This window comes from Manihot esculenta, chromosome 5 (assembly GCF_001659605.2).
Source record: "Manihot esculenta cultivar AM560-2 chromosome 5, M.esculenta_v8, whole genome shotgun sequence".
Classification (NCBI taxonomy): Eukaryota; Viridiplantae; Streptophyta; class Magnoliopsida; order Malpighiales; family Euphorbiaceae; genus Manihot; species Manihot esculenta.
The window spans coordinates 31368327-31440415 of record NC_035165.2 but is presented as its reverse complement, the minus strand read 5'-3'; the positions used below and the strand labels follow the sequence as shown (position 1 = coordinate 31440415).

Sequence of the window (72089 nt, the reverse complement as noted above, 5' to 3'; positions counted from 1 at the left end):
TTAATAAATAATGATAATTTTTTTTTAAATTATTAACGTAAAATTTATTATGATTTTATTAATTTATTTCACGATTCACAATTTATTAATTTAATATAATTAAATTATAAATTTTAATATGAAAATAGTAAAGTTATTATGTATTTTTATATATATATTTTTAATTAATAATTATATTTTATTTATTACATCAATATTTTTTTAATAATATTATTATTTATTAATAACGCTATATTTTAAGATATTATTTTAATATAATTTGAATCATAGAAATTAGAGTAAAAATTAGTTAAATTATATAGTATTTTTTATTTTTTTAATAATTAATATTTTTTAAGATTATTTATATATAATGTTAAAAAATAAATAACAGTATATATTTTATAACATATAGTACAATAAATAATATGTCATATAGTATAATAAATAATATGTCATATATTTTATAACATATAGTATAATAATTAATTTGATATAAATTAAATTATGTGTCATGATTTTATTACATAAATATATACACTCCAGTGAATAGTAAAATTCCTAAAATTGAAAACAGATAATTATGTTGGCATATTATTGTACTTTTTTAGAAATCGTTCTTTTTTTCCTTAATTAAATAAATATATAATTTAAAAATTAACCGATTATCCAATAGAAAATAGAAGAGAACTTATTGAAACGCTGCGTTTAGACGGGCAGCGGCAGGTTTTGATGTCCCCTCTCTCTCTCTGCTATATCCGCGCGACATCCTATCCAGAAGCGTGAACTGGAAGAGACCAAAAGCCTCTCAAATTTTTGTTCTTTCTTGCACTGACTGAGCCACAGAATTCCCAACCGTCCATAGCTACTGCGGCTTGTCCATTACGGCCTCGGGAGATTTTCTATCACTTAAAACACGCCATGACTATCTCTACGCTACAGTTTGGTTTCTCTTCAATTTCATATCTACGCTGTTCTGCTCGCCAATCACATCATTTGCTTTCCCAGAAACCTCAGGTTCATTTGTGAACTTTTCCATTTTTGAATTTTTTTTTTTGGTTGCCAATTTTTGTTTTCCCTTTTTCCAGGTGGTTATGCAACTGCAAAGCAATGGCAGTGGTCGGAGAGTTTGGCGCCGGAGAAAATTGGTACAATACACAGAAAATTTTGATTGTTTTCTAGTTCTTGCGTATGAAAATTATTCCCAAAATGGGATTTCTAATATGTAATTCTTGAAATGTGAACGCAATTTCATTTATGGATTGAATAGAAGAGAAAATTGGTACAATACACTGAAACTTTTGATTATTTTGTAATTCTTGCATATGAAAATTATTGCCAAAATGGGATGTCTAATCTATAGTTTTTGAAATGTGAATGCACTTTCATTTATTGATTGAATAGAATTCTTTCAAGGAAGTACTTGCTCTTCGTTGTCCAAATTAGGTCTATAGAGGAAACTAAAAGTAAAAATTTATCTAAAATAGCGTTTTGTTCTTGTTTAGGATTTCCTCATACTTATAAATGAAAAATGAGGATTCCCAGTTGATCTAGAATCACTACATATCTTAATGCGCTTGATGAAGAGAATCAAACTTTAGATTTAATTTAGTGCTGGTAACATCATTTGCACATTCATTATAGACACTTTAATTAAGTTTGCACCATAATGATGCTAATATTTAATCAATTAAGCGCGTTCTCATATGAGTTCGAGCTTATATTGGATGCATCCGGTTAACTATAATTCATTCACATTTCAAGAATAACTGTTCATTGCTTGTTTACACGTTACAGCAGATTTAAGGCATTGTAAATATATCACACATGCAACTATTAGTTATACATTTTTTACTAGTGATTGGCTTTGGCATCATTTTTCATTTTCCAAGTTTGTATTGAACTACCAATTTAACAACTGGGTGGAGTTGCACGAACTCTGCATGTTAGTACTGGGTCTAAGGGTCTGTTTGGTTTAGTTGTTGTACGTAACTGATAACAGTTGCTGATAGCTGATAGATGATAGCTAGTAGCTGATAGCTTATCGTAATTAGAAGCTGATAGGGCTGATATATAATAGGCATTTGGTAAACTGTGTCTAACTTTCACTGTGGATATGTTAAATGACTAATAAGGGTATGTCTGGATTTATTTTTTCAATGAAATATACATAAAATTATTAATTTATTGTACAACATATATAATAATTAAAAAATATTTTTGAAAATATATTGTTTTGTATGAATATAAATATTGTTTATCCTATTGGATGAATATTATGATTAATTTAATTATTATTCATAATATTTTTATATTTATTTAGTCTGCTTTGAAATTTTAAATTACTTTTTGATATAAAAGTTTAATTTAAAAGAAAAAACTTTTATAATTAATAAAATTTTGAAGAAGGTAATATAGTCTAAATAAAAAATCAGTTATCAGCTAATGAGAAGCTGCTCCAATTCTGGAGCTAATGAGAAACTGCTACAATTCTGGAGCTTATAGAAAATGCAGCTGATAGACATCCTATCAGTTACATATCAGCTACCAGTTACCATTTCAAAAGTTCACCAAACGCATAAGTTCTTGGATGTGTATCAGCTATCAGTTGCATCCAACAACTGAACCAAACCCCCCTTAGCTTGTATTGTTGCTAAATATGCAATCCTTGTTGATGGGAAATATATAATGACTAAAAGAATATTACTGCAGAACAGATTGCAATTTTGGCTATTTAGGACTGGGATTAGTTTGATTTTGAAAGCCAAGAAAAGTAGAAACTCAAGTAGATGACTAGATTTATAAGCAAGTTTGCTATTGAAACAAAATAAAATGAGAAAAATACAATTTGGTGACAGTGTTAGTGCTTGTCTGGCACTTTGTAAATTGATAATGTTAGCCTTCATATGTAAACTGCTTATGGCATATCCTAGGATTAGAATTACATCATTCAATTCAATAAGCTGTAGTTGCTAGAATTTCATTAAACCTGTAGAGATCAAAATAAAAATGAAGACTAAAAAATAAATCCTAGATATAGCTAGCCAACCTATTCCAGCTCATGTCCTCCTTGTGGTAGTGTTTTAAGAACAAAATCATATTTTCATTGCAAAAAAAAGGGATAGCCTTTCCTTGAATAACTCTTGAACTTTGTGCTAAATATTGTTTACAGCAGTAGATAGAAGAACTACCTGGAAAATTTGTTCCGCTTTTCAGTTTACAAGAGACATATAATTGCTTCACTATAAAATGAAGTCAATGGATAGTTGTAAATCAATTTAAAGAAAAATGTTTTCATGTAAATTAAACAAAAATTTGTCAGAATATGATTGACATATTTTAGCAAATATGGAGAGATCGTGTGGGCTATTGAAAAACCACTTGCCATTAAAGTAAGAATGTGGGTCTAAGTCTTGCCATGACAATTTTTTATAAAACATGGAGGCATATATAAATTAAACAAACATTCAAATTTACTTGTTAGATATGTTTTATCAAACAAATGTGATATATTAACACATTGTAACAATACTATTTTGGATTGGCAAATAAATTGGGAAAATACTGGCACACCCTGTAGAGACTCTTACCATGAATTTGGAAATAATGAAAGCTGGATTTTGAAGGGGATCAGGTTGCTATTTTCATGTGGATAACTATATTGTTCTTGTTTGGCATATTCTTGCTGCTAGATCTCAACCTTTTCATGATGCAGCATATAGGTCCTTATTGCATCATGCTTGGGGGTGTTGATTGAAAGTGCTTATGCAGAATTTTATCGTTTCAGTCAAAGAAGGATGACATGTTGCGTTATAAATTGGGGCGTACTCCATTTCTCGAGGAGCGGATTAGGAAGGTGAGAGAGGAGGGAAAGCTGTTGACAATGGATATTGAGAGATTGCTGCTATCAGAGGATAACCGGTTTGATTTTGTGAATGAGGTAGCAGCCGAGGCCAATGAGTATGTTGAGAGCAACAGAGATGAGTATGGAGGTAAGAAAAAGGCAATCCTTCATGTGCTGAGTAACCGCATGAATGATGCTGGGTTTTATCGTACAGAGGCATACCAGGAATCTGATCCTTACAAGCCTGGGCCTGGTTATTTGAAGGAAGAGTTTACATAAACTGAATTTATTTTTTAAGTAACAATGCATCATCTTTCTTCTGATGTTATTCTTGTCTCTGTGTTTGCTGTTAAAAGTGTCAGGAAATACATTATAGCTTGTACAGATCATTGGTTGCTCTTTCCTGCAATTTTTCACTTAAATGGAAGATTGCAAACTTAGTTCATGGGTTGTGTCCAAAATAATTGCGTATGGATAAAGGGAGAGAAAGGGGAATTAGTAACATGGGTGATTTGATTTCTAACAAATAGGTATTGCAGAAAAGAGGAATGGATTTACCCTTTGTTTGGATTGAGGTAAGTGGAGAGAAGTGAAAAGAGAAGAAACTTCTCTAGTTTCGCATATTTGGATGTTGTACAGGAGAGTAGAAGAAAAAGGTTGAGAAATAATATTTCTCAACTCTTTATAATGGATCAAAGACTTCTCTCTGAATTGATGGGAAATGGATATTATTAGCATAATACCCTTGCTATACATGATAAATAATTTTATTTTTTAATATAATATTTTAATTATATTTAAGTTTTTTTTCTTAATTATTTAAATAATACTTATTTTTCATTTGAATTTTCTCAATTAATTTAACTTTAATGTTTTCACCTTATCTTTATAATAGTTTTTAATTAATTTATATTACATATAATAGTTTTTAATTAATTTATATTGTAATTTTTTTTAAAATATATTATTTTATTTATAAAAAAATTAAACACTTTCGGTTCAATCAGTCACCAATTTAATTATATTACATTAATTTCTATATAATAAAATTACAAATATTGATTGTTTTGAAATTCAGTATATTAGTGCAATCAGTTAATCTAAATTTAATAACAATAGTTTTTAGAATTACTTATTTTTGTATTTCCTTAAAAAAAAAATTCATCTTAAATTTTCTTCGCAAAAATTATAGAAAAAATGATTTTTAGTATATTTTTTTAAAATATTATTTTTTCACAAGACTTTAGAAATATTATTTCATTAAGATATGTATTACAATAGTTCTTTCAAATTAAATAATTATAGTATTAGATTAAATTATTTTTATTTTAAATAATAATATTATTTAATAATTATATTAATCATTGGTCTACAACATTGTAGTCATTATTCACCATTCATATGGTTAATGCAAATACTGTAATTAATATAATTAAAGAAAATTAACTAATAAGCTAAAGTTAGAAAATATAGGCACCGAGACTTAGGCTGGTGGAAAGTGCATTCTTGTAACCTTGAGAGGTCTAAGGTTCGACTCCCCCAACCCCTATTTCAAAAAAAACAAGTTCGAAAATATAGGTTCTAACCAGTAGCATATGTTTATTGTCCATTAATATAATTATGTTTTTTGATATTTTGACTTTTGGATGGATTCCATGGCTTTTATTAGTAATTAGGGAAACTTCATAAATTGAAAAAATATTAATTTTTTTATTTCACATAAAATATTTTTTTATATCTTCTAATATTTGACACACTAAAAAAATTAATTAATAAAAAATATTTTTTAATTAAATTAAATATTATATCATTTTATCACCCTTTGAAAATATTCGAGTTTTATATATAAATTTATTAATATATTTTATTTTTTAAACTAAAAATTAATAATAAAAAATAAATTATTTATTGGAGAATATTTTTTACGAAAGAGCATGAAAAGTATTTCTCAAACATAACTTATTTTATGGAAATAAATGGAATCTTAAATTCAATTTGACACATCTTGACATAAGGGTAAGTTAATAATTATTATATTTATATAATCATATTCATATGAAATTGACTTTAATGTATTTATTGAAATAATAATTATTATTTAATAAAATTTTAAAAAATTATAAGTATGTTTTATTTAAAATATATATTATTTTTATAATGCATACCGTTTTTATCACATGTTATATAAATGAAATAATACCATTTTAAAAAAATATAAATGAAATAATAAATAAAAGACAATTTATTTTTAATGTGACACGCTGAAAGAGTGTGTATGTATATTAAAAAAAAGGTTTAAAACTAAAGTTTATAGAAAATATTTTCTAATAAAATATTTTTTTAATATTAATTTAAAAAATAAAATATATTAATAAATTTATATATAGACATTTTATTAATAGACTTAAAATATAGAAAATCATTTTTAATATTAATTTAAAAAATAAAATATATTAATAAATTTATATATAGACATCTTATTAATAGACTTAAAATATAAAAAATAATTTTTGAAAAAAAATTATTTTTTTAAATGGCTTAATTTTTTCTTTTAATTAGAAAAACATTTTTTATTAATTAAATTTTTTGAATATTTTAAATGTTAAAAATTGTACAAAATATTTTCTGCAAAATAATTAAAGGTTTTATGTTCTGTTTTCTGCTATTTGAAACATTTAAAAAAATTAATTAATAAAAAATATTTTTTAATTAAAAAAATTAAGTTATTTTAAAAATAACTTCATTTAAAAAAAATTACTTTCTAAGAATTTTATTAATATTTTCATATATAAATTTATAAATATATTTTATTTTTAAGTTAAAATTAAATAATAAAAAATATTTTTAAAAAATATATTTTTTATAATATAATTATAACCATTAATTATAATATAATTATTTATCCATTTTCTGGAAACAAAATGAAGGAAAAACGTTTATCAATTTTTTTAGAAAATAATAAAATCACAATAGTTTCAACAATTTCTATATTGTAATTATAAAAATTAATTAGAATAACCCAATGAAAAAGTTTTCATTGCTAAGCATTAGCATTTGATTTTTTTTTTTTTTTTTTTTTTTAAAGAGAAACTGCAAACAAACTGAAAACATTTCGGTAGTCATTGATTGATCATGATGGATAGGTTGTTGCTGTCAGTTTGATCTGGATGTTCGTGATAAAAATCATAATGGGTTAATTAAATAATTTCTTTTGCCTTATTATATATTTTATTTTTTCAATTTTTAATTATAATTATAATTTTTCTTTAACTTACATGACTTCAAATAAATTTTTCTTCAAAATTTTATCTTAATTTACTTCACATAATTTTTCTTATTTTAGTAGTATAAATGTGTCTGAAAAAATCTAAAAAATTTCAAATTTTATTTCTCGATCACAATTTTCAATTTAACAAAAAAAAACCCAAAAAGTCAAATTCCAGGTCTTATATTCTATTAACACCGACCTGTATTCGGCGCGTTCTAATTCCAGCTGTAAATGGAAACGGTAGGAAAGAAAAGAAAAGGAAAAAAGCCTTATCGTAGACGGCAAAGAAATTTGTTTATTTAGTTTTAAAAGTAAAATTCCCACATGGGATATGACTGTTTCAGCTGTTTCTGGGGCCATAACATCTCTCTTTGAGTATTAACGAAGCAAATTAATTTAGAAAAAAAGGAAAAGAAGAACCAAACCCTTAACCTCCTCGAGAGGTAAGGAGGTTAACGTCTTAGCTAGGTTTCTTCAACCATCCTCAACCTCTAAAAACTGATTATTTTATCAAAAAAAAAAAAAAAAAGTGCTTATAAATATCTCGATATCCAGCGCCCTACAATCTCCACTCTTTATTCTTGTTTTCTTGTTCATATGTTGTTTGTGCTTGTTTCTCATCTAACATGACCAACACGCCCACCTCTCTCGCAGACTCTTCCCTCGCCCTCTTCTCCCTCGCCATTTCTTCCTCTGACCCCTGGCCTTTCTCTCTTCTCCTTCTTCTCTAACCTTCTCTCTTTCTCAATCCTTGATTTTCTTATTTCTTGAATTTCTGTTGTTTTCTTGATATGGGGATTACTGGAGATAGAAACCATCATCACTTGATCAATTTCCATGTCCACTTGCCACATCTTAACTTTCATCACCAGGGCAGCAGCAAGAAAGAGTTGAAAGATATCCCAAAAGGGTGTTTGGCGATCTTGGTTGGACAAGGTGAGGAGCAGCAGAGGTTTGTGATCCCTGTGATTTACATAAATCACCCACTTTTCATGGAGCTGCTTAAAGAAGCTGAGGAAGAGTATGGTTTTGATCAGAAAGGTCTCATCACTATTCCTTGCCATGTCGAGGAGTTTCGAAACGTTCAAGGCATGATTGACAAGGAAAAATACTATGACCCCCACCACCACCGCGACGTTTCGTGCTTTAGGGCTTGATTTTTATCATGTAATTGTGCAAAGTTTGCTGTTAGTCAATTCGTCCCTTCTCTCTGTTTTCTTTTTTTCAAAATTTTTTCTTTCAATATTATGTTGTAAATGATAATGATGAAATATTGAATGGGACCGAAAATGAAAACAAAAGAATAAGAAAAGGGTATTATTGGGCGTGCAAGTATCCAACTTTATTGTAATGCGCAATAAAGTAGCATGTGAACTTGTAGGACACTACGGGAAAAAAAAAAAAAAAAAAACTTTTAGGACACGGCTGGAACGTAGAAGGGGGAAGGATTTCATTTGAGCCATTTAATTATTATTATTATTATTATTATTATTATTATTATTATTATTATTATTTTCCACAATAATTTTGCTGTTATTTTGGTTTTCTAGTGAATGACGTTATCTGTATGTTTGGCCCGTTTTTCTTGTTGGCCTTTGCATGGTAGCGGCTCTTCCTGAAATCCAGGAAACTGCGTGAGTAAATGTTAAACATAGGCTTCCATGAACTTTCAGTGCGTGACGAGATCGTGTACGGCTATCACTATTTGGTTCAAATAAAAAAAATAGATTAAATTAAATTAATTTAAAATTTTAATTTAATTATTTATTTATTTTAATTTTATTCAATTTAATTTTTAATTTTAAAAATTTCAGTTATTTTTATTTGATTTTAATTAGAAAAAAATTAAAATCGAACTGATTTAGTGATTATAATATATTATTTTTAATAATATGAAGAGATTAAATCATTAAGGTTAAAATATTTTAATTAAATTTTAAAATATTAAAAATAAAAGGTAAAAAATAAAAAATTTATTAAAAATTTAAATCGATCAAATCGAACTGAATCAAATCGCATCAAATCAAATCGAATTACACTGATTTAATTCGATTCGATTTTTAATCAAAAGCGATTCGATTTGATTTTTATAAATACTAAAATTTTAATTTTTAATTTATTTAGTTCGATTTGATTTTAAATCGAACCGATCAAATGACTCGTAATTATTTCATTAGTTTTGGTATGATCTTACGGTGAATTTCATTCACCTATAAGACTAAAGAGATGTTTGTCTTACATTATAATTTGGTCAAATTAATTTATAAATTTTAAAAATAAAATGACTATTTTATTTATAATATTTTGTGAGATTATAAATTAAATGAAATATATTGAAAGCAATTAACCTTTCATTTTGATGCTTATAAACCAGTAAGTTTGTTTAGTCAAAGTAATTTACCATATTACTCATACTTAATTCTAAAATTACCTGAGAAAATATTTATTTAGACTCGATTTACAACGGACTCAATACACATAAATGGGGATCTTTTCATAAAAAAATCACATGAGATTTACAATGATGTATTTTAGATCTATGATAAACTAAGTCCATTTAGGAGATGGACTTTAATCCTTTTTTGATAGAAATGACAATTAAAGAAATAATAAAGACATAAGGAAATAATAGAAGAGAGTGAAGATGCTCACTTCTTATAAACTTATTTATAAATTACACATATATATTGTAATCTTAAAGAACTTTTCACCTCTCATCATTAATAATTACACATAACGAAACGCACACACTTATCACTTTTATATTAATTATATTTTTATCACACGTAATCTTAGTCACAGATGAAATTAGAAAACTATAAACTTAAAGAAAGTAGGAGTTTTGGAAATAATTTTTATATCGTAATTCTTCACATTACAAGCACTATATATATAGATGCGCCTTAATCTATTTACGAATAATAATTAAGGTCAAGATTACAATAAATATAATATAAAAAATTAAAAGACTCAATTAATACTAACAAAAAACTACAAAACTTCATTAATAAATACTTAATATTTAAGTAAATTTTTAGATTTTCAATGATAAATAAACTGACTCTTTGTTTTTATCAAACTTCTAGAATAAGTCTCATTCCTTGACACTTTTCTTACAAATTCCTATAAGCTTTCTCAACTTTGTAAATCTTTCTACTAATAATGCCTCTGTCAAAAAATCAACAAGTTGAATTTCTAATTTGTAATAAACTAATTTGATTTCTTTGTTCCTTTCAACTTCCTTCAAAAAATGAAACTTGACTTTAATATGCTTGGTTCTTCTATGTTGAACTAGATTTTCTATAATAGAAATTGTCAATTTGTTGTCACAAAAATATCATAGTAAGACCCTAGTACTCAAGCCCCACATTTGCTAACAATTTCCTGATTCAAATTGCTTAGTTTGCTACTGAAACTACTATAACATACTCAGCTTTTGCAACATGTTCAGTTTCTACAGTAGACTCAGCAACAACTTTTTGCTTTTTTGAATTTCAGGAAAATGGTTATGAACTAAGAGAGAATAAGTAACTACTAATGCTCTTTCCGTCATCAAAACTGCCTACCCAATCACTATCAACATAGGCTTCAAGTTTGAGTTCTTTTCCTCTTTCATAAAATACATCAAAGTCGATTATTCCTTTAATGTACCTCAAGACTCTCTTGGCAGCATTAAGATGCAACTTATTGGGAGAGTTCATATATTTGGAAAGTAGGCTTATAGAAAATATGAGATCTAGTCTTGATGCAGTTAAATATAGTATACTGTCAATAATGCTTCTACATTCAATTTCATCAACTTTTCTTGCCCATCTTGAGAATTTCTCATTTTATATTAGAGGAGTTGATACAGGTTTACTTTTCTCCAACTTGAATTTTTTCAAAACATCCCCAACATATTTCTTTTGGGTTAGAAAAATTCCATATGACTACTGATAAACTTCTAAGCCTGGAAAATAGTTCATCAATCCATACGATAAAAATTTGAAATATAAAATGGCTTCATTCTTACTCCTCTTGAAATCTTAGAGTAGTAAACGAACATCAATTCTGGCATACCAGACTCTTGGAACCTGTTTCAATCCATAGAGGGCTTTATTGAGCCTATACATCTTGCCTTCATTAGTATTGACCATAAAACCTTCATGTTGATGAATATAGATCTCCTCCTTAAACACATATTTTATGATTTTGCATAAAATTCAATGAATTTTGGTTGAAATGATTCATTCTCTTGTACTATATCCATGTTTCATCAAACGTATAATTTAGAGCATGCTACTACCATACTTTAAATTCAATGGAAAACTATTGTCAACCATCTTAGCTTTGGCTGTTTCACAGTCAAATGAATCAAACACAGTACACAAATCATGTTTAAACTCAAAAGAGTAATGACTTTTCATCATTTGTGCCACACTCAATAGGTTTTGGTCAAGACAAGGAACAAATAGAACATCTGAAATCGACATGTTATCTTGGTTTGAATTATGACAAAATCCTTTCCATCTTCCAACTTAATACTAGTTTTGAATGATTTATCCAATAAAGAGAAAGAAGATTCTTCTTTAGCCATATGACTTGTACAACCACTGTCAATGAGCCAAGTGAAGTTGTCATGTTCATGACGAAGATGAGAGGCCATAAACAATCTTGCTTTCCTATTTTGAGCATGTTCTTCCAACAAATTTACTTGCAGACGTGGATCAACTTGATGCTATCAATTACAGTTCTAACTTTTCTTATCCCTACAGTAGTTTTCTGTGTGGCTATTTTTATTGCAAAAATTACTATGGTAAAATGGTTTTCTCTTAAAGTAACAATCTTTCTCGAAGTGATTTATCCTCTTACAAATAGAACAATGAGCAAATTTGGTTTTATTTTGAAACTCACCAGAATTAGAGTTTTCTTCTTTGAATTTCCCAAACTTATTGTTTGCTTTCTTCTTTGAATCTCCAACATTAAACTTCCTCCTTTATGCTTTGCTTGAATAGCAGTTTCACTAACTTCTTCATTTCTCATGGAAGATCTCTATTCCTAAGCTTGAAACTTAATGATAAGTTCTATAATAGACAAGGTTTTGAGATCACTAGATTCCTCGAGGGATTTTGGCTTCAAACTTTTTTAGTAATGTAAACAAAAGTTTTTTAATCACCTTCGAATCTTTAAAAATCTCTCTAAATAATCTAATCTGATTTACTAGCTACATAATTATGAAAGAGTAGTCTTTCACTAGTTCACCTTCTTTCATTTTCAACATTTCAAACTCCCTTTTGGGAGTCAATAACTTACCTTAACTCTATCACTACCTTCAAATTCTTCTTTCAATTTATTCCATACCTCTTTAAGTATTTCACATGATCCTGCAAAAAATTGTCCCAAGCACTACTAAGTTAATACAGGTCAAAGACTTTGGTTTTCTTGTTAAATCATTCTCATGTTTCAACAATTTCCCACAAGGACATTGTTCGAAGGTAAATCTTCATTTTAATGGCCTAAACTTGATAATTTTTTCAGAAAATACTGGAGAAACTAAAACTTGACATGGTAAAAATAACACAAAAACACATAGAGAATTTTCTCTCGACAACTACAAAACACATAATATTTTAGAAAATTCACTTCCCTTAAAGATCAAGAGTTTTGATACCACTGTTGAAATTTGAAAACTATAAACTTAAACAAAATAAGAGTTCTGGAAATTCCTTTCACATTATAATTCTTCACATTACAAGCACTATTTATAAATGAATCTTAACTCATTTAGGATAAAATAATAAATTGGTCAATATTATAATAAATACAACAGAAAACTAAAAGTTTTACAAAAAATTAAAAGACTCAATTAATACTAAAGAAAAACTAAAAAACTTCATTAATATAATACTTAATATTTAAGTAAACTTTTAGACTTTCTAGAATAGGATAAACTTTGACTCTTCTTTTTTATCAAACTTCTAGAATAAGTCTCATCAATTTCAACAATCACCAAGTAGACAATTTATTTAGACTAATTTACAAATTATTCATTCTAACGTGTAATTGAAGGTCAGGTGTTTCAATTTCAGCATGTCTTGGGTTTGAATGAGAAATTAGTGACTGAATTCATCTCCTTCTCTACTGACGACACTATGTTGGACTAAAGAGTTATTCTTAATAGCCATTCTAGTGGATGGCCTCCACTTCCCATGGATTGGATAAAAATGAATGCTGATGCTACTATGCTCGATGGATGTTCGGTGGTGGATGTGAGATTCCGAGATGATATGTGTAGAATTACAGTGAGCTCTATGAAGCACATAGTGGGTTTGTATGTTTCTACTAGTGCCAAAACTGTCTTTCAATAAGTGTAAGTTATGATTCTCTTCTACTATGGTGGAGTCAAACTGTAAGGATATTATGGCCAAGTAGCTTGCGGTGCAAAGCTCAGAAAAGACTTTGGAGGTTTGCTAAAAGACTATCATTCTTTAGTTAGCAGACTCGTTGCTTGCACATGGTCATTTATCATTCTTTAGTTAGTAGACTTGTTGCTTGCACATGGTCATTTTCTCTTAGAGAATGTAACTCCTTGACTCATGCCTTTGATATAGATGAATATAGGTAGTGAGGACTCAATAGTATAGATTGAGAAATTCCTTTAACTATTTTTTAAGGGAAATTTTTAGATGGACCTAGTCCATCATGAAACCAAGAAATATTAAAGCGAGTCCCATTTGTTTTTTCATAGGGGACTCACTTCTCTTTGTCTTGGTTCATGGTCAACCGAATTTAGATAAATAAACTCTAACCTTATTTTATTTTTTAATGTTATTTATGCTTTATTTTTAAAAAATTAAAAAAAAAAACTACTCTAATATAAGTTTTTTACATTCCATTAGAGTTCATAAGTTTTTCTTTAATTTTAATATATGAATATTTTATTTCTCTTTTGTCATTTACTTATATATAAGATTAACAAATTTTGTTAACCCATACAAGTAATTTATTTTATTATGATATTTATTATCATTAAATTATCACAATTAGTATAGTCATTTATAATATCAAAATTAGTTTAATATTATAATTTAAATAATTTAATTTAAATAGTTTTCATAAGAATTGCAGTTAATTATAGGTAGTTAGTTAATTTATTATATCACAAAAATTATCAAGTTTATCACCCATATTATCGCTGGTACTCGATTTGTGTTTAAGTACAGTATAACGGTTTTCGTCGCAAAAATTGTCAAGTCTATCATCCATGCTATCACCGGTGCCCGATTTCGGCAGAACTGCTTCTATCGCAAAAATTGACAAGTTTATCACCCATGCAACTCTTAGTGCCCAATTTCGGCATAACTGCTCCAATGCAAGATCTGTCAAATCTATCACCCATTCTACCACCAATGTCTGATTTCAACAAAATTGCTTCCATTGCAAAAACTGTCAAGTCTATCACCCATACTACTACCGGTATCCGATTTCGGCAGAACTGCTTCCGTCGTAAAAATTTTAAGTCTATCACCCATGTACAACTAGTACCCGATTTCGGCTGAACCGCTTCTGTCGCAAAAATTGCCAAGTCTATCACCATGCTACTACCAATGCCCGATTTCGACAAAACCGCTTCCGTCACAAAAACTACCAAGTTTATCACCAATGCTACCACCAGTGCCCGATTTCAGCAAAATCGCTTCTATTGCAGAAACTGTCAAGTCTATCACCTATGCTATTATCGGTGTCCAATTTCGGCAAAACTGTTTCAGTCGCAGAAATTACCAAATCTATCACCCATGCCACCGTTGGCGCCTGATTTCAGCATAATGGCTTTCATCACAAAAATTGTCAAGTCTATCACCCATACTATTGCAGGAGCCCGATTTCGGCAGAACCGCTTCTGTAGCAAAAATTGCCAAGTCTATCACCCATGCTACCACCGGTGCTCGATTTCGGCAGAATCGCTTTCGTTCTAAAAATTGTCAAGTCTATCACCCATACTACCACCGGTGCCCAATTTTGGTAGAGTTGCTTCAATCGCAGAAATTACCAAATCTATCACCTATACTGCCGCTGGCACTCGATTTCAGCATAACGACTTCTGTCGCAAAAATTACCAAGTCTATCACCTATGCTACCTTCAGTGTCCGATTTTAGCATAACTGCTCCATCGCAAAAACTGTCAAGTCTATCACCTATGCTATCACTGGTGCCCGATTTCGGCATAACTGCTTCTATTGCAAAGACTGCCAAGTCTATCACCCATGCCACTATCGGTGCCCGATTTCGATAGAACCGCTTCTGTCGCAAAAACTGCCAAGTTTATCATGCATGCTACTGTCGGTGCCCAATTTCGGCAGAACCACTTTCGTTGCAAAAATTGTCAAGTCTATCACCATACTACCACCAGTGCCCAATTTCGGCAGAACTGCTTCAGTCGCAGAAATTACCAAGTCTATCACCCATACTACCGTCGACACCCATTTTCAGCATAACGGCTTCCGTCGCAAAAATTGTCAAATCTATCACCCATGCTACCCTCGGTACCCGAATTCGACATAACTGCTCCGTCGCAAAAACTGCCAAGTCCATCACTCATGCTACCACTCATGCTCATTTTTTACATAAGTACTTTCGTTGGAAAGACTACCAAGTCTATCACCCATGCTACTTCCGGTGCTCGATTTCGATAGATCCACTTTCGTCGCAAAATTGCCAAGTCTATCACTAATGCTACAGCCGGTGACCGATTTCAGCATAATAGCTTCCATTGCAAAAATTATCAAGTCTATCATCCATGCTACCGTCAGTGTCCGATTTTGACAGAACCGCTTTTATCGCAAAAATCGCCAAGTCCATCACCCATGCTACTACCGATACCCAATTTCAACATAATTGCTTACGTCGTTAAAACTACCAAGTCTATCACCCATGCTACTACCGGTGCCCAATTTTCGAAGAACTACTTCTATCGCAAAAACTGCCAAGTTTATTACCCATGCTACCACCGATGCCTGAATTCGACAGAACCGCTTCCGTCGCAAAAATTGCCGAGCTATCACCCTAGCTATCTTCGGTGCCCAATTTCGGTATAACTGCTCCGTCGCAAAAACTGACAAGTCTATCCCCCATGCTACTACCGGTGCCCAATTTCAGCAGAACCGCTTCTGTCGCAAAAACTGCCAAGTTTATCACCCATACTACCACCGGTGTTCGATTTCGGCAGAACAACTTTCGTCGCAAAAATGGCCAAGTATATCACCCAAGCCACCTTCGGTGCCCAATTTCGGCATAACTGCTTCGTCGTAAAAACTGCTAAGTCTATCACCCATGCTACTACCAATGCCCGATTTCGGCAAAATTGTTTCTGTCGCAGAAATTACCAAGTCTATCACTCATATTACCGCCGACACCCGATTTCAGCATAATGACTTCTTCGTTGCAAAAATTGCCAACTCTATCATCCATGCTATCTCCTGTACCCGATTTTGACAGAATGGCTTTCGTCACAAAAATTGCCAAGTTTATCACTCATGCTACCCTCAGTGCCTGATTTCAACATAACTGCTCTGTCATAAGAACTGCCAAGTCTATCACCCATGCTACTATCAGTGCCCAATTTTGGCAGAATCGCTTCCGTTGCAAAAACTGCTAAGTTTATCATCCATGCAACCACTAGTCTCCGATTTCGGCAGAACTGCTTCCGTCACAAAAAGTGCCAAGTCTATCACCCTTTATACCACCGGTGCCTGATATCGGCAAAACTGCTTCTATAAAAAAAACTGCTAAGTCTATTACCCATACTACCACAGGTGACCGATTTCGGCAGAACCGCTTTCATTGCAAAAATTGTCAAGTCTATCACCTATACTACAACTGGTGCCCAATTTTGGCATAACAATTTCCGTCACAAAAAGTGTCAAGTCTATTACCCATGCTACCACCGGTGTTCGATTTCGGCAAAACTACTTCCGTCGCAAAAACTGCCGAGTTTATCACCATGCTACCACCTGTGTCCGATTTCGGCAGAACCGCTTCCGTCGCAAAAATTGCCAAGTCTATCACCCATACTATCGCTGGTGCTCGATTTCGGCAGAACTGGTTCGGTCACAGAAATTACCAAGTCTATCACCCATACTGCTGCTAGCGCTCGATTTCAATTTTAGCATGTCTTGGGTTTGAATGAGAAATTAGTGACTGAATTCATCTCCTTCTCTACTGACGACACTATGATTTCAATTTTAGCATGTCTTGGGTTTGAATGAGAAATTAGTGACTGAATTCATCTCCTTCTCTACTGACGACACTATGTTGGACTAAAGAGTTGTTCTTAATAGCCATTCTAGTGGATGGCCTCCTCTTCCCATGGATTGGATAAAAATGAATGCTGATGCTACTATGCTCGATGGATGTTCGGTGGTGGATGTGAGATTCCGAGATGATATGTGTAGAATTATAGCGAGCTCTATGAAGCACATAGTGGGTTTGTATGTTTCTACTAGTGCCAAAACTGTCTTTCAATAAGTGTAAGTTATGATTCTCTTCTACTATGGTGGAGTCAAACTGTAAGAATATTGTGGCCAAGTCGCTTGTGGTGCAAAGCTCAGAAAAGACTTTGGAGGTTTGCTAAAAGACTATCATTCTTTACTCGTTGCTTGCACATGGTCATTTATCATTCTTTAGTTAGCAGACTTGTTGCTTGCACATGGTCATTTTCTCTTAGAGAGTGTAACTCCTTGACTCATGCCTCGATACAGATGAATATAGGTAGTGAGAACTCAATAGTATAGATTGAGAAAATCCTTCAACTATTTTTTAAGGGAAATTTTTAGATGCACCTAGTCCATCATGAAACCAAGAAATATTAAAGCGAATCCCATTTGTTTTTTCATAGGGGACTCACTTCTCTGTGTCTTGATCCATGGTGAACCGAATTCAGATAAGTAAACTCTCACCTTATTTTATTTCTTAATATTATTTATGCTTTATTTTTTAAAAATAAAAAAAACTACTCTAATATTAGTTTTTTACATTCCATTAGAGTTCATAAGTTTTTCTTTAATTTTAATATATGTGTAACGACCCGGAAACCGGACTGCTACCGGCGTTAGGATCCAGATCGGCTTAAGGCCGCCGGGACCCGTAGCAAGCCTAACATACATCCTGTCACCTGGTCAAATCCCATACATGATCAAAACATTAACACAAAAACTTAAACATCTGATGTAAATACCGAGCTTAACCTGTATGCGACATAACTGAAAATATAAAATAACCCCATACTAGAGCCCTCAATAAATGCCCTAGCTGTGTCAACATTACATACATCAAGCTGGAATCACATCCAATGAACCAAAACCTAACCTGCGCATGCATCAAACCATAAACATAAAACCTCCACTAGAGTCCTCATCAAATACTCTAGCGTGGTAAACATTCCATGCCACAAGTTTGGTTCAAACTCAACTCAACACTAAAACATAACATACATCATGTATTAAAAAGGGACTAACCAAGCCTTAGGGCCAAGCACAATACTAATCCATAAACATAACTCTACTTTACATTACATTACATTTCAATATCTTACAATACATTATCTCAGTTTACATTACATGTCCACACTAACACACTAAGCTATTACATAAACATAACCTTAACTCTTGAGACTTCCCGATCGACCTCATACCTGCAAACCTGGGGTTAGGGGAGAGGGGTGAGCTAAAAAGCCCAGTGAGTAGAAACAATTCAAACAATTCATTAATTACATGCTTTCATGAAATGCGCCACAGCACAAACATTTCACATCACGGATTGGACATGACCTCAAAACTCCCTCTGTCGTTGCCCGGCCCCAAAGGAGCTCACACAGGACTTTCAATCAAGACAGATCTATGGGCTATTGGGGTCGCCTTGGTCCATCCACATCAACAGTAAATAATGCAATGCATCATATTCGTGACACTAGTGCAATCAACCTATTACATATAATCATGATGCATGAACATGCTTTAGGCATTTGATTTCTTAAAATAAAAGATTAGGTTTAGTTCTACTCACCTCTGGCAGACGCTGGACTGACTCTGCAACAGCTAACTCTGCTGGCCTCCTCGGTCCCTCGGGTCTGATCCTACACAGGTGGACTCGAATGAGGTGCCAAACACACTCTAACAACTCATAAACAACTTCCCAAAAAACCCCCTAAACATCACTTAAACATGCATAGAAAACAACCATGAAAGGGCTGGACATGGCACTTTCGGCGGTCGAAGGTCCCTTCCAGAGCCGAAAGCCATGCAGGTTCGGCGGCAGGTTCGGCGGCCGAAACCCCTTTCCAGAGACGAAACTCATGCATGTTCGGTGGTACCTTCGGCGGCTGAAACTCCTTTTCAGAGTCGAAAGTCCAACTTTCGGGGCAAGGTTCGGCAGCCAGAACAAGCCACCATAGGCAGGTTCGGCGGCCGAAACTACCTTCGGCGGCCGAACCTGAGTTCGTCCAGAAGGACAGAACTCAGCCTCCTCATGCACGAACAGCCTCCAAACCTTCCAAAACAACCCAAAACTTCACATGTTCTCTCCCAAACATGCATACACACTCCCACAAGCATAAACTAGCCTAAACCTTCAACATATCATCACATAAACATGCATAAACATATAATGAGCATAAAACCCACAAAAACCTTAAAATGCATATCTACCCATACTCAACCATCAAAACATCATTAAACTTACTTAAAACTTCATTAAAACGAAAAGGAAGCAAAGATCTACACTTACCTCTTGAAGATCGAGGGTTGGTGCTGTAACGACCCCAAAATGGACCGTCACGGCGCTAGGATTCAGGTCGGCTTAAGGTCGCCAGAACCCGTAGCAATGCCTGCTATACTCTCTGTGTACCTGTAAATCTCATACATGATCAAACATAATCTGTGAAAATAAAATAAAAAAAAACTCTTTTCTCTGTACCAGGGCTTAACCTGTGCATGCACTATCTCTGTACCTTGTTCTCTGTACCCCTAACTAGAGCTCGCTCTAGACGGGTTTAAGCCTGGTTTTTCACATACTCTGTCAAATACATATATATACACAGATCATGTACATAACAAAATATTTACAATACAAACCACTAAGTCAAGCACATATCTAACTGAATATACAACAAGCACATCTCGTTAATATTACATGTCCACACTAATCTGTACAAGTCTCTTCTCTTTTCATGAACTCTTCTGAACTTCCCCTGTACACTGTACACTGAACCTGCAAAGAAGTCCAACACCCCGGATTCCACCAGACGACAGGAATTCCGGTGCCGGATTCTAGCCGGGTATTACAGGTGCGATCCCTAACTTGGAGATGTGGAGGAAACAACTCCTTGGATCTCCAAGCTCCAAAATTTTGATCTAAGCTTTAAAATTCTTCAAAAACAACCATAAAACTTATAAAAACCTTGGGAGATGAAGGAAAAGACAGGAAATCAACCAAAGAGGCATGAACACACCTGAGCTCGAGAATGGGGAGAAAACTCGCCCATTTTCGGTCTGAGGGCCTTTTATAGGTGGCCAGCTGAACCACCTTCAGCAGCCTAACGTGCCTCCTAAACTCATGCATGTTCGGCGGCCGAACCTGGTTTCTGCCCTCAAGACTTTCGGAGACCTAAAACACTCCCGAAACAGCCCTATGTTCGGCGGCCGAACTTGAGGTTCGGCGGCCGAACTTGAGGTTCGGCGGCCGAACCTGGGTCCTTCCTCCTTGGCCTTTTCTTTTCAAAACTCCATTCCTTTTTTCATTTAAAACCATAAAATCACATGAAAACATTTTAGAAACACATTTTACCCTTCTAAAAGACTCTGGCATCATCAAAATTCCAGATTCCAACGGTGATTCTTCCGGAAGGTAGGAATTTCGATGCCGGAATCTAGCCGGGTATTACAATATGAATATTTTATTTCTCTTTTGTCATTTACTTATATATAAGATTAACAAATTTGTTAACCCATACAAGTAATTTATTTTAGGGAAAATTATTTTTTAGTCCTTGAGGTTTAACGTAATTAACACTTCTGTCCCTCTATTTTGGCGACCCAACACTTAAGTCCTTCACTTTATTTTCTGTCCAAATTCGTAGTCCTTCCGTCCAAAATAGCCGTTTGGGACACGTGAATTGACAAAATTAACCCTCACTAAACCCAAACCCAAATGCCTCTTCTCCTCCTCCTCCTCCTTCTCCTCCTCCTCCTCCTCCTTCTCCTCCTCCTCCTCCTCCTCCTCCTCCTCCTCCTCCTTCTCCTTCTCCTTCTCCTTCTCCTTCTCCTCCTCCTCCTCCTCCTCCTCCTTCTACTTCTACTTCTACTTCTTCTCCTTCTCCTTCTTCTCCTTCTTCTTCTTCTTCTTCTTCTTCTTCTTCTTCTTCTTCTTCTTCTTCTTCTTCTTCTGCAACTGGAGAAAACATGAAAGAAAAAAAAAAGGAATTTCACATTAAGAGAAGGGTATTTCTGGAAAAAATTATCACATCTCACTTTTGACTCTTTGACCAAACGGTTTAAATGGACGGAAGGACTACAAATTTGGACGGAAGAGAAAGTGAGGGACTTAAGTGTTGGGTCGCCAAAATAGAGGGACAGAAGTGTTAATTACGTTAAATCTCAGGGACTAAGAAATAATTTTTCCTTTATTTATTATGATATTTATTATCATTAAATTATCACAATTAGTATAGTCATTTATAATATCAAAATTAGTTTAATATTATAATTTAAATAGTTTTCATAAGAATTGCAGTTAATTATAGGTAGTTAGTTAATTTATTATATCATAAAAATTATCACGTTTATCACCCATATTATCGTTGGTACTCGATTTGCTCTCAATTACAGTATAACGGTTTTCGTCGCAAAAATTGTCAAGTCTATCATCCATGTTATCACCGGTGCCCGATTTCGGCAGAACTGCTTCTATCGCAAAAATTGACAAGTTTATCACTCATGCTACACTTAGTACCCAATTTCGGATCACCCATGCTACTCTTAGTACCCAATTTCGGCATACTCTGCTCTAACACAAGATCTGTCAAGTCTATCACCCATTCTACCACCAGTGTCTGATTTCAACAAAATTGCTTTCATTGCAAAAACTATGAAGTCTATCACCCATACTACCACCGGTAGCCGATTTCGGCAGAACTACTTCCGTCGTAAAAATTTTAGGTCTATCACCCATGTACAACTGGTGCCCAATTTCGGCATAATAATTTCCATCGCAGAAACTGCCAAGTCTATCACCCATGCTATTATTGGTGTCCAATTTCGGCAAAACAGTTTCAGTCACAGAAATTACCAAATCTATCACCCATGGTACCGCCGGCACCCGATTTCAGCATAATGGCTTTCGTCGCAAAAATTGCCAAGTCTATCACCCATACTATTGCAGGAGCCCGATTTCGGCAGAACCGCTTCTGTCGCAAAAATTGCCAAGTCTATCACTCATGCTACCACCGGTACCCGATTTTGACAGAATCGCTTCCGTTCTAAAAATTGTCAAGTCTATCACCTATGCTACCACTGGTGCCCGATTTCGGCAGAGCTGCTTCAGTCGTAGAAATTATCAAATCTATCACTTATACTGCTGCTGGCACTCGATTTCAGCATAATGGCTTCTGTCGCAAAAATTACCAAGTCTATCACCTATGCTACTCTCAGTTTCCGATTTTAGCATAACTGCTCCATCGCAAAAACTGTCAAGTCTATCACCTATGCTACCACTGGTGCCCAATTTCGGTATAACTGCTTCTATCGCAAAGACTGCCAAGTCTATCACCCATACCACTATCGGTGCCCGATTTTGATAGAACCGCTTCCGTCGCAAAAACTGCCAAGTTTATCACGCATGCTACTGTCAGTGCCCAATTTCGGCAGAACTGCTTTCGTTGCAAAAATTGTCAAGTCTATCACCATACTACCACCAGTGCCCAATTTCGGCAGAACTGCTTTAGTCGCAGAAATTACCAAGTCTATCACCCATACTACCGTCGACGCCCATTTTCAGCATAACGGCTTCCGTCGCAAAAATTGTCAAATTTATCACCCATGCTACCCTCGGTGCCCGAATTCGACATAACTGCTCCGTCGCAAAAACTTCCAAGTCCATCACCCATGCTACCACTGATGCTCGTTTTTTACATAACTACTTTCGTTGGAAAGACTACCAAGTCTATCACCCATGCTACTTCCGTCGCAAAAATTGCCAAGTCTATCACTAATGCTACAGCCGGTGTCCGATTTCAGCATAACAGCTTCCATCGCAAAAACTATTAAGCCTGTTATCCATGCTACCGTCAGTGTCCGATTTCGACAGAACCGCTTTTATCGCAAAAATTGCGAAGTCCATCACCCATGCTACTACCGATACCCAATTTCAATATAATTGCTTACGTCGTAAAAACTACCAAGTCTATTACCCATGCTACTACCAGTGCCCAATTTCTGCAGAACTACTTCAATCGCAAAAACTGTCAAGTTTATTACCCATGCTACCACCGGTGCCTGAGTTCGGCAGAACCGCTTCCGTCGCAAAAATTATCGAGCTATCACCCAAGCTATCTTCGGTGTCCAATTTCGATATAATTGCTCCATCGCAAAAACTGACAAGTCTATCACCCATGCTACTACCGGTGCCCAATTTCAGCAGAATCGCTTCTGTCGCAAAAACCGTCAAGTTTATCACCCATACTACCACTGGTATCCTATTTCGGCAGAACCGCTTTCGTCGCAAAAATGGCCAAGTATATCACCCAAGCCACCTTCGGTGCCCAATTTCGGCATAACTGTTTCGTCGCAAAAACTGCAAATTCTATTACCCATGCTACCATCGATGCCCGATTTCGGCAAAATTATTTCTGTCGCAGAAATTACCAAGTCTATCACCTATACTACCGCCGACGCTCGATTTCAGCATAATGACTTCTTCGTTGCAAAAATTGCCAACTCTATCATCCATGCTATCGCCTGTACTTGATTTTGACAGAACGACTTCCGTCACAAAAATTGCCAAGTTTATCTCTCATGCTACCCTCAGTGCCTGATTTCAACATAACTGCTCTGTCACAAAAACTGCCAAGTCTATCACCCATGCTACTATCAGTGCCCAATTTTGGCAGAATCGCTTCGGTCGCAAAAACTGCTAAGTTTATCACCCATGCAACCACTAGTCTCCAATTTCGGCAGAACTGCTTCCGTCACAAAAAGTGCCAAGTCTATCACCCTTTATACCACCGGTGCCTGATATCGGCAAACTGATTCTATAAAAAAAACTGTTAAGTCTATTACCCATACTACCACAGGTGCCCGATTTCGACAAAATCGCTTTTATTGCAAAAATTGTCAAGTCTATCACCCATATTACAACTGGTGCCCAATTTTGGCATAACAGTTTCTGTCGCAAAAAGTGCCAAGTCTATTACCCATGCTACCATCGGTGTCCGATTTCGGCAGAACTACTTTCGTCGCAAAAATTGTCGAGTTTATCACCATGCTACCGCTGGTGTCCGATTTCGGCAGAACCGCTTCCGTCGCAAAAATTGCCAAGTCTATCATCCATGCTACCGCTGGTGCCCGATTTCGGCAGAACTGGTTTGGTCACAGAAATTACCAAGTCTATCACCCATACTGTTGGTGGCACTCAATTTCAGCATAACGACGCAAAAATTGTCAAGTCTATAACCCATGTTATTCTCGATACCCGATTTCGGCATAACTGCTCCGTCACGAAAACTGCCAAGTCTATCACCTATGCTGCCATTGGTGCTTGATTTTGGCATAACTACTTCTATTGCAAAGACTGCCAAGTCTATCACCCATGCCACGAACGGTGTCCGATTTCGGTAGAGCCGCTTCCATCGTAAAAATTGCCAAGTCTATCACCCATGCTACCACCAGTGCTCGATTTCAGCAGAACGACTTTTGTTGCAAAAATTACCAAGTCTATCACCCATACCGCCGCCGGTGCTCTGTAATACCTGGCTAGATTTCGGCATCGGAATCACTACCTTCCGGCGGAATCTCCGTTGGAATCTGGAATTTTGAAGATGCCAAAGGCTTCTAGAAGGGTAAAATGTGTTTCTAAAATATTTTTACTGATTTCATGGTTTTTAATGGAAAAGAATTGAGTTTTGAAAAGAAAAGACCAGGGAGGCGTTTGCCAGGTTCGGCCGCCGAAAGTGAAGTTCGGCCGCCGAACATGAAAAGGTTTTGGGAGCGCTTTTGGCCTCCGGAAGTCTTGTTTGTACGAGCCAAGGTTCGGCCGCCGAATTCAAGTTCGGCCGCCGAACATGCATGAGTTTAGGGGGCACGTTAGGCTGCCGAAGGTCTTTGACCAGGCCACCTATAAAGAGCCCTTAGATCGGAAATGGGCGAGTTTTCTCCCCATTCTCGAGCTCAGGTGAGTTTTTGTCCTCCTTTGGTCATTTTCATGTTTTTCTTCATCTCCTTCATGTTTTCATGAGTTTTATGGCTGTTTTGAAGAGTTTTCAAGCTTAGATCAAGTTTTGGGAACTTGGAGACCCAAGGAGTAGTTTCCTCCCATCTCCAAGTTAGGGATCACACCAACCCTCGATCTCCAAGAGGTAAGTGTAGATCTTTGCTTTCTTTTATATTTTAATGAAGTTTTAAGAGGTTTTATTGGTTGAGTATGGGTAGATATGCATGTTTAGGTTTATGTGGGTTTTATGCCCAATGTATGTTATGTGATGTTTGTGTTGAGGAGTTTATGTTAGTTTATGCTCCTTTATGCATGTGGGAGAGTGTATGCATGATTGGGAAAGAGCAAGTGAGGTTTTGAGTAATTTTGATTGTTTTGGCTTATGTGGGTCATAAGCTCTTTATGTATGCTTTATGATGTTCTTTGTTGGAGTTTAAGCTTGTTTAAGCTCCTTTGTGCATGATTAAAGGTTTATGCATGTTTTGGTAAGGTTGGGTGCTTGTTTTGGGGTGCTTGGAAGGTTTGGGAGGCTTGAATGCATGAGAAGCTAAGTTCTGCCCTTCTGGGAAGAACTCAGGTTCGGCCGCCGAAAGTAGTTTCGGCCGCCGAACCTGCCTGTGGATGCATGGTTTGGCCGCCTAACCTTGCCCCCGAAAGTTGAGTTTTTGGCTTGAAAGCAGACTTTCGGCCGCCGAAGGAAGGTTCGGCCGCTGAAAGTGCCTGACTTTCGTCTCTGGAGAGGGACTTTCGGCCGCCGAAGGTGCCGCCGAAAGAGCTCGAGTTTCGTCTCTGGAGAGAGGGTTCGACCGCCGAAGGTGCCGCCGAAAATGCCCTGTCCAGCCTTTTCATGGGTGTTTTCTATGCATGTTTAAGTGATGTTTGAGGGGGGTTTTTGGGTAGTCGTTTATGAGTTGTTTAGAGTGTGTTTGGCACCTCATTCGAGTCCACCTGTGTAGGATCGGATCCGAGGGACCGAGGAGGCCATCAGTGTTAGCAGTTGCAGAGTCAGTCCAGCGTCTGCCAGAGGTGAGTAGAACTAAACTTAATCTTTTATTTTATGAAATCAAATGCCTAAAGCATGTTCATGCATCATGTTTATATGTAATAGGTTGATTGCACTAGTCACACGAATATGACGCATTGCATCATTTACTATTGATGTGGATTGGACTCAGATGACCCCACTAGCCTACTGATGTTGTAAGACCTGGCCGGGCCAGGCATACTGATGTTGTAAGACCTGGCCGAGCCAGGCATACTGATGTTGGGAGTTTTGGGGTCATGCCCAATCTGTGATGTGGATTGTTTGTGTAGTGATGCATTTCATGAAAGCATGTAATTAATGAACTGTTTTCTTTGTTTCTACTCACTGGGCTTTTTAGCTCACCCCTCTCCCCTAACCCCAGTGTTGCAGGTTTGAGGTCGATCGGGAAGTCTCAAGAGTTAAGGTTATGCTTATGTAATAGATTAGTACTTTTAGTGTGGACATGTAATGTAAATTGATATAATGGATTGTAAGATAATGAAATATAATGTAATGCAAGTTTAGTAGAATTGTTTATGGATTAGTACTGTGCTTGGCCCTGAGACTTGGTTAGTCCCTGTTTAATACATGATGCATGTAATGGCTTATGTTGAGTTGTGTTTGAACTAATCTCGTGGCATGTGTTGTTTACCACGCTAGAGTATTTGATGAGGACCCTAGTGGAGGTCTTATGTTTGTGGTTGATGCATGCACAGGTTAGGTTCTAGTTATTTGGATGTGATCCCAACTTGATGTGTGTTATGTTGACCCAGCTAGAGTTTTGATGAGGGCTCTAGTAGGGGGTTCTTTATGTTTCCAGTTATGTCGCACACAGGTCAAGCTTGGTCTATACATCTTATGTTTCAGTTTTTTTTTTTATGTTAAAGTTTTGATCATGTATGGGATTTGACCAGGTGATAGGAGGTATGTTTGGCTTGCTATGGGTCCCGGCGGCCTTAAGCCGATCTGGATCCTAGCGCCGGTGGCGGTTCGGACCGTTATAGAGGGGTATCGGTTTCCGGGTCGTTACACGCTCGATTTCTGCATAACGGCTTCCGTGGAAAAAATTGCCAAATCTATCACTCATGCTACCCTCGCTGCCCTATTTCGGCATAACTGCTACGTCGCAAAAACTACCAAGTCCATCACTCATGCTACTACTGGAACCCGATTTCGGCCTAACCACTTCTATTGCAAAAATTGTCAAGTCTATCACTCATGCTACAACCGTATCCGATTTCGGCATAACAGCTTGCATCGCAAAAACTGCCAAGTCTATCACCCAAGCTACCACCGGTGCCCGAATTTGGCAGAATCGCTTTTGTTGTAAAAACTGCCAAATCTATCACTCATGCTACCACCAGTACCCGATTTCGGCAAAACTGCTTCTTTCGCAGAAATTACCAAGTCTATCACCCATGCTACCGCCGGCGCCCGATTTCAGCATAACGACTTCTATCGCAAAAATTGCCAAGTCTATCACCCATGCTATCGTCGACGCCCGATTTCAGCAGAACCGCTTCCATCACAAAAATTGCCAAGTCTATTTCCCATACTACCCTCAGTGCTTGATTTCAGCAAAACTGTTTCTGTCGCAAAAATTGCCAAGTCTATCACCCAGCTACAACTGGTGTCCAATTTCGGCATAACAGCTTCTGTTGCAAAAATTGCCAACTCTATCACCGATGCCCGATTTCGGCAGAACCGCTTCCGTCACAAAAACTGTCAAGTTTATCACTGATGCTACCACCGGTGCCCGATTTCGGCAGAACTGCTTCCATTGCAAAAACTGCCAAGTCTATCACCCATGCTACCACCAGTGCCCGATTTCGGCAAAACTATTTCTGTCACATAAATTACCAAGTCTATCACCCATGCTACCGCCGGCGTCCAATTTCAGTATAATGCCTTACGTCGCAAAAGTTGCCCAGTCTATCACCCATACTATGGCCGAACCCGATTTCAATAGAACCGCTTCCGTCGCAAAAATTCATAAGATTTTTTTTTTTATTAATTATAGTATGCGATTAATCTTAAAATAACTAAATGATTAAATAAAATAAAATAGCAAAATAAATTTACATCCAAAAAAACTTTTATTGTTTTAAAGTTATCAATAAATTTGATAATTAAATTATAATCAATATTATAATACACAAGTATTTTATTAATTAATTGTATATACACTGTATTAATAATAATAATAATTAAGTAATTAAAAATATATTAATATAATAATATTAAGAAAACAAATTGTTATTATTTAGAATAAAAATAATTTATTTTAATTATGTGATTTCATTAATTTAATTTAAACAATTTTCACATCTTTTCGAAGAATTTTCTTTAGCTTTATTTAAAGTTAATTATAACTACTTGGTCAATTTGTGACCTAATTGATAAAAATATATATTTTTAACTTTAAGCTTTGTTTATTTTACAAATATTTATAAAAAAAAATCATCTTTTTTAAACTATCAAAAAATAAATCAATAAGAAATATTTTTCTCATCACAAATGATATTAAGCAAAATTTAAAGAAACTGATTCTATTTCTTAAAAAAATCATTTTCTAAATTTTTAAAATATCAATAATACTACTAAATTTTTGTTTGTAAATCTTATAAACATATTTTATTTTTTTAACACTTCAGTCAAACAATATAAAATAAGTAAATATTTCCTTGTGAAAAATATCTTGCATATATCAGTTATTTTCTATGATATAAATGGAGCTTAGTGTATTAATATTTTATTTTTCTTTAATAATTTATATTTTATTTAAGATTAATTAATATTTTAACCTACTATATTGATTAATGATAATGTTTGTCATAATAGTATAACCATCATTTTTCTCATTTAAAATAAAAAATAATTTAGTATTGTACTAAATTATGAAAAAAGTTTAATTCTGTTTAATTTAAAATTTTTATTTTAAAGAAATCAAAATTATGTATAATTTTATAAGAATTAAATAAATGGTTCTAAATTAAGGCATAAATATGGAGAAGAAAAACTTCTAAAGCCTTTCGGACAAGTACTTTAAAGAAATAATATTTCTAAAGTAGGTTATGAAAAAAAATTGAAAAATCTCTTTGCCCAATAATTTTTGCAAAAAAAATTAATTCAGTGAGAATTTTTTAAAGAAAAGCATAGAAGTAGTAATTTTAAAAATTATTATTATTAAATTCACACTGATTCAACTGGCAAATCAAATTTTAAAACAATCAAGAATTCAAGATTTATAATCATGTCAAGTAATATATAGTATAACCTTTAATATTTAAGTTTATAAAGGGTTCTGATGTTTAAATTGATAAAGGGTTTAAAGGTGTATTAGTTGAAAAAGTAAATAATGATATAAGATTTATATATTTAAGATTGTTAAGGAAATCTTATTTTAATAGAATTTGGAGTTCCTTATTGAGTTTTAGTAGAATAAAAATTTTTTATTTAAATCCTATTTAGAATTCTTGTCTGAAGTGAAATTTTGGAATATAAACCTCTTTTTAGTTGGGATTTTGAATTCAAACTCATTCTTTAATGGGTTTTATATGAATATCACTATGCATAGCATGGACATTTTCCTAATTACATAATTTCTAAAATCTTGTACAGATTAAAATCAAAGTCTTATCCATTTACAAATATAATATTTTGTTTTTATACCGGTAAAAATTTGGAAGAGAAAAAGTGAGGAAAATGAAATCCAATCTTGATCGCAAAAATGTTTAAGTATATTTTATCAATCCATCGAATGGATAATAGACATTTGTTGATAGAACTTTGACAGCATAATGTGTTGAAGAAACATATTCGTTCAAATGAATACAAGACTTGTCACAATTTATAAAAAGACTTATTCCATAGCAGTGGGCTGTATTTTATTTCTCTAGAGGAGAAGTTTGAGAACAGGAACAGCAACTTGAACTTTATTATCTTCATTACTAAAACACAATATAAAATTATTTGATATTATCAACGAGATTAGTGGAAACCATAATTAATTTCATTCAAAGTCAACCTTCAAATGAAACCTACTACCTACTCTTTTGCTATATAACTCAACCCATAAACAAATACCCAATGGCTGACAGTCGACCATGAGTTTGTTTGTCTGCTCACACCATTCATACTCCATGAATAGATTTACAGATTTACCCCCCTAATTTCTCCCTCAACCTCCTTTCAAATGGTCTTTTAAACCGCCTATCGAGCTGTTAAAAACTAGGGTTCGATTTGGAACAGTGGTTTCAGAACCGTCCCTTCGTTTGGTTCATATTCAAGTTTCTGTTAACCTAAACCGGCAGTTCCTTAACCATTTACATACCCATTGCCGAGTCAATGGCAATCTTTCAATAAATTGTAGGCCATGCTGTGATACCTTAAATATTCAGATACAAAAAAATGAAGCATAAACTCAGCTAGTGGGAACAAGAATCTAAAATATATTTTGTATTGAAGATTTGAACATGTATACTCATTCAACTTTACAAATAAAGTTATGCCAACATTTTGACATTAAGAAGTTATAATATCAGACTCAACAGACCTTCCATTTTACACTGATAATCAAAAAATCAAACATTAACAATTTAAAGAAAAAAAATATCATTGTCAACAATTCTGTACCTCTGACTACGCTATCGAGGTCTTGTATTCGAACTACGAATCGTCACTCCATGTAAAAATTTGGTATACCCAAGGAAGCTCAGTTTTCCATCAGAACTTCTAATCCAATCATTGACTATAGAATGGGCTGTGGGACCCAAATTCATTTCCTGCACGGATAATTGTATGGTGTGGTTGTTAAGAAAATGTACCTGACCACAAGTTAAATTTCCAAACAGTATATGGACATACCAGAGCCAATTCCTGTACTGAAATGACCCTGTTTCCTTCTTCTTCGAAGTGATCGAAGGCTGTCCGTGCGACGTCTTCCCAATCTTCACGGACCTCAAGTTGATACGTACTTATTGCGGCTGCACAGAATTCCTCAAACCCCATTTTTCTATAGGAGAGTGGTTCCATCTGAAAATGTTAACATCATAATTGAAGGGCTTAAAGATCAAAACGCCTCATGCAAATCACATCACTTATGGAGCTCAAGTTATATCCAATCAGGGATAAAGGCTATTAGCAGAGAAAACAAGAGAGTAAAGATAAAGAAATCATGATTAATAGTCCTTCAAAACAGAGAAATATGCGTTCTTCAATATCTAATCCCATGCAACTTCCAGCAGAAGCACAGAAATTAAAGCAACCATTTTGAAAGCACGTGCTCAATGTTGGTACAACGTTTAGCTGTAGAGAACTTCCTAACTATGTTTCTTAGACTCAATTCACCATTCTTAAGCGTCCACGTTTCATGTCCATGTCTGAATATCCTTGTTACTAAAGGTAAAGTGAAGTGTCGAAGCAACTACTAATAAGGCCTTTGGTCTAGTGTTGTAAAGGTTCAAGGGCTCGGACTTTGAGACTAGATGTTATCTGGTTTATTTGGTTACTTTGCATTCTAACATAGTTCACCATTGCAATTGATTATAACACATACCTTGTGTTTGTACCTTGAATCTATCGGTTTGCAAATAATAAAAGTTAAAAAATAATAAAGTTAACTACTTCCAAGGAATGGTAGATTAAAGTTAAAGTCACTGAATTCACACCATAGGAAACAGGATAAAGTCACAAGAGCAAAATAATGAAAGTGTTATGTAATAAAGATAAACCAAGCTGAATTGATGAATTGCTGAATAATGGAATTATCACATTTTTGTTGTTGCAATGGTTGAGCAGTAAATTAAGTTAACAAAGAGATCTGCCTGATAGATAAATAAACCTCACCATATTAAAAATGTCAAGAACCCTCGACTCCTTCATGGCATCAGTGGCATGTCTCATTAATGCCTGCACTTCTTCACCATAATTTGAAGGTCATGAGAATGTTATACAAATAACACATTACTAGATGTGGGAAAGTTTATTAATAGAGCAATTACTAACCGTTTTAAAATTATTAAGGGAAAGAAATCCATCTTTTGGTTCCAAGAGATTAAATTGAGCCTTGATATAGAAAAGATCAGATTCTGGAATAGCTTTTGAAAGAGCCTGCAACCATAATAAAAACATTAAATGAAGAATATTACAGAGGGCTCTATCCTCAGTCCAAAATAATTCTTATGAAGTAGAAGGCTATCTTATCTCAAACAGTGGCCATATGCATAATTTTGCTCAATAATGCATAAAAAGAAGGCATGCCAACCCATATCTACCACTCAACGTTTGACACATATCAATCAGTCAAGTAGATATTCATATTCATTTTCCATTATTTTCTTTCTTTCGATTTTGGGTGGATGGAGAAACCGAGAAAGACTCCTGTTGATATAATATTATTCATATATTACCTTAAGCGCTGCACGCTTGAATGGTGTGGCACGGACATATGACTTAATCAACTTGTAAATAAAAATATCCAAAGGCACACGTCGGTTTTCATCTCGTAACCATGGATGAGCTGCACATATACATGTATTTATTACCACCACTGATACCTATGAACTGTCATTCTCAACAAATAGCAAATAAAATTACACTTAACTGTAAATTCCAGAGAGAGAGAGAGAGAGAGAGAGAGAGAGAGAGAGAGAGAGAGAGAGAGAGTATTCAAACTTTCAGCAGTTGATGGATGAAATAATGGGGGTATTTGAAATAGTTACTACAAACTTACTCAGTGCTTGGGCAGCAGTCATTCTCTTTCTGTGGTCCTTGTTCAGAAGCCTTTTCACAAAATCCTTGGCTTCAGGTGATACCTCAGGCCAAGGTGAGTCATCAAAATTAGGATCAGCTCTTAACACAGAACGAAAAATCCCCGATTCAGTACGAGCCCAGAAAGGTCTACTTCCACATAACAATATATATGTTATGACGCCAATACTCCACATATCAGCTTCAACACTATAAGATCTATGGAGAACTTCAGGTGCAACATAATATGCACTACCAACAATATCATTGAGACGTTGATCTGCAAATGTAAAGTAGCCGAGTATTTTGCTCAAACTAACAGTTAAATATGGCACAACCATGAAATAAAGGGGATTGACCGACAAGGAATACATAATTGAAAATGGAATCATAGCAAGTATTGCTGGAAGAACAGAGAATGCTTTATTATGTTTGGAGCAAATAAATTCAAAAGATTTAAGAAACGTAACAATATTACATGGTATCCTTTCAATTCCACAATTTTGATTTCAATAAGTTCAGAAAAAAAATACCCATAAAACATTTAATAAAATTAATGAAATTCTCAATGAATTCCACACTGGCTAAATTATGAAATAAATTAGACTAAAAAAACTCCTCCTTTCTTCATTTCACTACAGAAAACCAATCTTTTGTGTCAGCATGCAAGGTAGACAGTTGAGTGTTGACCATCAACAAAATGAAAGTCACCTAGATTGTGAAAAGAAGGTAATAAAACTAACATCAAAACTTTTAGTCCCATGGAATTCCAAAACCAACTTTTTATTAAAAAAAAAGATTTCATATATGAGAAGTCAATATCCACATTTTAATAACTATATATACAAGTGTTCCCAACTCCCAAGTGCACATGCATACTGTGTATATGTGAAATCAAATCTCTATAAATTTGATTTCTAAAGTACAATGTAGTACAATAATTTTATATTAAAAATTGGACCTCACAATCTAATTATCAAAATTCAAAATATGTTTGAACACCATTTTGATATTTTGATCACCATTTTGATGTTCAAAAATTTAGAACTTGTACAGAGTATTGAAGTATAACTTGGTCAAACCTGCATAGAGCATGAAAATTAAGCTAATTTGACAGGTTTTCCTAATATTATATTTTTTATATCTGTTCATTGCTCATACACTAAATACAGATGTAAGTTTATGAATAAGCAGACGTTACCTGGCCAAATAAAATCCGATAAACCAAAATCAATAATCTTCATTGGAGCATCTTCATTTCTTGTGGTAAATAGAAAATTCTGCAATAAGGCGCATTTTAGGTCAAAAGCTTGAAACAAAGTTGGAAACACAGTCAGGGAACCTTGAAGATGACATACATTAGCTTCATTATTCCATAATAAATGATTTCCAAATGTAACTATGTGTAGCATATGTATGTATGAGTGCAAGCATACATAAGAGTGCACATGTTTGTCTACTATACCTCAGGCTTAAGATCCCGATGCACAACACCTTGAAGATGACAAAAAGCAACTACACTTAAAATTTGCACGATAATAGATTTGGCATCTTCCTCAGTGTACCTTCCGCCTCTACAACAAATAAGGATTAGAATCAATTGCATTGCACAAAAGTTAATCATAAATCACCCAAGTATTAGAGAATACAAGTATTCCTTTGTCAGAGAGGTAACGCAAATATTCCTGTATTACCTTGATAAAATTCTGTCCAGTAGTTCGCCACCTTCACATAATCTGCCAATAACAAGATCAGAACATCTTTTACGTTTTCTGATAATTTAGAAATTAAGAACATATTAATCCCTAAAATAATTCATCTTCTCAATATTTTCTGCAAAATTTGCAATGTGGAGTTTCTTACTACTATCAAGTTTACATGAACAAAATATAAAATAACGGAAAAAAAAAAAAACTAAACAAGTAAACATTAGAAAGATAGATATTAATAAATGGGAAAAAGAATATAACAAAAAGTACTAATAAATATATATATATTGCAATAAAAATGTACATACTCCATGACTATGTAGACATTATTGGCATCCTCAAAAGCATCATGAAATTTGATCATATGCTCATGCCCAGATAGAGCTTTCATTATTTTTACCTCCCGACGAACATCTTCGATGGATATTGCTGTAGTCATCTGCAGTTGACACTTGTTAGTTACCAAAACACTTTAAAATGGAACTCATGACTGTCCACTTTTTTCAGATAGCCAACAATTGGTATTAGTGAGTGAAGATATTAAAAAAAAAAAAGAAGAAAACAGCCCACTCAACCAAAGTAAAGAATACTCGGAAGGTTTATCATGAATGATGCAAACATCAACATTGTAATATGAACTGCATGCCAAAATACATTTTGCATGAATTTGTTAGTCCATGCTTGTAGGCACACTGCACCAGACAAGCAGATATAATGTAAATTATACCTCTATCTAAAAAACTTTAGATTTCCCTTGATATCTTAGGCATGAAGCTACAAGTTTATCTTTAAATATAAAATTAACATGTTTTTAGCAACATCATTAAAACTTTTGGACTGCATTAGAGGAGTAACTGCTGGAAGCAAAGCTCGATTCACATTCTCTTCACAATGTTCTTATATAGAAGATATAATAGAGCTGGAAAATTCTTTACTGATCCCAGGCTCTATTTCTTTCATGGACCAGCTTTGAAGTGCATAAAGAAATAGTTCAACGGAGAGTTGATTTCTCACTCAAGGAAAAAGATAAGGCATTTTAAAAGAAGAAAATGCCTAACCATTTTAAAATTGTTCAGCAGAAATAGAAAGGAGTCTTAAAAAAGGGAGTCATTTTGGCCTATCACACATTCAAAAGAAACAAAAAAGTAATAATAACTAAAAAGGGACAAGATAACAGCAAAAGTAACATTTTCTAATCCACTGACAACCTCCAGTTGCCATAGTTTCATAGTTTGTCACAGATAGAAACCAAATGCAAAGCCAGAAAATTTCTCATAGGTTAAAATTTTCATGATATCTTCAATGAGCAAAATTTATTTTCTTATTAGAATCAAAATCCAAAAGTAATTTCCAATTGATTTTCAATCTTACAATCAAACAAAAAAAATATTATTCATTTTATCAAATAAAAAAATGCACTGTTTTGGTATTAAAAAAAAAGACTCCAGATATGTCATTTCCATAAAACAAATGAAGCCTAAGTATTAACATAACAACCGTCTCATTCAACACAATATCCAGTCAACATGGAAGGATCTAAGAGATCAATATAGATGGTGATTTTCTGAGCTTTTTTTAAAACCTATACTAGTTAGTAAGGAGTTCAATATATGGCTAATCCTGTCCTAATTTTCAATTATTAAAAGATCACCATCTTGTCATTTGTCATTCTCTTCCACAATCTGCTGATTTGACTTAAAAACACAATTTCAGCAAAATCTGCAATTGGCTAGCGCATATTATCTTCCGCAGAAATGTTATATTTACACTTCCAACTGTTATGGAAAGCTCTACCACAAGCCTTATATTAAATAATGTAAAAGACAACTCTTTGATTCTTTGCCACCAATGTCAATTTCAATAAGTGACATCAAGTGAAACTTCTCAATATTCTTCAGAATTTAACTTAACCAGGAATTTAGTGGAAGCATTAGAAAACAAGTCTCAATGCAGGTCAGTCATCTAGAAAACATTGTAATTCACTCGAAACTTTATAACACTCAATTGACTAGCTCATTAGTTCCACGAACAACGAAAAGGCGAAAAAAAGTCAAGTAATAATGAATATCAGCATATGCACCTTAGCTTTGGAAATGATCTTGACGGCGACGGACTGTCCTTTGAGTTCCCCCTTCTTTCCTTTCGCCCAGCAAGTATGACCAAAATGCCCTCGCCCAACCTCCTTACCCAACTCGAACTTCACTGGAAAATTCTTAGCGTAGCCGAAACTCTTATCCAGCTGCCTCTCGCCCTCCCCTCCCTCTGCGTCCTCTGGTATTGGCATCTCCTTGGGCGGCTTAGTCTGCCCCCGACGCCGCATAATTGCCATGATCGGCTTAGCTGGAGAAGGAGGGGGTAATGGCCACCTGAACTTTCTCCCTGGAGTACCTGCCGGAGAAGGAGACGGCGGCACTCCAGCCGGAAGAGGGCTCTGAAACGGACTGGCCGCAAAGGAGTTAATATCAGTGGATAAAGGTGTCTCCGACGAACGTCCAGCAGGAAGTGGTGATGCAGGTGGTTTAAAATGGTTCCCGGGTGTGATTCCATCATTGTTGACTGCCGCCGATACGTCTTTGCTACAGCAATGGCCCATCGTCTGATACGGAGGTGGCACTGATAACTGAAACTCTTGGGTTGATCAAGTAAATGAAAAGAGAAGTCAGATCATCAAACGGCGGAGAATTTAGGTTAGATGATTTTACAATCCAAGTATATCTACCGGCGAAAAAATCAATAGTAAGTTGGAAGAAAAAGAGAGAATGGGAATAGAGAAGAGAGAAGAGAGAAGATGGAAGAAATGTTGAAATTGCGGGCTGGTTCGCTATAAATTTGAAAGTTTGAGAGGAACAATCCTAGCGTAACATGCAACACCACGCATTTATGGTGAATCCCATATTTCTGGCCGTTGATCAGAGCAATCGTGATACATAAAAAGTGGGGCCCGCAATTTAATATGGAAAGTGATGATTGATTGATCGGAGGACCACACGCACACACACGTATCCATGTCGTACTTCAGAGAGGAAAACGCGTTTTTGCGCTGTTGCTTTTAAGTTTACAAGTGTTTTTTTTTTGCTTTTTGGTCGAAGAAAAGGAATCTTTCTTGTTGAAAAGACGGTGAATATACCAATTCGTTCATCGAGTGGTGAAAACCCAAATGGTTGGGAATTGGTATCTTCTGAACAGTAAACGACACAGAAGTTTGCCGTTGAGGACATATCAGAGGTCTGTCCCTTTGAAGGCATCGCTGCTCGTTGATGGAGAAATTAAATTACTGAGAATATGCTTGACTACTTACCATTATATAATCACATTCCACACTTAACTATTAAGTGAAGAGTATTTTCTTTAATAATTACCGCAAGTTTATAAATTATAAATTTCATAATTAAAAAATATACATGATATTCTTATTCCCTAGCTACATGTTAAAAAGTGGGTGAGAGTCAACCATTTCAATTTAGTAAAGAAAAATAGAAGTATACATATAAATCATAAAAAATTTAAATTTTTTCATTATAATCGCACATAGTAAAATTATATTTATTTTCTCTTTAATATATATATACAGTAAAATCCTGTTTATAAAATGATTTTACAAAACTATTAAAATTATAAGATAAATTAATATTAACTCATTTTTTAAAAATTAATTAATTTATTTTTAGATCAATAAAATAAATTGGTAAGCTGAATGCAATAATCGATCTTTCATTAGATAAACTTTGGTGCACATTTTGATAGCCAATTCTGTAGGCCAAAGGAGTATATTCCGCATCCAAAAGTGCTAGGAAGCTGGAGAGGCAACCTCAATTCGAAGAATCCTGGGATGGCTTTGATGAAAGCCGTGTTTATGTTAAAAAATGATAACAACCACCAGATTAAGCGACGAGTCAGCCCAGAAAACCACGTCCAGCTAGCTACCGTGACATAAGGACCTTGGCATTCATTTAAATCCTTAATAATACTAATCCTACAACTCACTCAAGTGCCTTTGACGTTCAAGATCTACTAGCTGTCCAACAGGTTCAAATGTCTCGATAAATTTGGATTTATAAGATAGTAATAATTAGAGCGTAATCGAACCGAATCGAGTTAAATTAAATTTTAAAAAATTTAAATTTAAATAATGAAATTTTATATAGGCTCGAGTTCAGACAATTCAGTTGAATGTTATTGAGTTCAAACTCGATTTAAACTCGACTTGTTAGTTATAACATATAAATAATAAGACTTATTAAGATCACGATATATGTACACAGAATTTAGAAGAGTTCCATGAACCTCACTGTTTGGTTCGACCGGACAACAGAAATCCCGATTTATGAAATATAAAGATTAGAGCAATACCTCTAACTCTGTCAAAGTTCGGAACAGATAAGCAAACTTCTTCGAGACTCAGTATTGGATGCAAGCCTGACCAATCATAAGTGACTAGGAATGACTTATCTCAATACAGATCGGACGAGCAGAGTACGACCTGCTGAGACCATAGTAGGATGTCAACCTCTTACACATTGACTGTCTCCTAGATGCGTCACGAGGCCATAAATGTGCATACAAGTAAATAGACCGACGTGACACCAGTGGTAAACGAGGTATGGGCTTTGCATTTATTAGCCAACTGTCTATCATTAATAAGTTGTCTGATACACCTGCAAGAAAACATCTTGTCTAGTCCGATGGGACATGACATAAGGGGTGTTAGCAGATCAATTGGTATATATACCATTAATCAAACCCAAAGAAGTGACTCTCTCCAACTCTCTCTCTCACACACTCTCACACATACTCTCGAACACATCCTCTCTTTTCTTTTCGAAGCTTCCTCTTTCTCTTCTTCTTCACTATTTTATTTCTCTTTACATCTCTTTCCATTAAGGTATCACTCTAAAAGTTCTAATATTTGATTTGAACGTCAGAGAGCCTCCATTGGGTATTTTGCAAGTCCCTTCCTTAAGATCGAGTATGGAGGGACCCATATGAAATCTCATAGGCATTCACTTCTCATCAAACCAATCACAATTCATTGATCTGCCTATCAAATCAGACCACAACCTAGGTGTCTGCATCTGGTGACCCTGTTGGATTTCAATTCATCAATTGATGTCGTTTGTGGGAATGAAAGAGATTATCATGTCGCCAGAGTTTTCAAACAAAACCCATTGAGATCCGCATGGCAAACCAAGAAAAGCCACTAACAGCAATAAGAAGGACTGGAAAGAAGAGAGATGGTGAAAAACTAGAGAACCACTGGCTAAATCTAGAAACCACACGGTGAAAAGCCTAATAGAAGAAGATGTTGATGTGAGAAATAATGCAACACAGGGACAGTCAACCGATCGTGGGAGAAAAGTGACGTGCGCAATTTAACTAAGTTGTACAGTTGCTTCTCTATATTAAAACATTTTGTTTTCATGATTAGTTATTTAAGTTAAATTTTAGATGAAATTTTTTATGTCTACACAAACATAAGCATTATAGTATTTTAATTTCGCATAAAATTTTTTATTGTTAGTTGAAATTAGCATGAACATTTCTAAGAAAAAGGATTATATATTTAAATATAATACTTTATGAATTGAAATATTTTGAAGAAATTCACACATGCAAAATATTATTTATTGGACTCTTTGAGAATTGTATGAGTTAATATTGTTAGTCAAAACTAATATTTATATTCATTTGAAATATGAAGACAAATGTCTTGTGCGACATATTATTTGTTGATAAACACTATTGAATTCACAACATGTATTCTCATTGCTTATATTGCAAACTTTTATTTTGTAAATAAGTTTTTAAAGCAAAATGAGAGCTAATGTATCCAAACATAAAACAAAGCTAAAATTTTGGAAGCGACAATAAGGCCAATGTGCCTGAATATCGAGCAAAGCTAATAAGCCTGAAAGCGACAATAGGACTACGAGCATGAATACTTAGAAATTGCCAATAGAGTTACGAGTTTGAATACTCAGAAATTGTCAATAGGGCCACAAGTCTGAATACTTAAAAATCATTAGTAGGGTCACGAGCTTGAGTACTCAGAATCACCAGTAAGGCCATGAAACCGAACACAAGGAGCCTAAGAGTTCGAACGAATAATCAAGACTAAAGAGTCCGAAAGACAACAAGGAGTCGAAGATTTCATACGAAGAATCATGGCTAAATAGCCCGGAAGACAACAAAAAGTCTAAGTGTTCGGATGAAGAATCAAGGAAAAAGAGCCTAGAAGAATATAGAGAGCCAAAGAGCTCGGACTAAGAATTAAGGCTAAAGAGATCGGACGAAGAATCAGGGCTAAAGAGCTCGGACGAAGAATCAGGGCTAAAGAGCTCGGACGAAGAATCAGGGCTAAAGAGCTCGGACGAAAAATCAGGGCTAAAGAGCTCGAAAGGCAACAAGGAGCTTAAGAGCTCGGACGAAAATTCAGAGAGCTAAAGATCTCGAAAGACAACAAAGAGTCTAAGTGCTCGGACGAAGAATTATGGCAAAAGAGTTCGGAAAAATACAAAAAGTCAAAGAGGTTAGACGAAGAATCAAGGCTAAAGAGTCCTTAAGACCACAAAGAGTCTTGCTCGGAGGAAAAATCAGGGTAAAAGAGCCCAAAAAAATACAGAGAGCCAAAGAGTTTGGATGAAGAATTAGGGTAAAAGAGCCCAAAAGAATACAGAAAGTCAAATAGCTCGGAAGAAGATCCAGGGCTTAAAAGCCTGGGAGACTACACAGAGCCAAAATGCTAGTAAAAATAATCAGGGTTAAATAGCTCAGTAAAGAGCTAAAATGCTCATAAAAATAATCAGGACTAAGGAGCCTAGTAAAGAACTGAAATGCTTGTAAAAAATAATAACACCTAAAGAGACTAGTAAAGAGCTTAAATGCTCATAAAAAATACTCAGGGCTGGGGAATCCTGAAAATGATAAAAGAGCTAAAAAGTTTGGAAAAACAATTCAGGTCTTGAAAATCTTGACGGATCTTCCGCAAGTCCGAGGAAAGCTTTTTCAGAGGTATGGAAGTGATAAATTGGGATTTGAATATCATAGCAAACTGTGTAAAATTTTGGATTAAACTTGGGCTTAGATGTTGATACTATTTCTAAGCCAAACACGTGAGTGTTGATGGGAATACTTAGCATAACACAGAGTCATTTACATTTTGAAGCTGCATGGTCATCCTGAAGATGGCTAGATGGCTTCGGGGGTCCACCATTCCGTCATATTTATCCAAACTGGGCAACTTGAACTTAGCAGAAAAAGTTTCCGTCAGTATTTCTTCCGAAAGAGGCGAGACCACATCTAAACTAAAATACTCTTCCTATTCTTTTTGATACCTTAGTACAGCCCGTACAAGCTTCCAATCTACTCCTTTCGGAGCCTCGTATGATTCATCTTTAGATTCAAACTTACCTTTGTGCTGCACTTTGGTCGCTTCCTTTTGGACCCTTAGAGTATCTACGAAAGCTTCATCTCTTCTACTGGGGTCCATCTTAGACGCTTCTTCTCAGACCTTATACTGTTCGAGAGTAGCCTGCAACCTTTGATATACTGGAGTATCTGTTCATTGTTCAAATTATTAAGGTCTACTTCATTGACTACTGGAGACATGTTTTCTCAGTTGTTTAGGACAGAGAAAACGAGACTCCCTCGTTGGTAATAACATTAGTAGCAGTTGTAGGACTATTAACCATTTTGAGAGTGAGAGGAGAGAGGAGGAATAGGAAACCGATCGTCATCCAAATGAATGATGGGGATTCAATAGACTTCCTAGCAATGAAACCAAATGATGTAGCTAAGATTAAATTGATGATGTAGCCGGAATGAGACTATGCTGTGATTGGCTAGAACCTACAAGGGAGAAAGTGTGAGGTGGTGGTGAGTGTCCACAGCAACCACTTTAACGCTCAAGTCAGTATCGTGACAAGTAGAGAGAATGTAACGAATTACTTAGAACTTTAGTATTAGAGAATAACATACTTTTGCTTCTGGGATCGTTCTCCTTTTATACTATAAGAAGATGGAGATAAGTATAGTATTTCCTGAAAATCTGGCAATAATATAGCCAGCTACTCAATAATCGTCAAATAAATTGGTAATCCCGCAATTTTTGGCGAAATGGGAATGTACTTAACAATGGTAACTTTGTGTTAAAAATCCATCTATTGAAGGATAACGAGTCTCGACAATTGTCCAAGTGTTAAAGTACTTGAATCTCCTTTTTGTATGATGTGAGTACACTTTTCACTTATCTTATTATTGTCACGTGATCCCTTAATCGTGGTGACAGCTCGTATCTTACTTTAAATAAATGTTAAATAACATTAATTATTAAAGGATAATTTATAATTTAGTCCCTGGGTATTGCCATTATTAACAAGTCAGTCCCTGTATTTTTAGAAACCTATTAAAACGTCCTTATATTTTTTTTCCGTCAACGAAATAGTCCTTCCGTCCTATTTTCCGTTAAAATTAGATAAAGGAGGAGAGAGAAAATTTTTAAAATCCAATTTTACCCTCAAATAAATCCATTTATTTAGTCCTTGTATATTGTAATTATTAACAAGTTAGTCCTTACATTTTTAAAAATCTATTAAAATATTTTTATCTTTTTTCATATATATTAAAACGTCCTTATTATTTTTTTCCATCAATGAAATAGTCCCTATCTTTTCTCATATTTATTAAAACATCCTTATCGTTTATTTAAGTCAACGAAATAGTCCCTCCTCATCGTTTCTTTCTGTCAACGAAATTGTCCCTTCATATATTTTTAGAAATATATTAAAACGTCCTTATTGTTTCTTTTTGTCAATGAAATCGTTTTTTAGAAGTATATTAAAACGTCCTTATTGTTTCTTTTTGTCAACAAAATAGTCCCTATCTTTTCTCAGATCTATTAAAACATCCTTATTGTTTCTTTTTATCAACAAAATAGTCCCTATCTTTTATTTCCTCTTCCTCCTCCTCCTCCTCCGACTCCTCCTCCTCCGAAAAAGAAGAAGAAGAAGAAGAAGAAGAAGAAGAAGAAGAAGAAGAAGAAGAAGAAGAAGAGAGAAGAAAAAGAAGAAGAAGGAGAAGAAGAAGAAGAAGGAGAAGAAGAAGAAAAAGAATAAGAAGAAGGAGAAGAATGAGAAGAAGAAGAAGAAGAAGATAAAGAAGAAAAAGAAGAAAAAGAAGCAAAAGAAGAAAAAGGAGAAGAAGCAGAAGAAGAAGGAGAAAAAACAGAAGAAGAAGAAGAAGAAGGAGAAGAAGCAGAAGAAGAAGAAGCAGAAGAAGAAGAAGCAAAAGGAAGAAGAATTGATGAAGAAGAATTGATGAAGAAGAAAAGGAAGGAGGAGGAGGAGAAGAATAATTGGGGGTAATTTAGTCTTTTACTATATTTTTAACGACAAAAATAAACAGAATGACTATTTCGTTGACGGAGAGAAAACATAAGGACGTTTTAATTGATTTCTAAAAATATAGGGATTGACTTGTTAATAATGGCAATACCTAGGGACTAAATTGTAAATATCTCATTATTAAAATATTAATAAAATCACAATATCACTAAAATATCATATAATATATATAAAATTGATCCTTCAATATACTTTCAATTTAATTTTGACACGATTTTATTAAAGAATTTAAACCAAATAATTAATAAACTCTATGTGATATGATTTAATTTCTAGAATATCGTTTATTTTTTTCATTTCAATATGGTTCTAATATAAATTTCAATATGATTCTAATACAATATTTTAGTTTAGTTTCTAACTCTCAAAAATTATGCACTAACTCTAAACCTTATACTATACACATCGATAGATTGCGTTAAACATTTAGTACTTCAGTACTTTACATTTATTATAAATTACTCAGTACTTTGATTATCACAAATACTAATAAAAAGTTTGAATAGTTTAATTTCAAATAATAAAGCTTTAAAAAATATGTACATCAACCGATGAATTTAGCGGATAAATATTGCGCAAAAGTCTAGTTTCATTAATTGTATTATATAAAATTTTAAAATGTTTTTAGAAAAATTAAATAATAAAATAATTAATAAATTTTTTATACTATAAAAATTAAATTATAAATTTTTCTTAAATTTACTAAACATTCAGGCACGTAATAATAATTCTCCCGAACGGAATAACGGTGACTTCAGGCTCTTTTCCTTCTCCTGGTTCAAAAGAACAAAGCGCTCCAAACGTCGCATCGGTATTCCGGTCTCTGCTTGTCTTGCAACTATCACAAAGTTATCTATTCAGATCTCTCCTCTCATCTCCTTCCATTGTTCCTCGCCCTCTTTACTACAAGGGTTTCTTGATTTCCCTGTCATTTTCTTTTTAAATTAGGTTTCTTTTTTCTTTACACCTTAAATCCCAATTGATTTGATCGCAAAAGCCATGTCTGCTTCGACGGTGTCGATCACTGCGAACCCTGCGGCTCGGCGGAGACCAGTCGTCATTGGTGAGAAGAAGACCAACAATATTGATTTTTTACCCACTGAAGCACAAATTAATGGTGGAGATCTTGCTATGAACAATGTTATAGGCAATGATAAACTTGCGGCCTCTCACAGCAAGGATGTAAGCCATCATTCCATTCGGGGTGAGGCGGTTCTGGAAAGATCCTCGAAAGATTTGGCCCAAGTTAAGAAGAACAACGCCTTGGCACATTCCACCGTTTCACCTCGTAGGACACGTAAAGTGGTCGGCAAGCCCGAGAAGCCGCGGTGGCAAACGGTGTTACGTATTTTCACCAAGAATTTTGTGCTGCTGCTCGTTTTAGTAGGGTTGGTGCAGATGGTTAGGAGGTTGGCTTTGAAATCAGGGGATTCTTCTCTGTCGGGGACACAGTTGGGATTATCGGAATTTGAGGCCCGAATTGCGGAGGTTGAATCGTTTCTGAAGACAACTGTGAAAATGATTCAGGTTCAAGTGGAGGTTGTCGATGCGAAGATGGAAAATGAGGCTGAAGGGCTAAGAAGGGAAATGGACAAGAAGATTGACGCCAAAGGTATATTTTGGGAGAGTGAGTTAAAGCAATTAGTAGCCAGACATGACGCACTGGACAAGTCATTAGGTGAGTTAAAAGCTGTGGACTGGTTGTCCAAGGAGGACTTCAAAAAGTTCTATGAGGAGTTGAAGAAGGGACAAGGCAGTGTGCTTGGTGAAAGTAATCTCAGTTTGGATGATATTAGAGCATATGCGAGGGAGATAGTGGGGAGGGAAATTGAGAAGCATGCGGCAGATGGGCTGGGAAGGGTGGACTATGCGCTGGCATCTGGTGGCGCTATGGTAGTGAAACACTCAGACCCGTATATTGTTGGGAAGGGTAGCAACTGGTTCTTGATGAGTAGCCGAAGTGGTATTCATCCTGATGCGGTTAAGATGTTGAAACCGAGCTTTGGAGAGCCTGGGCAGTGCTTTCCACTCAAAGGAAGTAGAGGGTTTGTTCAAATTAGGCTTCGAACAGCTATCCTTCCTGAGGCTGTTACTCTGGAACATGTTGCTAAGGTGATTTTTAAAATTTTTTTTTATGAATCCCTACATATTTTGCTCTCTGTTGTTTTACAGTGTTGGCAGTAGCAATTACTAGTAGTGTTTAGATTGTTTAGACATTGCAGTTAAGTTGCTGTAGGTTTTTTCAATGTGTATAATCCTATCGTTTTTTATTACTTCTGATGGTATGATATGATGCTTCTCAGCTGCTACAGACAGATCCTTTTCTTGAATACTACTTTGTGATAAATTTGGCAATCTTTCTTTTAAATTGAGAGTTAAATTACAATGCATTACACATGCATCTAAGAGAAATTGTATATTCAAGTAGCCCATGACGTTTGTAAGTTTTGTTAGTGCTGCTTTTGTATTTTACAATTCCTGTGTTCATTCTTTAGGATAACTTGAATATCTGCTGACAGAATATTATTCACTGATAATCGGGGAATAGAAATACTTTTGTATTTACTGTTATCTGAAATATTGTATTGTTATTCTGGAGTTTTATGATTTTGTATTAGCAGACAATAGAAATAGGATAACTTTGTCATCTTTGAATAGGTAAAACAGAGTTCAATGACTGGAAATTTATATGGAGAAGTCCTACTTTAGTTCCAAATTTGCAACAGTTAGAAGCTGAATTTTCTCTCGTTTTGATGATTTGATACAACAAACAGTATCCAGGTGTATGGATGCTGAAATTAAGGTTATGTTCATGAATCATGATTAGATCTTTTCCCACTTGTTGCTGTGGAAATTTTCAATATGTTAGTGCAGTTTCTAAAAAAGTATTTAAAATCACTGATTTAGAATATTTCACCTAATATAGAGTGATATAGGGAAATACAGATGCCAGGTTTGATGTTGAGTTGGAATGTTGTTTCAAACTAAATTGTCTGGATAATATTGTTGAATGGATAGAGTTTGAGGGGGGACTTTAAACTGTGTTGCCCTGTGTAGCTTAAGAAGTGTCATACGTCTCCCATTCTGTGTATACAACATGGAAAGCTTTAAGTACATACCACTGGGTTGAGTTTACTTAATCGTCTTCTATAATCATGTAGTTTGGTAAATATTTCTGTGCCTTTTTTGTGTGTTGGCAAACTTTTAATCAAATGTTCTGGTCAATAAACTTTTATAAGTACTGCATAGAGTACTATAATAATTCTTTTCTAGTCTGATAAAATAGTTGATTTTTTTCCTGGGTCATCAGTAGGTTGTACTCTTCTATCTCATATAGTGAAATCACATTAAAATGCTTTTGTTGTTAATTTTCATGAACTGCTTGGCCACCTGAAAGGGGCTTTGTAACTGTTTGCTGTTATAGGTTTATAGCTAGGATGGAAAATGCAAAGTATGCAAAAATAAAATGGAAAAAGATTATGTTGAGGAGTAGCTAAACTAATCTTTGGCACTGTAGGATAGGCAGGAGGCAAGATACAGGAAATTAATTTTTGGCAGCATATTAAGATTTCAGAGATTAAACTAGAAAAGTATATTCTTTGGAGGTGTTTAAATGATTTTAGAGAGACTATCTTTTGTTTGTAGTTTGGCTCTGAAGACTTAGGGGGTTTGTTAAGCAAATGGGAAAGCTTAAGCAAAATGTCTTTTGGCTTCAAATGCTCGTTTAATTCAAACAATATGTAGAAATATAATAGAATGTCACTTTAAAATTGCCTATTTTTGTCTTCTAAGAAAAGTTGATGCAGGAGAGCTAGGACTATGATTGGAAACAAAAATTTTGAATTTTGAATTCTTAAATTTTCTTGCAAAAGAAAAAAGATTTTAGGTTTCTTTCTTAGGCTTCTGCAGGCTTCCCGCTGAAGATCTAGTTAGGTTCATATTGACAGTTAGAATCTAATTTACAACCCCTAAGAGAGTTAGAAAACAATTGCTATAACTTTGTTATTTGTTTTATTCATTGAAATACTATGTTACTCAGACTTGGATGTGGAATATGGATATCGGAAATGGATATATATCCATGCGTGATGTGTTACACTTTTAAACTTCCTAAATTGAAAACATGAGGGTATATATCAAAATTTAGATACAGGTGATTGGATATGTTATGTAAATAAAATAAAATAAAACAAAAAAATACAAAATTATACATTTGGTTTGTGATAATTTCTTATATTATAAAATTTCCCAATTATAATTAGCAAAGTTGAATACTGTACAGCTTTAATTGGTAATCAATTCAATTTAATGGCTGCAATATGAAATTTTCTCCCAAAATAACAATTCAAAATCTCTAACATAGTGTTTGGTTCAAATCGATTCCATGAAATTATGTGAATAATTTTAGATGAAATTTATTTGAAATGAATTTCATTGTTTGATGTGGCATAAATTAAAATGCAGAATTTAATTGAATTCCACATAACTCAAGTTTGGTATAATTTCATAATTGAATTTTATTTGCTTTTATTTTTTGAAGGCAAAAGGTCTATATTTGCCCTTAAACTTTAGGCGAATGATCATGTAAACCTTTAAACTCTTTTTAGGACCAAACAACATTCAACTATTAAACTAGTAAATAGATCAAATAAGATATTTAAATTTTAAAAATATATAAAATATGCGCTCGGGAGACATATAAGGCATTCACATTCTAAAAGTAGTTAAATAAAACCTTCAAATTTTTTAAAATATGTCAGATAAGCTCTTACTTCTAATTCGTATCCTTTCTTCTTGTTTTACCTCGTTCCTCTATGATTAATATATTTCGGTGATGATATGAGTTTATATTGTCTACTCTCTCTCCAATGAAATTATCAAAATCATGTCTTATTGGATCATAATAAAAGTTGTGACCGACTATATTTTATGTGATTGAATGTCCCTTCATGTATCCCGAAGTGGCAAATGAAGGGTCAAGTCATTCATGGGAAATGATCTTTTAGCATTCATGGTCATGTATTTAGCATTTTCTTGGTATATTTAGAATTAAAAAAGAACAAAAACGGGAGGATTTAGGAGAGATGAAGACCTTCACTAATGAGGTCTTCATAACATAGAGCTGGTAGTGACAGCATGGAGATGGCCATGTAGGTCGTTCAGAGTTAGCAGGCTGAGTTTTGAATTGGTGTTGTGCTTGTAATTTTGATGGTAAGAAGCTCTTTAATCATAATGAAATTTATACTATTTTGATAAACTGGAGTGATGGTTGTCTCTCGGCAAAGCAGTGGATATGGTAATGAACAATGGTGCAATGGCAATGGTTGTGGTAGTATCTTGGGATGTGGGACTAGGTTGATAAGGTGAGACGCTTAGAAATTTTTATAGAAAATCTATTGACAGACTACTCATAACAATTAAATGTAAAGTAGGCATGTGGTTGATAATTCGTCAAAGAAAGTCATAGGTAGTTGACTATGCTTTAACTTCTACTGCAGTCATTTTGTGAAAATTTAAAGTATAGACAATAGAACAGCATAGTCAACAATGAGCGAGTTGTGTCACATGACTGATTTATGTTTATTTGTTATGATTTTCATAGGTTTATCTGGGGAGGAGTAGTTGACTTGAGAGTTTAAGAGAGAGATAGGAAGTTAAAAGGATTTGGAGTGAAACCTTGTTATTTTATTGTAGAGTTGGGAGGGAAAACTGTTTAGTTGTTACTTTTGAGCTATGTTATCAGTGGCAGTTATTGTAGTGTAGTTGAATATGAAAGAGGGAAAGAAATCTTGTGTTGGTAACTTGGTATCCTGTTTTCTGATCAGTAAAAAACCAGTTCTTTCTCTCAATCTTCTCTTCTCTATTTTCTATTTCTTTTCTCTCAGAAATTTGCGTTAGGGTTCTTTCCTAATATGAAGATCCTACTTGATTGAAATATTTTCTGGTTGAAAGGGATAGCTTGATATCATCATGTCTTTTCCTCTGTATTTTGCATCTAATTTTTCATACGGCATGTTAAGTCTTGCATTTATGTCATGTAGAGATAATACAAAGGATTATGTTGCAGTTCTCACTTTACACTTGTGAACATTTAAAGTTTTTCCTTTTTTCCAATTTGTTTTCCAATAATAATAATGATTGTTGTTATTGTTTCTATCATTAATTAAAATGTGCTCCAATAATATTATTATGGTTTCGTTGACAGAGTGTTGCTTATGACCGGTCAAGTGCTCCAAAAGACTGTCGGGTGTCTGGATGGCTGCAGGGGGATGATGTTGATCATGCAATTGATAGTGAGAAGATGTTTCTTTTAACTGAATTCACGTATGACCTTGAAAAGAGCAATGCTCAGACGTTTGGTGTGCTGGACTCAGCAGCCTCTGGCATTGTTGACACTGTGAGGCTGGACTTTTTATCCAACCATGGGAGCTCCTCCCATACTTGCATTTATCGCTTGAGGGTGCACGGTTTTGAACCTGATTCTGTTTCAATGGTGACAATGGAGTCTTAAAATACCATCTCTTGTAACTTTTCTTTTCTTTTTTTTCTTTTTTTTCTTTTTTCAAATTTGTTTGTTTAAATTTGTCAGTTCATCGAGTATTTGTGTTAGATTGTTAGGTTGCACTTGAATGGATGTAGACAGTCTTTGTATTTCTTGGTCAATTGTGTACTGTAGACAGTTGTATTCTTCGTATTAGATCGATTTCGAGTTTACTGTGCCTATGAAAATTTGATTTCTTGAAAAATGTTGATTAAACTCAACCGGATTTACGGTTCAAATTTGTTGTTTTAACAAAATGCTAGCAGCAAAGGACAATCTGTTCACGAGATTTCAACAAATTATTATAGAATTATCACAGACAAATGTAAAATTAAAATCTTCAAATCTTCAACTGAAATCAATAAATCTATATTATATATATATATAGCTGGATTTAAAATAGGTTAGGAAGAGATTTGCAAGTAGCATATGAATTGTAGCACATCTAAAATTATACGAATTGTACCACATTTAAAATTTAAATATTTATATTGAGTGGTACATTTAATATATTTTATTTTTATTTTTAAATTATATTTTTATATTTAATAATATTATAAATTAATATATTCAATGCTATTTATTATCTTTATTATTATAATTTTAATATAATTTTTAAATTTTTATTATATGTGATTTTTTTATTTTTTTCTAATATTTTTAATATAATATATTAAGTTATAATTAAAAAATCTAAAATTAAAAACTAATTATATTTTTAAAATAATCAATAAAAAATAATATATTTAAAATTATTATATATTTTTTAATTATATTTCTATTATTAATAAATTTATATATATATAGAGATTGATAAGAGATTTAAAAATGTTACTATTAAACTCATAAGTCTTTATTATATTTATTATTAACGTTTTGATATCTTACTACTTTTTAATATATTATATTATTAATATTATAATAAAAAATTTATTATATTTTTATTATTTAAAAGCTTTATTATTTTTTTATTTTAATATTAAATAGAAAGTTAAAATTATATTTATAAAAATTGAGTAAACAACATATAAAAAATATTTAAACAATAAAAAAAAATATTTTTACCAGCAAAAATTCTATAAAAAAGAATCATATAAAATTTTTTTACTATTTTATAGTATTGTTGTTTATTTATTTGATAATTTTATAAAATTATAATTAGTATAATTTAATTGCAAATGCTCCATACAATGTGAATAATTATATGTATGTAAATATATACAATTGATTAAAATTATTATAAAAAAGTATTAACTGTAATAAAAATATAACATAATTAAAAATGCTTTTTTTATATAAATTCTGTAAGTACAGTCTCTATTCTATATATTTTTTTATCTAATTCTTTCTTTCTTATTTTTAAATGACTAACTTTTTTTTTTATTATTTTTTAATATTTAATATGAAATGCATGTTGAACAACTTTGACAACTAATTCAATTCTATTGGCTAAATTAAAATTAAATGATGAACATCTATATGTTTTAGGAGAGACCATTATATTTTTTATCAATAATAAAATATATTTATATTATAATCGTTGTGAAGATATTGATACTATTATAAAATAATGTTCGCTTATCATGATTAATATATTAAATTTTACCACTCATATTATATAGAAAGGATATTATGCTAAAACATATAATTCTTCTTATCTCAATAAATTTTATTTTTTAAAAAATATAATTTTTTAAATAAAATTTATTATTAGATATTAATAATATATAATAATTAATATTAAAATTTTTAATTTTCTTTATTGTAATTGAGTTTAATATATAATTCATAGATTTATATTTGATTACTGTTTTCAGTTTAAAATTTTAAACGAAATGTTTTTTTTAATAGTCGAATTGAATTTATAAGGTAAGAAATATTATTTTATAAAATAATATTATATAATAATAATATAAAAAATTTTATTTTTGGCACGCGGGCAAACGACTAAGAGGATACATCAATTTCAGCTTCTGCATTCTCAGCGTATCAATGTCGTCTATTTCTTCAGTGAGGGTACCCCCTGATAGAGGTGGAGTGAAAATTAACATTGATGCTTCCTTCGAGTATAGCTCTTCGAGAAGTGGAATTGAAGTAGTCATGAGGAATTCCTTGGGTGCTCTGCTGGATGGTTTCTTCTTCTCCCATTGGTCACTTTTCCCTTTGGCAGCTGAGGGACAAGCTCTAGTCTCAGCTCTTCAGTTTGCCATCAGCAGAAATTTCCTTCATGCTTCTGTGGAGACGGATTCGCTCCAACTTGTTACAGCCCTTTCGCAGGAGGCAGACGCTTCTCGTAGCTTCGTGCAATCTTACTAGTTTAGGTCATTGTGAGCTAGTTGTCCTTCCCAATCTGTTTCTCTTATTCCCTGGTCTGAGAAATTTTGTGTTGATTGAGTTGCTAAGCAGGCCAGGATGGTGTTGATGTCATTTTCTTGAAATTCAAGTATGCAAAATTTCTTGAATTCAAAATTTTGGAAATATGCAAGAATTCAATTTACTTTTTTTTAGACAGTGATGTCATTTTCTCCTTTATAATTGCTTTTCTTGTTGTATTTGGCTATTGTATTTTTCCAGGAAAAGGAAGACGGAGGCAATGGTGGATTCAAATCACATTCAGCAGCTCCTACTCCAATGTCAGACAAAGAGAAGAAACTTGATCACTTCATTCAACATTTGATGTAAGTAAATTATAATTATCTCCATAATCTTTAGCTTCTGTCAATTAATTACCTATCAATCCATGAGTAAGAGCTCCATCATTATCCACTGCCCATAGCTGCTAGATGAACCAAAGCCTTTTTTGTTTTTCAATTCAAAAACAAAATCTTTAATCTTCTTGAATCGCTGGTTGTTATGTTCTTACTTTCCTAATTCGCATGTACACTCTCTTGTACATATGCAAAGCTTTGGAGAAGAAATAATATACAGCTCATTTTCCTAACCTTCTTAGCCTCGTAACTTGGTATCAGAACAATCTTGAGATGGTTACTTTTCTATTATTTTTCCTTTACTTTCTTGAGAAAATCTTCAGCTCTGGATGGCTATAACTTCTCAAAATGACTATTTAGAAGGCTAAATGATAGTAAAAGTCTAACATTTTAATTATTTTATATTTTAATTTAAATATTTAAATTTTGGATGAATTGACCTAATATTTTTATTTGAGTATAATTTTAGTTAATTTTTAAAAATTAAAATATTAGATTTCAGATAAAATCTCAAATATAATATTTTATTATTTTTTATATATAAACTAATTTTACATATGAAAAATATTATCGATACTTAAATGATATACAACATTTTATTTTATATTAATAATTATAAAGATTTTATAATATATATATATATTATTTTTAATTATTTTGTATATACTTAAATTTTAGATTACATAATATGTATATTATAAAATATTCATAATTATTACTATAAAATAAAATCTATTACTATTAAAGGTGTAAATTGGATATTTAAAAATAAAATTGCTTATTTTTAATTTTAATTTTAAAAATTAAGTAAAATTACATTTAAATGCAAATATTAGGTCTTTTATGGTGAATTGGCCTTTATAAAATCTTTCTAATCCATATTACCTACAAATTGATGAAAATCCTGCTTTAGTATTAGTTTCATAAGTTCTTAGTAGATTTAACAATCATCCATGGGCCAAAGCAATAAAAATGGTATTGGCTTACGAAAACAAACTGAGATTCATCGTTGATACTTTTTGTTATGTATTGTTCCTTGTGAATATGGTACCTTGGATATTGTTAAAACTTACATAAAAGGAAATCATGTGATTAGATTTTTAGAAGGCTTCAACGAATAGTTTTCAACCGTCAAATCACAAATAATGTTAATAGATCCTTTGCCTCCAATTAATAAAGTCTTTTATCTTATTATTCAATAAGAAAGATAAATTTTGATCGGTAGTAGTGTTAATTCCAAAGTTTTTCTAAATAAAACTGTAAGGAGTGAGAATGTTGCTTTTGGTAGCAATAATTACAAGTCTTATGAAGAAAAGGGTCGATCCATCGGAAACCAAAAAAAAAAGAAAAAACACTTATTTTGATAGATAAAGACATTGTTGTAGAGACTTGCTATAAAAATAAAAGGGCTTTCCACTAGGCTTTGAATTCAAGAACTTAAATTCAAATTTTGCTAATGTTGTGATAAAGGACCAACTTGATTTTAGTTTACATTCTGAGACGGTGACTACAAATGATAATGGTTCTAAGCTAGTAAATTTGACAACAAATTAGTACTAGAAGCTACTTAATATGATTCAAGATCAATTCTTGACAGCTACCTCTCATCATGCTAATCAATTTTCCACCAAAGAATCTTATGCTCAGGCCGTCACCAATCCTATTTCAGCCCTATTTCAACCCTATTTCAATGGGACTGTCTAATGGTAATCAAGTTATGGCAAATTTTCTGGTATCATTCAATTTACTACAGAATTTGTTGTACTGGATGTCTTATACATTCCAATTTTCTTTTTCAACTTTGATACACGTGAGTAAACTCATCTCCTCTCTTCATTGTACCTTGTTTTTCAAGTCTACCTTTTATTTCATTCAAAAACAAAAATACTTGCAAGATGATGGTTTAGCGGAAATAAAAGAGCACTTGTAATTTTTAACATCTCCATCGCCTCCTCCAGTTGCTTATGCTTTTGTTGTTTCTTCTTCACTTGTTGATTTGCGGCACCATAAGCTTGGTCTTCCTTCTCAGTATAGACCACAAGCTATTAATAAAGTTTATCCTTTTGTTTCATGTACTCCAATAAGCAGGTTTTTGATATTTGTTATCTAGCCAAGCAAAGAAAGTTGCTATTTCCCAATAGTAAATTTCGTGCTTCTGTATTTCAACTCATTCACGTTGATATTTGAGATCCACATTTTTTTTCTATTCAAGGGCATAAATATTTCCTTACTGTTGTGGATGGAGAGCTTACTGTTATGGATGATTTCTCCAGATATATTTGGTTCTTAATAAAAGCCAAATCTGAAACTTGAAATATTTTGCAGTCTTCAATGTTTTTATCAAAAATCAGTTTCAATCCAAAGTTCAAATCATAAGTTCCATGGATGCTTATTACTCTTCAAAACGTACTATCCGCCAAATCAATCGTGTAGAAACACCTCAACAAAATGGTTTAGTTGAGAAAAAACACCAGCGTATTATCAACAACATTGCAAGATCCTTGCTCTTTCAACAAGGTATTATCATCATCAGCCTGTGACGACAAGCACTAAAAGATTCACTCCGAAATTATCAGGCCTATCACACGACAACAGAATACAGGCCTTCCAACTAATTCTTGGATTAGCTCCTTACTTCCTTTTCTCCATTATTACCTACTTTATCTTTCTCGTCAAACCTCACACACATAGTATAAAAAGCTATGGAACCAATAAAATTGCAAAAGGTATATATATATATATATATATATATATATACACCATATTACCAAACTGGAATAATTGCTACAATTAAGAAGAAAAAATTGGTGCAGAACTGCCAAAAAGAGATTCTAACTTTACCATTATGCCTAAGTTTAACACACGCACACGGAGAACTCATAATTACTATTAATTCACCATGAAATGCTGGAATCTTTCAGTAACTGAGAAATGAGAATAATGTACACAGAATCTTGAAGTCACATCCTCTGAAATTTCTTTCACGCACATCAAAATTTGCACAGAATGACGGGAGTGAACTACATTTTGATTGTTCAACCCTCAAGTGATCAGAAGCAAGCTCAGCCTGAACTTCAATTCGACTGCATATCCCTGGTGCTTAAAATTTTTTCCAGCCTACTCGTCTTTCTTTAGAGATTGCGAAGGATCCTCCACTTTACCTGTAAGCTGATTAACACTAGCTTTTGCCTCTGCAACAAATTTAGCATCTGGTTCATGTTTATCTGAAGGTTCCTTCATTGCCATATAAATGTAGAATGCAATCACTATATTGACTGATATAACAGCAAGAAATCCACTCAGCAACGTCAAGGAATGGGGAGATAAATGGGTTACACCTGTTTCAAATGGATAACACTTATTCAAGTAATTTGATTACAACAAACTAAAAGAACAAACAGATTTCATGTTACTCGGCTTCTTTCTCATTTCTTAGAAGAGAATTGGACCAAAATGAAGTAAAGCACATAATGCATTCGCACAGTAAAGAACTGTTTGCCAAAGGACAGAAGGAATAATCCACATCTAGAAACCTTTCTGAATTACATGTTCACAGGAAGGACCTGCTTCAGAAATGCAGCAGATAATAAATTTCCCCAACTGAAATCACTATACAGTATGCCTATGATGAATTTCTCTCCAAAAGTGAAATGGCCGAGTAAGCATGCACATCAAAGTAGCTTGCATTATTCATTATAATTCAACAAATGATTGTCCCTGAGAACATGCATTTACTTTCAGGAAGATATCTTTCTAGTCTTTTCTGTTTAGCATTCAACAATGAAGCCCAGAAAAAGATGTCTTTAAAAAATAACAATATTAATAATGTAATAATAAATCTTGGACCAATTTTCTGTTTGATATTGCTTGTACTCCTTAATTACAAAAGATCCTTAGCCTTGAGGTCAGAGTTACAATAGAATCATAACAGAGAAGAGTATGGATCTCACTCATATGACTAACAAGGAGAAAAATGAAGTGTAATAAGATGTAACTGACGGGAATAGCTATTTGTGTCACTTTCCATATCTTTGCAATAGTAAATTAACAAATAGGATTTAGAGATATGAGGTTGCATAGAGTTAAGTAATCATGTCATAACAAGACAATTATCTGAGTCCCATTGAGGAAAATCCAGACCACTCTTATCCGGTTGCTTCTTATTACCATTGACATAACTCTGCAATCCTCTAGCCTTGATAAATAACAAACAAGACCTTGACCAAGCAAGATAATTGGTTCTATCAAGTTTTACGGGACTAATTTGTAAGGAAGGATTATCAGAGTTGGAAATCAAGACCTTTTTACCTTTTGCCATGGTAATAAACCGTGAAAGAATAGAAAGTATCCAAGGTTGTACACGAAAAAGAGCCCAACCAAATCACCAAAGATCAGGTAGCGGCACAGAAAGGCCAGAAAGAGGATTGGAATCAGTGTCGGAGTGATCAAAGCGACAAAGCAGCATCGAATGGTGTCTCACGCGTTGAGAGGAGAGGGCGCATGAGCCTCATGCACGTGCCTTTTCGGCGTCGAAGCGAGCGGTTTGACCGGCAATAATCCGGCGATCCTCCTGATGCCGGCAGTGAGATGTGGAAAGGTCTTTAGATAAAGTAATACCAAAAAGATAGATCTAGAGTTTTGAAACCTTAAAGAGGAGAAATTGAATTTAAACTCTAAAATCAGAAAAAAGCTCTGATACCATTAAGAATTTTAGAAAATTTTAGAGTATTCTTGTATTTCACTTTTGATCTTTACAAGTGATTTACATGACTATTTACACACAAAAAATGACAATTAAACAGAAAGCAAATAATTAAAGAATAATTACAAAAATAATTAAGGATCCTAATTTATGCCTAGAATCTGTCAAATCAAATCATATCAAATAATTCAACAGGAATAAATGCTTTGACCATATTTTACTGTAAATAAGAATGTCGTCAAAGAAAATAAGCACAAATCGTCAAAAATAAGGTCAAAACAAATTATTCATTGTAGCCTGGGATGTTGTTGGAGCATTTGTCAGGCCAAAGGGCATGATCGCAGACTCAATATTCTGAATGAGTGCGGAAAGCTATCTTCAGATATCTAGCTCTGAAACACTAATTTGATGGTAGTCGGATTTGAGATCCAGCTTTGAAAAATAATGTGCTCCATTCAATTCATCTAAAAGTTCTATAATGACGGGTATGGTGTATCTATCCGGAACTATGACCTTGTTCAAAGCACGATAATTCACACAAAAACACCAACTGTTATCTTTCTTTCGTACCAGCAGGACTGGGCTGGAAAACAGACTGGAGCTTGGGCGAGTAATTCCTACAGCCAACATCACAGTAACCACCCTTCCAATTTCATCCTTTTGAAAATGCCCATATAGATAAAACTTGACATTAACAGTAGTGGTACCCACAGACAAAGAAATGATATAGTCAGGAATGATATAGTCAATAGGCCTCGCTGGCAGAAGAGACAAGGACTCACAGAAAAGTGGAGTAAATTTGAGTAGTAGCGATTCAATTTATATATGTTGGAATTCAGTAATCTCAGTGTCGAACAAGCAAAATTTCTCCATATCTGGCCTTTGCCACAAAAGAACAGAATATTCAATATCCGCCAATTTATGTAATTGAGATGCAGATATGCTTGTCATCACCATAGTGAGCCAATTAACCTTTAGTTCCCCCAAAGTCTGTAACCATGCAATCCCGACAACCAAATCAACTCCTCTTAAAGGAAAAATGAAACAATAAGCTAAAATATGCATGTTTGCCAAATCCACAGACATACTCCAGAGGATTCTACCTTGTGCCCATCTCCTAATCGAACTCGAAAAAGAGGAGCTGCTTCAATGAGTAGAATCAATTTTTCAACCAAAATGCCCGAAATGAAATTATGACTTGAACTGCTGTCAATCATAATTGAGATTAGATGGCCGGATATCCGACCATGTAATTTTATAGAGTTGGAAGAAGAAATACCTCTCATAGAAGAAAAGCTCCATGGCAAAGAAATGAGCTTCATCGATTATATGGACCACAAAAGAAACATTCGAAGGTGGAGAATCAGAGTCTAAATCTGGTGGAAGAGGTTCATCATCACCAACAATGAAGGCTCACAAAGTTTTGTTGGGGCACTCATGCATGGGATGAAAATGTTGTTTACATTTATAACATAGGCCTTTTGCCGTTAAATCAATGAACTCCTAGTGAGAATAGCGCCTTGTACCCTGAAACAAGGAGAAGGCCGAGAAGAGTGAGGTGAGGAAGGCGATGGTAGGGATTTTGGTAGAAAAGTCGGTTTATCAAAAAGAGTCGAGGTAGGGGAGATTGAATGTTTAGAAGTCAATAAGGACTTAGGCTGGTGAAATAGAGCTAATTGGGCTGGACTTATAAAATGAATTACTAATTCTTGTCTCAGCCCAGTTGCAAAAGGAGAATTCCACCGATGGACACCATCTCCTATTGACTTGGCATGACTAGGAAAAGGCTGAGAAAATTGAAGTTTTGTCTCAATATCTTGAGCAAGAGTCATCTTTCTGAAAATATCGAGGGTTTCATGACAACAGATTCTAACTCGAATTTCATCCTTGAGTCCGCTTAAGAAAAATCCCACATATTGCTGATCAATCAAACCATCAATCTGGGTTGTAAGAGCAACAAATTCATCGATATATTCATCAATGGAGTTGTGCTACCGTACAGTCGCCAATCATTCATACGGATTGATATGACGATCTCCTTCATAGCGAAGTAAGAGTTTCTGAACAAATTGATTCCATAAAAGGGCGGCATGTTGTTGGCATAACCAACATCAAATGTAAAGCAGCCCCTTCCATACAAATAAAAGCTAGCTGGACTTTCAGATTTTCAAAAGTTTGATGAAAGGTGAAATATTGTTCAGCCAAAGCAATCCACCCCACGGGGTCATTGTCGTCAAAATTCGATAGTTCAATCTTTTTAACAGTGAGCAAAGAATCATCAGTAATGAATACCTGGCCATGCTGTAGAGGAATAGAGGTGTTACCGAAGGTTGGGGAAGTGTGAGAAGTAGCAACATCCTCTGTTATTGCTTTCCTGCGAGACAAGGAAGTGATGAGTGATTTCAGCCTATCAAATCTCTAATCTTGTTCTACTTTAAAAGTGGATAGGCATTGATCTTTATCGAGTTTGAGGGTGGCAAATAAGGCTTCCATACCATGTAAGCTCTTCTCTATTTGATCCGCACGTTCCTCCATTCTAGTTTTGGGCATGAGAAGAAAAGCTCCAACGGATTGGACCAATTGATAGAGTTAGGAACTCAATCAATTGTTGCAAGAGAAGGAATTAGGGAAAATATTTGTATTGAGCTTTCTATCAACAAAGAACTCAATTCCAGCAATATCTCCCGTCTAACAAAGTTAGCCCAGCCTAAGCAGACAGAAGAAAACACACAGCGTGCCTCCCTCTCACTATACTTATTTATACACACCAAATACCAGCTGTCGCCCTGTCCTGTGCATCCAAGCTTCCTAGTAACAATATAACTAATTTCTATTATTCGCCAAGTGTCCTTTCTCAACAGATTCCTCAACCCTTGTCTTTTTACTTCTAAATCGTTTCCTGTAATAGGCCCTTAGCGGAATGGCCTTGGGATTGGATTCATAATCTGATCTATAACACAATGCTTACTCCAGATCAATAGAATTGGGTTGCTAAATTATTGGGATACAATTTCAAAATAGAGTATTGACTTAGATACTCCAATAAAGATGCAGATGCACTATCTAGATGTACTGATAACATTGAACTTCAGGCTCTTTCTACACCCCACTGGATTGATTGGGATGTCCATCAATTTGATTTGGCATTGAAGAAGATAGTGGATGATGATTGCATGATCTTTTAGCTCATTCCCATAATCAGGTCACACATAACAGGTTATTTTACAATGGGAGCTGGTCCTTCCTTTCCAGTCATCTTTCATTCCTCAACTCTTGCATAAATTTCATCCCACACCTGCTGGTGATCATTTGGGAGCTTTTCACACCTACAGGAGACTTGAGGCATCTTTATTTTGGAAAGGAATGATGAAACAAGTTCAGCAATATGTTCTCAGTGTTTGGTCCGTCCAAAACAAAATTATCAAACCTTGGGTCCAGCTAGGTTGATTTTGATGAATTCATTCAAGTTTTCTAACTATAGCCTTGAGGACAAGGCTGAAGTTACTGATGGAGGTAATGATACAAATACAAGAATTTTGGTTTGTGATAACCATGGGCCGAGGAAGCTGAAGGTTTGTTCTTGAAAGAAAATCAAGGTTGGAGCATCAAGAGGCAAAATAGATTATTCTGGAGGGCTTTAGAGTTTAGGAGTTAGGGTTTAGGGTTTAACGTTCTTTCCCTACCTGGCAAGAGGGAAGGACCTAAGAGCAAGATTCACAAAGAGAAATTGAAAATCACCAAGCTAAGATACTGGAATAGTTGCACTAAAGGCATATTATAAACAAAACATTTCTACTCTACAAAATACCTGTGGGTGTGGCAGTACAAATCCCACTTTTGTGGAGTCTGAAAATTTGAAGTTGGAGGATAAATAAATAATTACAAACCTAATACAGTTCTCAACTTAATGTAGCTTACATAACAAGCTCAATTGATTTTGTCATTGGCATTAAGCACATTCATTTCATAAATAAATTATCATGAAAAACAAAATACCAAATAATAGAATTAGACAATCTTACCTGGGATCAAGTCGTGGTTAAAAGCATAAAGGATCAGAATAGGAAACATCCACATAAACATTGAAGCAAGGAAGAACTTCTTAATCACTCCAGCCATTGCCAACTCCTTTAAGAGAGAAATGATATGGAAAGATTATTAGATAGAAGTAAAAGCAATTTTTTTTTTGTTGACTACCAATTTGTTATTTCATGATACACTACTGATTTACATTTTAGGGCACATTTTGTGATAGAAAGACTTCTATGAATTTAGAAGTCTTTCCAAGAGAACAGAAAATTTTAGAACAAGTGCCTAATTAAATAACAATTTCTTTCTTAAAAGCCTGAAATTTCTATTTTCTAGCACAAAATCTACATCAGCGATTTAATTTTTAGTAGTGTTTAGTAGTGCCAATTTCCTTTTCACTTTCTCACTGAAAAAAATAATGCAGCTTCACTGCTTCGAAGTCTAACAATGGATTATTAAAGTTCTTAATACAATTAATTTCCAAATAATCATATCTTTGTAAATTAAAATATATTATTTAGTTTATCATTTCCCTAGCATAGAGTATGTTCCTTTAGATAATGCCACATCCCCATCGTAGAGTATTTTGTATCCCATTTCCATAGACCAAGAGCTAAATTCCATAAGTTTGGGTGCTTAAAGCATATTAAATTCCATTTCACAAGAAAATGACAAATAAATTTGGCTGAATAAGTTATGTATTTGATCAAGCAAAATGTCTTATGAAAAAAACATATGCAAAACCAAGATTCTAAGGAATCTACACACCTAATAAGAGGATGTTTAGTCTACTTTTTTGATATAGATGATAACTAATAAGCTTTCAAAACGACTAATTTTATCTGTTTGGTATACTCTTTAAAAAAGAGGAAAAAGTTGACAGGTACCCCCATCAACTACATTTTCAATCAGCTATGCTTTTAGATTTTTTTCCTCATCAGTTAATACATGATAAGACATTATTTTTTATTTAGACCATATTATACTCTCAAGATGGAAAAGATGTACCAAAAATATTTTCATTTATCCTTTAGCCTCCATGAGATTAAAGGGAGAGCCCATAAATTATTTGAACAAGTCCTAAATTGTTTTACCAATAAAACAAGTAGGCAACCATATTGCCCAATTTAATTCCAAAAAAGCTACTCATTAAATTCAAATTTTCAATTGTCCGATGAACAATCAACAATTTTTCTTTTTTTTTTTCCAGTTTTCTAATATTGATTAATGTTAGCTAGTTCAACTATACTAATACATATCTGACATAGTGTGCAAGTAAAAAATAAAAAAAAGGGGCTAGGTATCATGTAAGTAAGACAATATATAGAATCATACAACCACACCCTAAAAATGACAAACCATTGAAAAGCAACATAATGAAATTCATAATGAACATCCTACCTTACATGCATTGTCAAGAGAGGCATTATTATCTGAGAAAGATATACATACTATATTAAGGACTGGTTTATGCATAAGCCCCTTACAGTTTTGCAATTAAATAATAAAAAATTCACAAATGGGGCCTTGCCCTGTCAGTAAACTTGATACCAAAAGTTCCCAATCCCCTATTCCATCAGTGGAGGGGAAAAAGCCTTTTATGATTATAAATACATTTCTAGATCAGAATGGCCAGAGTGTGAAAATGGATGATGCTCATAAAGCCAAGGACATGATTATCCCATACAAACAATTAGTCAAATAGTATTATTCAAAAGCAAAAACTCTGATAAAAAAGATTAAAGATTCAGTTTATAACTCAATCCCCATTCTAATTCCAAAGTAAAATCACAAATTTCCACCAAAAGAAGTAAATCTATCACAAACTTCCACCCAAAGAAATAAATCTACTCCAATCATTTGCTGAGGAAATGTTCAGACAAAGCAAAAAAAAAAAAAAAGAAAAGAAAAGTAAATATCAAGCAAAAGAAAAACATACCTAATGGAAAATAAAACCTCAAAGTCGAAGGTAAAAGGCTAGGGTTTCTAAGGCAGTAAAAAAATAAATGTAAAAGAAGGAAACACCTTGAGACTAAAAACCAAGCGACTATAGAGGTTAATTCAATGGAGAACCTGTAGAAGAGGAGTCAAGGAGAGAAACAGCAAGAGGCAAGTGAAGCATGCGACTTGACAGGCCTGCGCAAATGATAAGGAGAGCCACTATCGCACTCAGGTTGCGAGGCACAGAATGTAGAGAGACCAAAGAAGAGGAGAAATGAGAGGAGAGATAACGGTGTAACCGAAGAGACCTGAACCAAGCTCTGTGAAGGTGAGGCTAGTTTATTAAAAAAATTTAGAAGCTCAAGCTCTATAAATAAGCTTGATCTTGGTTCGTTAAAGATTTATTGAACTTTGACTCGGCTTGTTTTGAGCTCGTTTATTACAATAACAAGCTTAATTTGAGCTCGGTCCAATTTAAATTTGTTAACATGATTCATAGCTCTAGCGCAAGCTCAACTAGACTCTGTTTAAAAGAGCTCAATTGCAAGCTTGACAGCAAACCTCGAGATCGAGCTCAAAATTAAAAAGCTTGAGCTCAATTTTCATATTCAGCCCACTTCTTTTTCTCAAACATTTATTTGTAGCACACCTTAGTACTAGATTAGGCATTACAAATGCAAAGAAAAAAAGAAAAATTGTTGATTGTTCATCAGACAATTGAAATATTGAATCTGCATCTTACTAGACACCACCATCCCCACCGCTGATTTCATCTTCTCCAAAGTTGAATTCTATGATTCCAAGGCCTACAATATGAAAAACCTAATACCAGATGCAGATAAAACCATCACATTCAGTCAGTTTGGTTTCAAATAGAACTGAAATAACTGATTAACGGAAAAGAATAAATTAAATGCGAACTAAACCAAAATTACATTAAGTAGCGAACCAAACTGAACAGAAAGTGTTTCAGTTCGGTTAATCAGTTTTGGACCAAATTTGGGCGTATATAATGGGCAACTTTCTGAAAAAAGAAAGAGAAGTTAACAAATCTACATTTATAGTCTGCTGAAGAATGTTATTCTTAAGAATTGTTTGAAAGAGAATAATAAGATCAATTAAATACATGTAGGAAGAAGTAATTCTCCTGTAAGTTGAAAGAGAGAAAACAAAAGATAAAGAAATCAGTGAAAGTAAAAGATTGAACGTTGGGCATATCACCACTTCAGACCACAAAGATCAAATAATTTAACCCACTGTAGCCTTATAAACATGGGCTTCAATGAGAGTTATTTTCACACATTTTCTTAGCTGCCAAACATAAACTTCACTAGAAAAAGGAGCCTTATATTCAGCAAAATTAAATTGATGCACATCCAAAATTTTGAAGAAACAAAAGCCAAGTAAATGGAAAACAAACCCACACACCTAGTGCAATAATCAACAGAATCTCATATTACCAATGAAGAATGCAAAAGTTAATCAAAACTTGAAGTTACAAAGAAACTGCGTTATTAGTAAAATAATTACCTTTGGGGGTAAGCAAACCTTTAATTTCTCTGCCGTGGAATGAGGAAATGTGAGCGGGTGACAGAGAGCCACAGTCGAGTGAGGACCCGAGGACGGCGAGAGGGAGAAGATTGTCACCTTCTCTTTTCGATTTGGTGAGATTCGACAGAGGAGACGGTAGCAATGCTCGAAGACTAAGGGCAGAGAAGGAAAACCGAGAGTGAGAATCGAGTGGCGACGCCGACAATAGATGAGAAGGAAGCTGACGCCGAAGAATTGATAACCGAGAGAATGAACTGAGATTGTCTCAAAGAGAAACCAAGGCCAGAGGCGGAATCAAGGAAAAGGAATAGGGAAATTTAGTATAAGGTCCCTAGATTTTAGGAAAATTTATTAAATAGTCCTTATAATTCTTAAAGAACGTTAAAATATTCCTCGGTACATTAAAATAGAACTATTTCATCCTTCTGTCAAAAGATCATATTAGTCAAATGTTAGAAAAGTTAGTTAAAGAAGAGAGAATTTATTATAATTCTAAAAACGTCTCTTTACCCTTATAATCTTTTTAACCTAGTTTTGGTCCCTCAACACTCACTTTTCATTTCGGATATCTCTAGCATTCTACCATTGGAGCTCTAGATGTAGAACGGTACGCTTTAATGGTCAAGTAGCGGAGATTATTAGCTTTCAATCAGTAAAAGAAATAAAAAATTTTATCCATACGATCACGTTTAAACGAAAAAAAATAATAATATTAAAGAGAAAATAAATTTTTTTTATTTTTTTAACATGAGATCATTCATTTCGGTTGGGTTATCGCAAACTACAAATCGTCTAAATATTTAGTCTCTGACGATATCCGCACAGAATGATAATAAAAAAACTCTTAGAACTCTTCTAAGAGTTTGAGAAGGCGGAGGAGGTTCTTAGTGCTAACTATCTACCTTTTTTATAAATTTTGGAGGCTTTTAAAAGGTCTTGAAGACCATAAGTTCTCATAAGATACCTTTTATGTTAAAATCCTAGGATTTCAGTATAATATTATTTATTTATTTAACTAAATAAATAAATAAATTATAATTATGGTTCAGAACTTCAATAAATAGGTCATATAAATTTTAAAAAATTTTAATTAAGTTCATACTTAATTAATTAGACTAAAATCGTAATTCTTTCAAATTATAATTTTATCCCAATATAAATTTATATGAAATAAAATCCTCCTTAATTTGATTTTTTATTTTATTTTCTTATGCAATTATTTATGTATGTAACATATTAAATTTTAAATATGTTGGGAGTAAATATAATTAACTAATTAATTAATTTGAAAGTTAATAACATTACTTAGTAACATATCAAAATTATTCAAATATTTGAAATGTCAAAATTGATTTGACTTAACTCAAAGAATTGGTTTTGTTGACCAAATCCTTTGGGATTCATTTATGAGTGGGGTCCTTTTATGTGACTTGGGCTTTTTTATATCAAACCCATGGGCATTGAACCGTTTTCCTTTCAGGTTTTATTTAGGAGGGAGTATCATTAGTCCCCTCCCCTTTTTACGAATTTTTTAGTTCATTTCTTTTTCGTTTCCCATGTCAACCTTTGATTTTCCTTATAAAAATATTGTCTCTTTTATTTTGGCGATCACTCATTTTTCAAGTTTTCTCTCAAAGTTTTTCTCTTCATCTTTGCTTTTCTATCAATGTTTGACTAGAGGTTTGCCGGATTTTTATTAGTTTCATGAGTTTTGTTTGAAGGTAAAGTTATGGCTTTGTTTTAGTTTTAATGGTTAATCCTTCCTAGAATCTTATGCCTCTACTCACTCAGGAGGAGGCGGAGATGGTTGATTTAAATAGTTCAGACTCTGAGGATGGTAATGAAATGGAAGTTCACCCGGAGGTAAGAAGCTCTAACGTTGAAGATTAAACCCTTATAATGCTGATATCCCAATCCGCCTTCTACTTTTTTCACAATTATAAAGCGATCTATGGCTACGACCATTTGTTTAAAGTACAATCTTTTGTCAACTTGTATTGGGTGGGCATGCATAAAAGGTGTTGGTTATGACTCATTGTAGTGTGGCTCAACTTCACCATAATAGCTTGAGAACATTGGCTGCTTTTCGCTCTCTTTATCGGGAACTAACATTGAGCCTTTGGTAAGAGTCTTTCTTTCCTTTCCATGTATGGTTTGCTTCACAGGCCAAATGACAATTTCTACTACCTAACGATGAAGTCTAATTATGGATTATTTGTTGGCCTTCCTTCTTCTGTGAAGCATTGGAAGAGTCAGTTTTTCATGCTTGAACATGTAGGTGGGTTAGGTTTGGGATCTCTTCCTCAAAACTAGTTTATTCAAGTTCAAAAATTCCAACGCTTGCTTCAGATGATCGAAGCTGAGACAAGATCTTTTCAAGAGCTCATCAGAATATCTCAATCGAATAAGTTTGAGATTAATATATTAGTATGGAGGGAAGTTCTTTGGTTTGAGATGACAGTGATTGGGGATTCTAACTCTAATGATGAAGGTAATAAGTTGGAACTTATTATTATTTTCAATTTCTATTGACTTGTCCATGCTTCATTTTATTGGATGCAGACATGGGTGACGACTTGGTTACTGAGATGGCCAAAAGGGTGGCAGCGAAAAGGAAGAAGCCTGTAGAGGAAAGTCGTGCTCCCACACACTCAAGAGCTTGATCCCACTCTGATTGTGACCTTTGGAGAGCAGCCTTCCTCATCCTCATTTGATGCCTTCATTCGTAATCAAGTCACAGTTGAATATAATCACCGTTTGGCTGGTGCTATTAGGAAGATAGTGTATTATGAAGCTGACAGAGAAAGTCTAGACCGTGAGGTGGATGACGACCTCTTTCTCTGCTCTATGTCCTTAAGCCCAGAGTCTATTTCTACTATACATGCTATGAGGGAATGATACTAGATATATTGTTGTGAGTATGGCGAGCTGCAGATGGTCAACACCATGCTCAATACTGAGCTAAAAAATTGCAAGTCAAGGATCAAGTTTGTTGAGGACTTATAGTTCTCTTGGGTCTGACAATGCCATTTTGAAGAAGAAATAGGAAGAGGACTATAACAAGATTGAAGAGTTGAGGAAGAAAGTAGAGGATCTTCAACAATAGCTGGATGGTGCTGCTGACCATTCTGTTGATGCGTATATCACCTTCCAAGAGACTGTGGCGAAGGAATTGAAGAAATGTCATCTTGGCCAAGACTTCGACTAGGTGTGCAACCTTATACCTGGTCAATCTTTTTTTCCTAGGGCTGATAATGGGGATGAAGATGAGGATGATTTTGATGAGCTAGAAGCTATACTTGGAGGGTCTTAGGGTGATAGTTGAGCTATCATATTGTTTTAGTAGGATGCTTTCTTTGTTGTTTGTAATGGCCTTTTGTGCTACTTGTTGTAATGAATGAACTTTATCATGAATAAAAACTATTATATTTGGCTTAATGAATGAACTTTCTCTTAATTACGTTTTGAATTTTTCAACATTTCATTGTTTGAAAGGAAAAATTTTGGATCCTTGTTTTTGTGACTTAAACTCGAGGTCTTGGACTTTTCAAATTTCAATTTGTTCATTTGGAGAAGGAGAAAAGAAAGTAAAAAGTAACTTTTCAATATTGAGGGAGCTATGTGATACGAATCCAATAGGGCAAATTTCTAACAATGGTGTGGAGCAAACTTATGTCATTCAAATGGATCTAAAAGGAGTTCAAAATCATATTCATATGATCCATATATATTTGGGGCGTGCTTTAACTCATATGGGATAGATTTGGTGCAACACTTGTAATCATTGGCTTAGGGAGCCTAATCAAACCTATGGGCTAAAACTACACAAAGGGAAGCCTAAAGTGAAGATCAAGTAAGGCTTTTGTGAAGATTCAGCTTTGTAATGATTCAGCTTTGTAATGATGGGCTTGCTATGTTTTATTATTTGAACACTTATTTTATTTTACCTTTGTTTGGGCTTGTATTCTGGCCATATTTTATCTTTTAAGTTTTAGAGTGTTGGGCCATGTTTTGGGCTTATGTTTTAATATTATGTGTTATTTTAGTGTGTGATTGGGCTTGGGCCTTATGTGTTTAAGTCAGGTCCAAGAAGAGTGTCTTAGGGTTTTATTTGTTTTTCTCCTTACTATATAAGGATGAGAAACAATTGTAAGAGGCAGCTTTTAATCAAACTTTTCAGAATTTTTTTCATGCCTCTGGCGTGTATTGCTTTGAGTGAGAGTGAGGATTTGCTTTCATCAATTGCACCAGGAATCTTGGCTAACTTATCAACTATTCGTTGTGGCGTTTGTCGGATTCTCATCTAAATCCTTCGATCATTGGTGTTTCAGCTTCTCTAAGTTTGGGGTGTCATAGGAGGTGGGTTTATCAGATCTTTAGATTCCGTATCTACTTGTGCGTGTGGGTTTGAGGCTTGTGCCATAGGGTTCCGCGTCAGTTGGTATCAGAGCCAAAGTGAGGTAAATTCTTATTTATCTCAGGATCTAGAGTTATTTTTTTGAGTTTTCTTTCCTTCGTTATTGATTTCGGTGAAAGCTTTTGTATTCATGGCTGCATCTTCTTGATAAATTATCACATAATCTCTTTTGGAAGAAAATTCGACATCCAAAAAAAAAAATGAAAAAAAAAATCGCCTTTGCCATATTAATCTTGATCTGGCCGAAATTGTGATATACTTCCTTTTTCATCTATATTTCATTACCTATCTCAATTGATTGCTGTAGTTTATGGGAATCAAGTTTGAATTTTGAATTGAGTTGAATCCAGATTAGGAGAAAAAGAAATCTGTCTATTTCTTAAGGTGCACATTTAAGGCAACTGCATCTAAATCGATTTGGTTTCAAATCCATCTTTTAATGCCCATTTTCGTCCATGATGCAGCACTAAGTGAGATATATATATATATTTTTTTTTAGTCTATTTGTGGGTTTTGATACTTTCCTTTTTGGGTAGATTTAAATAGATCTATATTTAATTTGCGTTGAAACGAATTAAATTCAAACTTTTGTCCAGATTCATTTTTATTTGAATTTAAAGTTTCGTTTTTGGTTTAAGCTTGCTTTTACTTCCTTGACATTGCTGGAGTATTGTTTGCTTATGTCTATACTCTAGGTGATATTTTTCAAGTAGCACAAAACCCAGTTTGTGTGTTACTTTCCAAATTGTCAGTGTCTTCTTTCTATTTTTTGTTCACTTCCTTCTTTCTTTAGGTTTTCTTCTTTGTTTCATTAAACGCACCTTGTGGTTGGTTGGCTGACCTTAGTTTCTGAAGTGCAATTGAAGAATCAGCAAAAGAATGGTAAGAGTGCAAACACTTGAGTACTTTTTTTTTTAATACAATATTTGCTAGTTCTTTTTGTTATTTGTTGATTTAAGGTAGGATGAGTAAAGACAAGAGTGTGGTGGATCGTATTTTGCTTATGTCTATACTCTAGGTGATATTTTTCAAGTAGCACAAAACCCAGTTTGTGTGTTACTTTCCAAATTGTCAGTGTCTTCTTTCTATTTTTTGTTCACTTCCTTCTTTCTTTAGGTTTTCTTCTTTGTTTCATTAAACGCACCTTGTGGTTGGTTGGCTGACCTTAGTTTCTGAAGTGCAATTGAAGAATCAGCAAAAGAATGGTAAGAGTGCAAACACTTGAGTACTTTTTTTTTTAATACAATATTTGCTAGTTCTTTTTGTTATTTGTTGATTTAAGGTAGGATGAGTAAAGACAAGAGTGTGGTGGATCGTACTGATAGAAGTAAATCGAATATGGGTAACGATTATAAGCTCTTTAAGAAGTCAGTCAGTGGTGAGTTACAAAGGCTTAATAAGACTCTTGAGAGGTTGACTGAAACTATCGAGAGTTTGAATGTCTCACAAGCTTCCACTTCTACAAGAATACCTCAAAGAACTCTTAATTGCAATAATGACTGTGATGATTCGGATGTGTTGGTTAATAATGTGTTGCTTGCTGCACATTATGAGATGCTTGTTGCTAGGCGTGCTCTGAATATGCAGGTTAAGAAAGAAAGCCTAGAACAACGGGAAAACATATTTCACACTAGGTGTTTGGTTAATGGAAAAGTGTGTACTCTCATTATTGATGGAGGTAGTTGCACAAATGTGGCAAGTGTGTATATGGTGGAGAAATTGGGCTTGACTTCTATTGAACACCCTAAGCCATACAGATTGCAATGGTTGAA

General features: G+C 33.9%; 5 protein-coding genes across 6 annotated transcripts; 3 read left to right on the top strand and 2 right to left on the bottom strand.

Moving 5' to 3' along the window:
- The first annotated feature begins 644 nt into the window (after nucleotides 1–644).
- On the top strand, nucleotides 645–4268 carry LOC110614600 (protein PLASTID TRANSCRIPTIONALLY ACTIVE 7). Its single transcript, XM_021756167.2, has 3 exons — nucleotides 645–996; nucleotides 1068–1127; nucleotides 3767–4268. The coding sequence occupies exons 1-3, from the start codon at nucleotides 901–903 to the stop codon at nucleotides 4100–4102; spliced, it is 492 nt and encodes a 163-aa protein (XP_021611859.1). The 5' UTR covers nucleotides 645–900; the 3' UTR covers nucleotides 4103–4268.
- A 3168-nt stretch (nucleotides 4269–7436) lies between these two features.
- Nucleotides 7437–8588, top strand: LOC110614708 (auxin-responsive protein SAUR32). The gene has a single exon (XM_021756345.2). It carries the CDS (start codon nucleotides 7883–7885, stop codon nucleotides 8246–8248), a length of 366 nt encoding a protein of 121 aa, XP_021612037.1. The 5' UTR covers nucleotides 7437–7882; the 3' UTR covers nucleotides 8249–8588.
- A 22414-nt stretch (nucleotides 8589–31002) lies between these two features.
- On the bottom strand, nucleotides 31003–37861 carry LOC110615823 (CDPK-related kinase 4). Of its 2 annotated transcripts, none has more exons than XM_021757972.2 (11): nucleotides 37111–37861; nucleotides 35339–35469; nucleotides 35016–35093; nucleotides 34787–34895; nucleotides 34523–34601; nucleotides 33305–33601; nucleotides 32982–33091; nucleotides 32578–32682; nucleotides 32419–32481; nucleotides 31438–31605; nucleotides 31003–31355 (listed from the first exon to the last, which is right to left on the bottom strand). In XM_021757972.2, the coding sequence occupies exons 1-11, from the start codon at nucleotides 37621–37623 to the stop codon at nucleotides 31218–31220; spliced, it is 1791 nt and encodes a 596-aa protein (XP_021613664.1). In that variant the 5' UTR covers nucleotides 37624–37861; the 3' UTR covers nucleotides 31003–31217. The 2 variants fall into 2 exon arrangements, with proteins under 2 accessions (XP_021613664.1, XP_021613666.1); XM_021757974.2 differs by having other exon boundaries at nucleotides 35016–35057; nucleotides 37111–37860.
- Nucleotides 37862–45147: 7286 nt separating this feature from the next.
- Nucleotides 45148–51149, top strand: LOC110615786 (SUN domain-containing protein 1). Its single transcript, XM_021757884.2, has 2 exons — nucleotides 45148–46540; nucleotides 50634–51149. The coding sequence occupies exons 1-2, from the start codon at nucleotides 45428–45430 to the stop codon at nucleotides 50937–50939; spliced, it is 1419 nt and encodes a 472-aa protein (XP_021613576.1). The 5' UTR covers nucleotides 45148–45427; the 3' UTR covers nucleotides 50940–51149.
- A 5344-nt stretch (nucleotides 51150–56493) lies between these two features.
- Nucleotides 56494–66194, bottom strand: LOC110615846. Its single transcript, XM_021758011.2, has 3 exons — nucleotides 65880–66194; nucleotides 62402–62507; nucleotides 56494–57015 (listed from the first exon to the last, which is right to left on the bottom strand). The coding sequence occupies exons 2-3, from the start codon at nucleotides 62496–62498 to the stop codon at nucleotides 56795–56797; spliced, it is 318 nt and encodes a 105-aa protein (XP_021613703.1). The 5' UTR covers nucleotides 62499–62507; nucleotides 65880–66194; the 3' UTR covers nucleotides 56494–56794.
- Nucleotides 66195–72089: the final 5895 nt, after the last annotated feature.

Bases quoted from the DNA above. Each gene is read 5' to 3' on its own strand.
- LOC110614708 (XM_021756345.2), top strand. From the start codon at position 7,883: ATGGGGATTACTGGAGATAGAAACCATCATCACTTGATCAATTTCCAT.
- LOC110615846 (XM_021758011.2), bottom strand. From the start codon at position 62,498: ATGGCTGGAGTGATTAAGAAGTTCTTCCTTGCTTCAATGTTTATGTGG. The intron at 57,016-62,401 runs GTAAGATTGTCT...CATTTGAAACAG, and splicing joins TAACCACGACTTGATCCCAG to GTGTAACCCATTTATCTCCC.
- LOC110615823 (XM_021757972.2), bottom strand. From the start codon at position 37,623: ATGGGCCATTGCTGTAGCAAAGACGTATCGGCGGCAGTCAACAATGAT. The intron at 33,092-33,304 runs GTAAGTTTGTAG...GTATATGTGCAG, and splicing joins GACTGCTGCCCAAGCACTGA to CTCATCCATGGTTACGAGAT. The intron at 32,482-32,577 runs GTTAGTAATTGC...GAAGAAGTGCAG, and splicing joins CCCTTAATAATTTTAAAACG to GCATTAATGAGACATGCCAC.
- LOC110614600 (XM_021756167.2), top strand. From the start codon at position 901: ATGACTATCTCTACGCTACAGTTTGGTTTCTCTTCAATTTCATATCTA. The intron at 997-1,067 runs GTTCATTTGTGA...CCCTTTTTCCAG, and splicing joins TGCTTTCCCAGAAACCTCAG to GTGGTTATGCAACTGCAAAG. The intron at 1,128-3,766 runs GTACAATACACA...TTATCGTTTCAG, and splicing joins TTTGGCGCCGGAGAAAATTG to TCAAAGAAGGATGACATGTT.
- LOC110615786 (XM_021757884.2), top strand. From the start codon at position 45,428: ATGTCTGCTTCGACGGTGTCGATCACTGCGAACCCTGCGGCTCGGCGG. The intron at 46,541-50,633 runs GTGATTTTTAAA...TTTCGTTGACAG, and splicing joins CTCTGGAACATGTTGCTAAG to AGTGTTGCTTATGACCGGTC.